Source organism: Lutra lutra, chromosome 9 (genome assembly GCF_902655055.1).
Source record: "Lutra lutra chromosome 9, mLutLut1.2, whole genome shotgun sequence".
In the NCBI taxonomy this organism is placed as follows: Eukaryota; Metazoa; Chordata; class Mammalia; order Carnivora; family Mustelidae; genus Lutra; species Lutra lutra.
Genome location: NC_062286.1, coordinates 135,676,662 through 135,747,919, shown reverse-complemented (window position 1 = coordinate 135,747,919; position 71,258 = coordinate 135,676,662). Strand labels below are relative to the sequence as shown.

The window sequence follows — 71,258 nt, the reverse complement described above, 5'->3', positions numbered from 1 at the left end:
TGAGTAGCTGGCTGAAAAGGGAAACTCGGCTGCAGGAAGAACTGCTTTTCTGATGCTTCTAATTAAGGAATGTGGAACCCTTCCTTCTGAGTCAGCTGGGAGGTATGTGGACCTCTGCTGTTTGCTACTTACATGATTATTGCATGAAACTTTGGAATTAAAACCAGAGTATCTTGCCACTTAACATTTAAGAGGGAAGAGGTGATGTGTGTGTGTGTGTGTGTGTGTGTGTGTGTTTAAATGGTTCCTAATCTTTAAAATGGCCCATGGCAGCTGGGCTTTTTATCAGCCGATCATATTTACAGCATAGTCTCAGATGGCAGGGTGCTAGCCCAGAGAGAGGATTTGGACCATTTATGAGCTCACGTTAAGGTTCACGGGCTTATCACGGCATTCTGGGGATTCACTACTATTACACAGCAATAAAAACATCTCTGTGGACTGTCAACTCTTCTTATTTTTAATGTCTTTTTTGGTAAGATAAAGGTTAATTTGTTTTATTTCAAGGATAATTCAAGCATGTTATAGAAAATGATCTGAGAAAAATAGGAGGTGGAAAAAGGTCATCCGTATGCCATTATCAAAAACAACTGTTATTTTTTTTTAATTTAAAATTTTTATTTTTTAAAGATTTTATTTATTATTTGATAGACAGAAAGAGAGGGAACACAAGCAGGGCGAGTGTGAGAGGGAGAAGCAGGCTTTCCACTGAGCAGGGAGCCTGATGTGGGGGCTTGATCCCAGGTCCCTGGGATCATGACCCAAGCCAAAGGCAGATACTTAACAACTGAGCACCCAGACACCCCTTAATTTAAAAAAATTTTTTTAAAGATTTTATTTATTTACTTGACAGATAGGAATCATAAGTAGGCAGAGAGGCAGGCAGAGAGAGGAGGAAGCAGGCTCCCTGCTGAGCTGAGAGCCCAATGTGGGGCTCAATCCCAGGACCCTGGGATCATGACCCCAGCCAAAGGCAGAGGCTTTAACCCACTGAGCCACCCAGGTGCCCCAATTTAAGAATTGTTAATAAACACTTTGCAATGTTCACAAAGATAGGATAGTAAGATGACCTCCCCCACCCCATACCCAACACCCAGTTTTGCAGTTTCGAGTGAACCACATTGCCTCAATTCTCCTGTTTTTAAAATTTGCTGAAGTCTTATACATTCTAACATGTCATTCTCCTCCTATATGTTTCAGGATCTATCTCTAAAAAATATGTACTCCCCCCCCCCCCCCCCACATACCCTGCAGTGTCTTTATCACAGTTAGGGAAATAACAGTAAGTTCCTGGTATCACATGATACCCAGTCCATACTAAAATGTCCCTTGATAAGAAAAGCAATTTAAACAGTTTTGCATATACCTGTATCTTCCCTTTCGGCTTACTAATAAAAAGATTCCTAGTTTATTAAAACTGTGATTTTGTATCTTGATTTTTCCCATCGCTATTATAACTATTTCCCAATGGCATATTTTCAAAACTTTTAAATTTCGAAATGGGACATGTTTGCAAGAGCCAGAGATCACTTGGAAGATTAACTATTTCTTTATTTGTACATTTCCCCACATACATAGAGAGAGCATGTGTGTGTTTTTCTTCCCCTTTAGAGTAAATCCCGTTGCCATGAATATCTTTGTTCACAATACCTTTTCCTTTATTAGGGCTGTTTCCTTAGGACCGATTCCAGGAACATTACTGCTTCACCCAAATGTATGAACATTTGTAAGGCCCTCGACTTGTCTCACTGAGTTGTTTACAAAAGGACTGTACCAATTTACACTTCCACTTACAAAGGATGAGAGAGCCTCTATTAAAATGCTTAAAGGCAGTGCTTTTCCCGAGCTCTTGTAAATCACTGGCTAAGGCTGGCTTGTGTTTGTCATATAGTCACAGCCGTCTCAAAATAAATAAATACACATTTTCTATAGCTGTAAAAATATGGCAAGCGCAGACTGCCAAACAACCACAGACTAACTTTGATTAAACGAGGAAACCGGTCTACTTGTTGAAAATGTGGTAATGAGATAGTTTCCACCCAGACGGGAAGCCCGGTTCTGGTGGGGGAGGGGCGCCTGCATTTCTTTTGGTCTCTGTCTGCCCACCGGGAAGGTAGAAATGACCAGGTCAGCATGCTCTCCCTTTACTTTACCTTCTTCTTCTTCGTTTTTTTTTTTTAAAGGCTGAGTATCTTATTTGTTTCTATACGGCTGGGCTGATGATGCAGAAATACTGCTGAAAACTAGCAGAAACTTCTGGTGGCAAGCGCTTCCTGTCAGGGCAGCCCCAAAGCACTGGGGAACCGGGGATTAGGGGCAGAGCCATTTTAGTTTGGTCCAAATTCTACTTTGTTTCCTTGGGGACACGTTGTTCTTATTTGTTGACTTCCAATAAAACGGCTTCAGAAAGGGCTCATTGCTGTTCATAACATTCTTAGTTTCTTAAAAGAATAGAGCATGTCAGTTGCAAATCCTTATAGAAAATTTAGTTGTACTGGTTTAGAGATATTTATGTGACAGTGTTTTTTTTGTTTGTTTGTTTTTGTGTGTGTGGTTTTTTTTTTTTTTTTTTTTTTGAGACAGGGAGAAAGAAAAACTATTTCATTACTGTCCTGTTTATGGGAGGGGAGAATAAAACAAGAAGGAAACTTGATAAGAAAACACTTAGCAAGATGGTCCTTAAAAGCCCAGAGTCTGAATCTTTAAGTCTTTCTTTCTCTCTCTCTCTCTCTCTTTTTTTTTTTAAAGTTCAGGAAAAAGGTTTTATTATCCTTGTTTGCTTCTCACTGTTTTCATCCCACTCAGTGATGCAGAAGTAGTTCCTCAAAGCAACTGGGAACAAAATATAATCTCTTAAAATATTTTTAAGAGGACATGCAGGCTTGGTATTTGTAAAAATATGTCAACAAAATGTGCTAACCACTTTTTTTTTTTTTTTTTTAAGTTGTCAAAGAAGCCAAAGAGATTAGTTAAGCTGAAGGGCTGTTTTAGAGCAAGGGACTTTCGGAGAGAATAATGACTCAGGTCATTTTGGCTGGTGTTTACTGGGCGATCGCTGTGTGCCAGGCACCGTTTTGAGGTTTGGTTGTGATTAGCTCCTGTGACCCTCCAAATCGCCCGATGCGGTGGGTGGCACTGTTACTCCGGTTGTACAGGTGAGGCAGGCGGGTCAAGTCAGGAGGCTGAGGTTTCCCACCGGCTGAGTCATGGAGCTGGGGTCTGGGTCCAGGCAGGTCGTAAAGACCATGTTCGGTTCCGGACCGGTTTTCTCAGAAAACGTGCGCGTTGGTTTTGGGCGCCGCCGAGCCGCAGCTCACCTGCTCAAAGTACGCGGGGAGGTACCGGGCTCTCCATCCTCTGTACCACTGGGCACCAGGGCAGTGTCTGACCTTCGGTGGAGACTCAGGATTTCTTGGTCACTCTACACCTCTCAGGAGAGTGACCTTACGGGTCCTCTCCAGCATTTTCCCCAAACCCTAGCATCCTGTGGGAGGCTGTGGCTGGAGAGGGTACCCCTAGAGTCAGGAAGACCGGAGCTCAGCTCCTTCACATCCTTCCCAGTGGCCACTCACCTCTGACTCTGTCCTTCAGGTGCCTCGCTTGACCTCCAGGTTTGGAGAAGATGCCCAAGGAACTCCGAAGGGCAGGTATCTCCCAGCTTCCGTGATGGCCGCTTGGATCGAGGTATCGTTTTTCCAAAATTTCCCCTCGCTTTGTCCACGTTGGGTGGTCTTGCTGAGGATGGAGAGCAGCTCTGGTTCTAGAGAGGACAGTCTTGGGTCCAGCTCCGCCGGGCTCTCTCCCTTCACATACACATTCTTGTTCTCTTCTCCAACCCAGAATACGTACCCTGGCAGGGCCCCGCAGGGGTTGAGCACAGCACACAGACCTGATTGCTTCTGCGGCCGCGGGCGGTGGTCTTTATGAGGCCGGCATGTCCTGATTCAGTGCTTACTCTGTGCCACATTCTCCCCATAGCATTTTACTAGTGAGGACTAATTTATTCCTCCGAATACACCTGTCAGTGAGTACTCGTATCTCCCTCTGTAAAAGGGGACCGGGGGCAAGAGAGCTCCAGTAGGTGGCAAAGGCAATAGCTATGTAGCCCAGGGTCTTGGTTTGAACCTGGAATCCAGTCTCAAGGGCTCAGTCCTTTTACTCAGGACCCATGTTATCACTCGGAGATGCAGTTTCTAATCTGGGTGACAGGGGTGGGGGGGTGGGGTCAGGGTGGGGAGTGGGGGTACCGACTCCGCCTGGTATCCAGAAAGGGTGCAAACAATGTACTCGGCCCATCATAAATACTTAATCAATGATTACTACTATTATTTTCTATTCTTCTGAGGCCAAAGTCAACCACTTAGTTCAAAAAAAGAATGGCATGAGTCAGCATGGGCCTTGGAATTCTTCCGGGCTAGAATTCTACTTCATTCTTATTGTAGAATCTCAAGTAAGTTAAAGAAGTTAGTAAGTCAGAGAATGAGTTAACCTCTGATGGCTACGGTGTCCTCATCTGCCAGACGAATTTAAGTATACAGGTTATCAGGACAACAAGATAACACCACGATTTGGTAAGTCAGGTGTGGAATTAAGACTATGGCACATAACAGGGGCTCAATAAATTGTTTTCTTTTTCTCTTTTTGTTCCTCTTTTTCTTCTCTTCTTACTGTAACTATTATCATTGTGGTGGTGGTGGTTGTGCTAAAAATATGGACACACTTAAATGTCAGAGTGATTTCAGCAAGGGAGACTATCGGGGTGATTATTTTAGGGGGACTCTTGGTTTTATCAATTTATCGATCTGTTATCAAGACTCTTAATGCCTCGGACAGGTTGTTTTTCCTCTGCTCGTACTTCACCAGCTTTCAGGTTCATTCAGGGTAATAGCCAGTCTTTACAAGGCCCCCAAATTGTGTGTACCTCCTCCACCCTAATTGTCTGACTTGTGTCCTCTTCTTACTCCCTGCCAGACACAACACTGCTCTGGCTTCCTCGCTGCTCCTTGAACCATGGGGCACATGGCTTCAAGGTCTTTGTGTGCCAGTCCCTTAGCTGGGAATGCTCTCTCCCCAGAATACCACATGGCTCCCACTGTCACCCCTTCAGATCTTTATCAGGATATCTCCACCTGGGGTTCTCCACACCTAGCCTGTTGAACATTACCACCGGCAACTCCCTCTAATCCCTGGCCCTTTTGCCCCACTCTCCATTTTTTCTCCATAGCACTTAACATTTTTTTTTTTTTTAAAGATTTTATTTATTCATTTGGGAGAGAGAGAAACAGAAAGAGCATAAGCAGGGGAGAGTGAAGCAGACTCCCCGCCGAGCAGGGAGCCTGATGCAGGCCTTAAAGCCCAGGACCCTGAGATCATGACCTGAGCTGAAGGCAGACTTTTAATCATCTGAGTCACCCAGGTGCCCCAACATTTAATGAAAAAAAAAAAAGAATTTATTTTTAAGTAATCTGTACACCCACTGTGGGGCTCGAACCTACAACCCTGAGACCAAGAGTCACAAGCTCTACCTACTGAGCCAGCCAGGTGTCGCGTAGCACTTAATGTTTAATACACGACAGCATTAAGTGTTAACTCCACATGGATGGGCATTTTGATGGCTTGCTTTCCTGTGGTATTTCCAGGACCTAGAACAGTGCCTGGTATACAGTAGTTGCTTAATAAATATTTGTTGTGTGAGAGAGTAAGTGAGTGAATGAATGGAGGAACCCAGGGAACACATTTACTTAATTCAACAGAACAGCTAAATAATGGGATACTTTTCCTGGGTACCAGCCACTGTGGGGTGGCATGGAGGAAACTGGCCTTACCTTTCCGTGAGGAGTCTGCTGGTCATTCAGACAAACACACACAGCCAGGCAGGGCTAGGCATAACCCAGCAAATGTCATAAAGGAGGCGTTGAACAGAGAGAGTGACTGAACAAAGAGCATGGTGGCATTTGAGTGGACCGTGGGGGATGGGTAGGATGGCTGCAGATTGATTGTTGGACATATGTGGCATGTGGGTTTGGGGAGGTTCAAAATGAAGGTGGGACAGGCAGTGGGCACAGAGCAAGGAGATGGGTAAGTAGAGAACAGTTCATTAAAAAGCAGTATATGAAAATGCTAAGCATTTTACTTCCCATTTTAAAAATTTCTCGGGGTATTTAATATAGTTTGGAATTCTATGTTAATAAGCAGCTAATTTTTAGTAATACAGGCCAAATATGCTTATGTTTTACAAGTTAAAAGATTAAAATATTTAGAGCTACCAGTAAAGGGTCCTGGATCCTTACCCATATTTGAGAATTAACCAACTTTTACTCATGCATTTGCATACGTATTTTGTATCATATTAGTATCAGCTGCACAATATAATCATCCAATATTTGTATATATTGTGAAATGAACGGCCTCTTTCTTAAGGTATGTGTGTAGCTTAAACATGTGTGTGTGTATTACATATACATATACATGCATATGTATAGATTATGTCCATATACATATATTTCTTTTAGAAAGTATGTTATCGTATATGTGTGTCTAAACAAAAATGGCGCACCTTTTGTGGCTTTATTTACGTATTTACTCCACAATGTCCTGGTGCTCTAGCCACGCAAGCATGTGACACTATTTTGACATTTTGATATCATAGCTTATGTGGCCATTTTCCTCCTGATGAACACATAGGTTGGGCTTATTTTTCACTCCTATAAACAATGCTACCATGAATATCCTTGTGTAGGCTTCTTTGAGCCCCTGAGTGATTATTTCTTTAAGGTGGTTACTATAATTATATGCTTATCTATGTTTTCTAATGTTTTAATGTCTGTTTCTCCTACGAAAACGTAAACTCCACGAGGGCAGGAATCCCAATTTGTTCTGTACCTCACTGTTTAATTACTACCTAGCCAGGGCCCGAGACAAAGGAGTGGTCAGAAAATATTATGGAATGAAGCTGGCTGAAAGGTTGGCTGGGGCCAACGTGTGGCTTTGCATCCTCAGAGGGGGGAACTATGATTTATTTCGGTAAATTGGAGATTTTTGTACAGGGCAGGAGTAGCAGGATGATTATTTGTCCGGTTTAGGAGAAAGTCTTTTGGGCTGGGACGAAGACAGGTACTGGGGCCTGGTTACGAGGTTATTACAAAGATCAGAAGGGAACGAGAGGCAGGATGGTAGGAATTGAAAGGAGAGGGTGCGTTTGAGAGCTACCAGGTGATAGGATCTGTAAGATTGACTGATTAGCTGTGAGGGGCTGTGTAAAAAACATGGACAGTGGAGACCCAGTTTAAGACCTATTCATTTCACAAATGTTTATTACCTCCCAGCTCTGTGCAAAACAAAAACAAAAACAAACTCTCTGTTAATTGCTGTTGGGACATAAATTTGCAGGACCTCTTTTCCCCACCTTGGAAGGAGGTTTGGATGGGGATGATGAGGGATGATGGAGGACGAGTAAGCAGGTACATCAAGAATGCCAGGGAGTGACTGAGGTGGGAGGGACTAGCCCCAGGGCAACCAAGTGAAATATTGTTGTTCCAGATGGGGGGGGGGGGGGGAAGGAGAATGCTGGGTGAGGGTGTTCAACCCTGCCCCAGAGACACACAGGGCTGGCTGGTAGACATTCAGGAAATAGGATGTCGAGAAATGGGCATCAGTGGAGCTTTTTGGAAGGGAGGAAATTTACATGGGTGACGGAGCTGGGCTTTGACATGGGCTTCAGGTGGCCCACTGGCCTCAGTGCAGTCTGGAAGGTAGGGAAACAGGGTGTTAGCTGTGTGACCTCAGGTGGGCTACTTAACCATCCTGAGCCTCAGTTTCCTCTTTTTAGAGAAAAGGCAGTAATAAGTAAAAGGGTGAAGACGGGTAAGGTTACGGCGAGTCCCGTGCCAGACGGGCTTATCAGTGACAACTCTCTCTGATCATGCCCTCCACACGGGAGAGTAAGTAGAGGACGGCAGTGGCCTCCGATTTGCTGTGTCTCCTTTGTTTAACTGGGATGAGATCTTGCGGGAGATAATCTCTCGAGGAAGAAATACTTACTCAAAGTTCAGTGGGTCGGTTTCGCTTGCACCTATTCGCAGTGGCATCCCAGGGTTCCCGTGGCATAAAAAAAAAAAAAATCCGAAGTCGTCAGGAGCCCCCCCCAAGCCCCAAATCCTGCCTACCACATTATCAGGGATTTTTGTTTTTATTCTAAGAGACATGGGGAGTCGTAGGCAGGGCCCTGATGTAATCAGATTTGGCTTTTGAAAAGATCGATGTGACTTTTGAGAAGATCGATGTGACAGAGATGGGACTGCCTGCGTTTCTGCTGGAATGGTAGCTCTGTAAACAGAGTCCCCTCTGCATCCAGTTGGGTCCCAGGCCTGTGGCAAACAAAGCCAGGCACACGCTATTGGTTGGATGCATAGTTGGGCTCTCCCTATTTAAAGCAAGACTAAAAATAGCCATTGTGTTGCTCGGAGGATATAATGAGATAATGGATGTAAAGTGCCTGGCACACAGTATCTATTTACTCATTTCTCATCCAGTCTTTAATGAGCATCTACTATATGACAGGCATGGTTCAAGGTCCTGGGGTGCACTGGTGAGGTGTGGGCGTGAGGGTTGGCCAGGTCTGCACAGTAAAGGAGCTGCTGCTTACTGCTTGTGGGCCTTGGGAGACCTACTTAGTTCCTCTTTGCCTAGGTTCTTCCTCTAACAAATGAGAGAATATAAATCCTACCTCCCAAGGTCATTAGGGGGATTCAGTGAGCTATAAAGTGAAAAGCACACATTGAGAACTCAGTCAATGTTAGTGCTTATCAGCTAGCCTCTTGGCATGCTGCGCCTGCTCTGGGCATGGGATCTTGGAACGATCGGTGTTCTAGTCCACATGACCCCTCCCCAGGCAGAGAAATGTGGGAGGCATTGCTGGGTGTGGGTTTGGACAAGTCCCTGCTTCTCATGGAATGAACAGTCTGATTCAGACCAGAAATAAATAAAGAAATAAAAATAAATAAATAAATGAAAGAAAATGACATTTTTAACCAACTACTACACAGACAACTCACTGGACCCTTACTCTCATCCAGTGGGGAGAGATGGAAGGAAAAGAGGGAAGGGAGGACAGAGACTCTGCGGGCTCCTCCCAGAAAAATGAGGAACCTCAGGTTTCGGACCCGTGTAAAATTTGTCAGGGGAACTGAGGCTAGAGTTACCAGGCGGGGTTCCAAGACAGTCGCACGTAGAAGTAGAGCCCTTTGGGGGAGTTGGTGCTCCGTATCTACAAGAAGAGTCATTATAAAAAAAAAACCCTTTGGTTTTGAATGACACTGGGCTCGCCTGTGCTTTGACACGGACAACCTGACCATCTAATGAGGCAGGCCAAGCCGAGGTTATAATCCCTATTTTACAGATGAGCAAACTGAGTCAAGAGCCCAGTGCCTGGTCTCAAGACCCAAACCTCGGTTCCCTTCCCTCTGGACCTCTCTGTGGCTGAGCTTTGTGTTTTACTGTTCACTGCTATATGCATCTGCTGGGAGCACAGCTACTGATCACGGCTGTGGCCGGCCACCTGAGAGGAGATGGCCTAGGCAGTTGGAAAAATGTTTTAAGAGTTCAGGGGAGAGGTCTGGGTGGAAGATAGATGTTTGGGAGTCCTAAACATCTAGATGGCATGTTGAGCCATCGGACTGGATGAAATCATCTAGGGAATGAACAGGAAAGAGAAGACAAGGCGACATCCCTGGGCCTTGGGTGCTTCAAAGTCTGGAGGACAGGGAGAGGAGAAAAACCCACAATATGGACTGAGAAGCAGTGTCCAGTGAGGATGGGGGTGGGGAGGCGGAAATCGGTAGAACATGGGGTCCAAAGCAAGGGAAACAACATTTCCGGATGAGGAAGGGATCCCTTCTATGAAGTGCAGCAGGTGCAGTGAGTGACATGGGGACATGGAACTGGCCGTGTGACATGTTGTCGCAACTGGACTCAACCCAGCCCTTGCCACTGTCTTTACGAGGTCCTGCCTTATTTCCCGACTCTCCTTTCGCTTGCTGGACCCCAGGCACACCGGCCTCCTTGGTAGTTCTTTCCCCAAGCCAGCCTTTCTCCTGCCCTGAGCCTCTCCCCTTCTGCCCCCCATATTAGTATGCTTTGCCACATAATGTCCTGGGCTTCTCTGCTCCTCAGGGAGACCTGATTTACAACCGCACACCTCTTCCCCTCTCCAGGGACCCTTATGTTGCAGATATACTCTCTGTGTGTTGTTTGTCTTCCTCTAAAGGGGCAAAGACTTCGTTTTGCTTACGGCAAGCTCTGTCTCCCATGCCTAGAACAGTGCCAGGCCTCTCCATGCCCCACCGCAAAACTCTGGGTTTACAGCTCCGCAGTGTGCCTCATTTAATTCTCCAGTCTTGGGGCGCCCGGGTGGCTCAGTGGGTTAAGCCTCTGCCTTTGGCTCGGGTCATGATCTCAGGGTCCTGGGATCGAGCCCCACATGGGACTCTCTGCTCAGCGGGGAGCCTGCTTCCCCCTCTCTCTCTGCCTGCCTCTCTGCCTACTTGTCACCTCTGTCTGTCCAATAAATAAATAAAATCTTTAAAAAATAATAATTCTCCAGTCTTACAGACAAAATATTATTTACATAGATAATAATTATAGATACTACGTTTTCTAGTTTTATTGAGATATAGTTGACGTTGGACACCGTATAAGCGTAAGGCATGCAACATAATGATTTGATATAGGTCTGTGTTGTAAAATGATTATGAGAAGTTTAGTTGACATCCATCACCCCTTATAGTTACAGTTTTTTTTCCCTGGGATGAGAAGTTTTAAGGTCTTCCTCCTCCTCTCTTCTTTATTATCACCCCATTTTGTGGATGAGAAAACTGAAACCCAGAGAGATTAAGTAATATTCTAAGGCTAAGGCAGCTTTCAGAAGGTGGAACTGGAGTATTTGAGGCAGGGCAGTTGGAGAGAAGATATGACCGCACGATTTCAGAGGGGACCCACTCTCTCTCTCCTCTCGGAGGCACAGAGTTTAAACCAATTTCAGGAGGGACAGAAGCTGACATCTTGAAAGAACGGGAAGGGGGAGCCTAGCAAAGGGAGTCACAGGTCTGAAAGCTCTAGGTCAGAGGGAAGGCCTAAAGGCTGAAGCCCAGAATCCCAGGGAAGGGCTTGCCAAAACTTGAGGCTGCAGAGGCAGGGGCCAGGTCTACAGAACTGGGGAGGCAAGCTCTGGAGTTTGTTCTTTTTTCCCCCTGGGGCCATAGGAAGCCATTAAGCTGGGCGGTGACACGATCTGATTTACTCTGTAAAAAGATCTCTTGGACTTCGGGTGGAGCTTGTATTAAGGCAAACCTAGAAAGGAAGAACCTGGAAGAGAACTTAGTCCATATATTTGGAGGAGAGAATGAGAGGTCATGGTGCTGTGTTAGAGATGGAGGTAAGTGGACAAAGTTGATACACATTAAGCTAGAAATTATAGGACTTGATGGATTAAAGATGCAGGTGGGAGGATGGGGGGATGAAATACTGTTTGACTTCTGGGTTGTGGCTTGAGTGAGTGGGTGTATGGTCGATGGCTCCATTAATTGAGATGAGAACGGGAATCAGACTTCAATAAACATGAGTTGCCTTTCCCTTCTACCACCTCCCCTTCTCCCAGAGCTCCCCATCTGGGATATCGGGTGTGTGCCAAAAGCTTTCCAGAGGTGCACCAAAAGTTCTGTGACACATGTGATTTTTAAAGAAAGTTTACAATTTGCAACGTGAGTGAAGCCAGCCTTGGAAAACCAGCCAGAATATTGGCGGAAGACAAAAGTTGCCCTCGAAGAAGGGGGAGGACACTCGGCTACAAAAGTCAGACTTGCTGATGGGACCTATACAGTTAAAAATAAACTACCCTCTTTGCACATTAGCAAGGTTGATTAATTTAATCAAGTTGTGATTGTATCGAAACCTCGATTTAAACTGAGCTTTCTGCTTGGCCCCTCCCTTTTCAGTTTGCTTGTAAAAACCAGCAATCTCGTCTCTTACAGTATTGTTCTGAGCCAGGTGGACTGGCAAACTCTGAGGGAGAGTCTCCAGGCTCCAGACCCTGCCTCCGCTTCTAAAAGGTGACTTCTGCAATTTATTTTTATCATACAGTAGGATGATGTTTTATAGAGGGCTTAAAATTTCGAGAGGACTCGAGTGGGGATCAAGAAACTTAATAGAGAAGAGAGGAGTGGAGCGTTCCCTGGAGTTGTTGGTGATCCCTACTTAATTTAGTGCATTCAGTCGTGTTAAAAGGGCTGTCCCGGTTTCCTTCTCAAATGTCCTTTGTAGTTAGCAAGAGCTGGCAGGTTTGCCTAACTTTCTCATTTTCTTTTCCTGCTGACTCCTCACTGCAGTTTTTCGGGTTTTCCTGCTCTGCTCTGAACACTGGATTCTTTTAAGTCAAGGATCTCTGTTGGCTCCATTTCCGCTCCAGGGGTTTATTTCCGTTCAGTTTCCAAATTGTTTCTCTGTAATAGTTCCACAGTAAAATAAATACTTGTGAAATAGGAAGATCATATCACATTGTTCTTCTAATTAAGGCTAAGTCTCCAACGATGATTCCAATACATGTTAAATGTAGCAAATTAGAAAGGTTTTGTTTTGTTTTGTTTTGTTATAGTGATCTGAGAAGGCTGTGACAGGCAGCATCTGGAGAGAAAACCAGAAGTTAGCAAAGGGAGAGGATTGAATCACGAGGATTGAATCAGAGATAATGGTGCGATTTTCTAAGCATACACTGGGAAATATATCTTAAGGAGGGCCAGTCTGTTTGGATAATAGTGAAAAACGAGGTGTAGCTGATGTTTGTTGCAGGGAGGAGAGGTGAAGTGGGGCTTTTTCCGCCCTTTCTCTGAGTAACATGTACAGAGCATCGGTTTCCATTTGAAGGGACATCTCTGGTTCTATTCTTTCTTTGTTGCCAGTGTCTCTGCAGCACCTGACTCCTTTAGAGACGGTCTGGGTGGTGGTGGGGGGATTGGTGATGGCAAAACAGGATTATTCATGGGTGGAGCTAAGTAGATACAGACTATAATGCTTTGTTTTCAATTTTCATTTCATAGAATAATCATGAGTTCCGAGCTTTTACTACAAAACTACATGTCCCTCGTGTTCTCCCTTACTTTTGGAGTTTCCCTGTTTGTTTTAACTGTGCATGGCTTCCCAAATAAATCTTAAGTAGGAGTCGTCACATACAAAGGGGAGAGTGTGTGTCTCATGGATGCCCTTAACAGCAAATTCAGATCACTGTATGTCCATTTAAAAACACAGTATGTGTTTTCAACCCAGCACTCAGTCACTGGCAGAATTTTTGTAACCGACTTCCCAGTTTTATTGGCACACCTCCAGGAATAAGGTTCTTTGTAATTCTTTGCTCAAACCTAAGGATCACGTATAAAACTCAGCAGCCAGATCAGTTAATACAATTATCTTTCAATTTTAAAAGCTACAACATAATAAGGTTTTTTTGGGGGGTGGAGGAGAGAGAAATGGTAGCTAACCATACGATGCTCTTAGGGAGAAAAGCACAACCGTTTTTTTTGCTCAGAAAATAATTCAGTGGCAACAAGATCTGAGAGCCAGAAGCCTCATTGTTCTTAGTGAAACGATTATTTGTCAAAGCATTTGATTGTTTCCCTATCCCTACGGAAAACTTTGGACTTTTCTTTTTGCCCAATTTTGACACTAGAATTTTTAACTATCAGTGCTATTGTGTTTACAGCATTCAAGGTTTCAGAGTTCAAAGGTTATCCATTAACATGTAGAGCGAGGCTACACTTAATGTTACAACTCAGCCTGGTCCCACTCGCTCATACTATGTTTTGTAGCAATGCCCTAAGTCATTTGTTTTGATAAGTTAAATCAAGTTTCTTGTTTATGAAGTGTCTTCGGATTGTGTTTTGGGATGTTAACTATAAGGGTTTAAAAAATATTTTAAAGAAAGATAGTCTCTTCCCTGAGAAAAGGAACCCTAATACTAGAAATAAAAATGATCAACATCAGTGTATTTGAGTGGGGGGAAAAAAAAAGTTCTGGGCAAAGAATTTACTTCTGGCACTGCTAATTAATTGTAAGTAATTGGTTCACTTCCTTTTTTAAAAAAGACTAACCAGACCATATGTGGGGTTAGTAGTTATATATAAAATGACAGCAAAACATCACACTTGGCAAATTCTTCCCCTCTGCTAAGAAGGGGTCTCTCAAATTCCATTTTCTATTAAGAACTGCGCTGCTCACCAGGAGAGCATTTTAAATAGCCCCACCCCCGCCCCCTTTCATTAAATATATACTTTAAGTGCCTTTCTTATATGTTTTAAGTTTTTCCATTTTGGATACACCCATATCCCATAAAACAAAACAAAACAAAACACTTGGCTTGTTTTGTTTGTGGTGAGTTGCTTAGCGCTGTTTACATTTGCATTCGTTTGCATTTGGGGGCAGGAAAACTTGGTGGTTGTGATTGTAGCTTCTATGGCCCTCCTGGGGCCTACCTAAAATGAGGGAACGCAGGCCTTCGGAACCAACCTCCCTTTCTTTTTGTGAACAGGCCGGAGTAGGAAAGGCGCTAAATACGTCGGTTGTGGGAAGGGGAGGGGGCGAGGCTAGTTTGATTCTCCCCGCCCCCCCCGCCCCGTTTTTAGCTCAGTTTCATCCACGTGGACTTCTATCAAAGCCAACTGGATTCTTGGAACCTAGGCCAAGTTTAGAAATCTCAAGTTATAAAGCGGCGTAAGTCGGGCTCTTTTAGAAAAACAACAATTATTACAGGATAGCTTTATGAAGATTCATTAAGCCATTTTAATCGTGTCATCTCCTCGACCCCGCTCACACTTGACGAGAATCTGAAAAACTGCGCACTGCCGCCTTCTAACCTACTCAAATGGGTGTGGAGGCTTTTTGCTGGTAATTCGGGGTGACCCGGGAGTTCGGCTGCCGGCCCCTCCCTCTCCTGGGCACACCTTGCAAGGGAGGGGGAGGTGGCAAGGCCGAGGCGTGCATCTGCGCCTGCGCGCTGCCCCCGCGGCCCCCTCCCCGCGTACCTGTCACTGGAACCGCCGGAGCGCGCGCGGGCCACGTTTAGCCGGATGGCGGGAGGCGGGGGATGTGGGGGCGGTGAAAGGCGCGCGCGTGCGCGGGAATCACGGGCGAGAACGGGAGGGCGCGCGCTCGCCCGCTCGCTCGCATGCCGGAGGCGGAGTCCGCGGCGGTGGGCGGGGCAGGGGCGCGCCTGCGCGGACCACGTGCCCCGGGGGCGGGGCATGGGGGCGGGGCCGCGCGGCCGGTGAAGGCAGGAGGCGGAGCGTCTCCGAGCGGCGGGGCCGAGGGAGGGCGCAACAGCTGCTCCCTGAGCACTTTCTGACCCAACAGTCCCCCGGCGCCGGACGCGCCGCGCCCCGGCGGCTCTAGGGACCCCCCGCGCCTGCACTGTCCCCGCGCGGACGAGTAGGGGGCGCCCGCGCCTTTGCCCCCTGTGCGCACCCCCGCCCCGCTCACCTTAGCCCCGCGCCCGAGGTGAGCCCGGCCCCCAAATCCCCCGGGCGGGGGTGGGGTGTGGGCGGGGGGGTTCGCTCCCTCTGGGGGGGGGTCTTCAAGGCGCGGGGGCCCGAGGCGCCCTGGGAGATGGATTCGCCCCCCGGCCAGTGGCCCCCCGTCTCTTTTGGGGGGCCGGTGCGGGCGCGGAACCCGGGAGGTGTCCGCACAAAAGGCCGAGAGAAACTCCCCGTCGCCTCCCCTCCCTCCTGCCTTCCCCGCCCCCTCCCCTCCTCGCCTGCTCCCTCCTCATTCAAACCTCGGCTCGCTCGTGTGGTGTCAGTTCAGTCCCGGCCGCCGCCGAGCGAGGAAATGGCCGAGGATCCGGAGCCGCAGGTAAAGGGGGCGCGCCCCCCGCCCGCGCCGGGCCCAAGGGCGCCTCGCCTCGCCCTCCGGAGTCCCCCCGAGCCGCCCTCGAGTCTCCCGTGCTCGTTAGCTCGCCCCCTCCCCGGAGGACCCCCGCCCCGCCCGGCCCCCGCTCCAGCTCTCTGTTCCGCTCCTCTAGGGCGCCCCCTCCCCACCCGGCTTCGGAGCGATTCCAGCGGCGAGGAGGTGCCGGGCGAGCCCCCGGTGTGTACAGTGTTTTACCATCACACTCACTCTTGGGGATAGTCAAGATGGCTTGGGGGCGGGGAGTCCCCCTTCTCCGGCCGGGACCGAGGGGCTGGCCGGAGGGAGCCGGGGGCTGCGTGCGTGCGTGGGTGGGTGGGGGGCTGTTCCGGAAAAGTTGGGTGGCTCCTCCGGGCGGCTCTCCGGGTTTGCCGGCTGGGCGGTGGGGGGCGGGCGGAGAGGAGGGGGCCGGTGCGGGGTCCCCCGCGATGCCCCGGGAGGGGCCGGGGCAACTTGGGAAGAGCCAAAACAATGCGTCCTAACAGGCGTCCCCCGCAAACAATGGCCGGGACCGTCCACACGGGCCGGGCGGAGGGCGCGTCTACAGGGGCCGAGGGAGGGGCTTGGCGTCGCCGCGGACCCCAGCGCGCACCCCAGCAAACCCCCAGGCGCCCCCAAAATCCGTCCCCGGGAGTCCTGTCTCCTGCCCATCCCTGAGCTGGCGGTGCACGGGCTGCGTTTCCTGGATGTGTGTGATAAGGTGTATTCCCCCCCCCCCCCCGCTTAATTTTAAAGATTTTTTTGAAACTTTTTAAATAGCCCTTAAACGCTTAAAGAGTATCTGTGTAACTCTCCCTTCTAGTTGGAGTCCCGAAGCCAACTGGAAGCAGAACTAGTAACTAAAGGGCAGGAAGGATTGAAATGTTCGCCTCTAAGTGTTTCTTTCTTTCTTTCTTTCTTTTTTTTAAAAGGGAAGTTTCTGCCAGGAGGCGCTGAGTGGCGAAACCGCGCAGTTTCAGATGTAGAGCCCTCTTCTCTCTTGCTTTGGCCCCAAAATGCGAGCGGCACGGGATGGGGAGGGGAGAGGAGGACGCTGCTGGGGGCCCTGGAGGCCAGATTTGGGGCGGCCTGGGCTGTCCTGCAACGGGTGGGGGCAAGACCTGGCCTGTGGGGTATACAGGCAGGTACCTGCGCCCATGATCCGGACAGACGTTCAGGTCTGGGTTGGAACCCACATTTTTTGGGATTCAGGGAAGGGCCACCGAGGACGGGAAGCCACATTCTTGGGCGGGTGGGATGGGGGTGGGGTAGGGTGGGGTGGGCAGGCGGGGACTTTTCCTAAAGGTTTAGTTACAGGAACAGGAAAGAGCCACCAGTGGCCACTTCTGGGACCCCCAGTGGCTTGCTTACACTTGGGAGTAGAAACTTTATTTTGTCTCTCTTTTTTTTTTTCCTTCCAAGAAAAGAATAGTCACTTAAAAGTTTAAGTCTTTGGTGTGTTCCTCTTTGAAATTCCTTGAGTCCCAATTTATCTTTCTGAATCAGCCTAAAGGGCTTGAGGCATCGGCAGGAACATTCCTAAACGTATATTAGATGCAAGTCTGCTGCGGTGGTCCTTGGGCCAGTTTGGGGTCGTGTAATACTGACCACTACATGCTACATATTAGCTGGTTTCCTAGCTTTCTAGATCGTTTGGAACCATTAAGCTGTATGTTTTAAGAAGCCTAGGTCTGATTTAGTTCAGGTTGATTCAATTATGTCTTCATCGCTTTTGAGTTGGTTGAATGAGTTGACATGAGATTAAGCTCAACAAAAGAAAAGGCAGGGTAACAACAGCTGCTTGCCAGGCCTGGCAACTAGGTAGGGGTCTTGGGAGGCCTCGCACCTTCTCTTTTGTATGTGTTAAAGAAGTACATTTAAAAATGTTCTTTTACTGTACTCCCCTCCTCCCCCAGGATGGATGCCTTGATTGATATCAAATAAGAATTAAAATGCTAAATTTTATAAGACTTTGAGAATGAATAATCTAGAGTTTCTAAAAAGCCTTCAGTGTTTGCAGTGACAAGTGCAGAGTAATAATCTAATTGCTTTTTGTCTGAAAAATACAGCAGTCAAACCACTAGTTTGTGCTTGCTTAGTTAATGTGTGCTAAGAACTTTTAAGGTGTGTCCTTAATGGTAGATGACTTTTTCTGAGAAGTCATGTTTATTTTAGATACTGTTTTTGTTCAGTGTCCCAAAGACTCTAGTAGTGTGTGTTTTTAATCCTGGTGTTTGAGTGAGGCCAAACCCCTCCCACCCCAAGTTGCTACCACCCCCCCCATCAGTTATATAAGTATTAAGTTCAAAGAGGCAGAGTGACTTATTTAAAAATCCTGTCGTCAGTAGCTATGACACAAATTTACAATTTATTTGGCTTTTTTGTTGGAATAGGGTTAATAATCTGATTGTTTGGAATTTTAATTATTTGGTGTGAGGAGGAAGGCTGCTCCTTCAGAGACCCCACCTTGGTTTGTGTGCTGGAGGAGGAAGTGGGGGAGGATTATGACTTTTCCAGGTGAAGGACACAGACTTTTCTTTAGTGTCCAACTTCATCCAGTCCTTTTTTTATCTTCACAGCACCTTCTAACACTTTGCAGTTTGACCTTTGCTGTTTTTAATAACTTGTAAGAGCGAAGTTTAGCAGTTGTCTTGGGTTCATATTATTCCCTTTCACTTCCTAATAAAAAAAAGGAACTAATACACCACTTCGATAAAATTTGTAGAAAATATTTTCCCCCCTTCACCCTGAAGAATCTATTTAGATAACAGATTGATTCCCCCTTCCTCCCCCCACCCCCCCCCCCCCCCCCCCCCCAGGTAGTGGAGGGAAGAGGAGGGAGGCGGGAAGAGAGGAGGGTTTGACTTTGCCTTTACTTTGAAGGTGGAGGTAGATCTGCATTCTCTTTGTAAGCCTCCATTTTTGGCAGAGGAACTTCTGGGAGGAATAGCAGCCCCTGGTTCCCTTCCAGTGGACCTTTAAAGAGGAAATCAGAAAATAAGACTTAATCATCAAGTCACTTACAAACTGATGAAATAATTAAGGGGTATAATGGCCTGGCAATGACGGAGTCCCTCTCTCCTCATTTCAGATAATCACTTTTCTCTCTTTTAACAACATTTATGATGAAATGGCATGTTTTTGCCACAGCAGGGCTGCCTTTCCCCAACCCTGGAGCACTCTTAATTCAGAGACTCTTGATTAGAGCCTTGGGGGTCCCAAAAGATGGGCTGTTTTCCCACTTTATAAAATTACATGCTTTTCTCACAGTTGTCACTAACATGATATTGGTGCATAAGAACTTTGGAGTAGTTCTAATGACTCTTGACTGTCTACTGTCTACTAGAAAAAAAAAGATACTTTTATCGGACTCTCTGAGGACTGTAAATGATTGGGCCTTTTTTATGTTCCAAGTGAAGCTTTGTTTCCATTTGCTCAAAGACAAGTTCGGTTGAGAATGTTCCATCTCAACGTATGCTCAGTCTGGCCTGCATGTCAGGGTTTTTGAGGTTGCTGGGGATGACTTATTTTAAATGGTTCATTGCTAATTTCCTATTTGAGTGTAACCCCGTAGCCGTATGCTTAGCAAATGAATTGGAAAGTGGAAGCCAAAGTCCTGAACAATGGCTATCCATATATTTTCAAGCTTCAGAATTGTACAGTAGCAGCGGGACATCTGAGACCGTTGTATAAGCTGAGGTGTATTCCACTAGACTAAAATCAGTGTAATGAGATTTGAATTGAAACGACTACATTTGGAACATACAGAACCGTTTTCAGGTTGCTGAGGTGTTACAAATAAAAACCTGGAAGGTGTTTACAGAACAGCCACTGAGCTGAAAGGAAAGAAATCCCAGTCACATTAAACGCTCTAAATAGGGAAGGGTTTAGTTACAGCATGTAAACTAAACTTGAGGCTGTGGGGGAGCCTCGATTTGTACATCCCATGTCTCGAGGCGGGGGGGGGGGGGGGGGGGGAGGGGTGTTAACCAGTTTAAATGCACGTGGAAGAAAGAAGGAATTACACAAAGACAGCAGGAAATTTCTGAAATTCGGGAGAGGGAAGCTTGATCACGATAACCGAAAGGCCTCCTTTTTGGGGGCAGCGTAGAAACTTCTCAAGTGTTGGCTTTTAGGAAAAAGGTGATCTGCATTGTTTTTCTCCAGCCGGCAGCGGAGTTAGGCAGATTTAGAGTGGCCTGTGGGGCACGGGATTTGGAATTGAGACCATGAGGGCAGAGAGAAATCCGGATTCTGAGGAAGTGGGACAGGGACCATCCTTTCCCAAAATCTGCCCTTCATGATGAGTGAGCTCAAATTCTTGTATAAAGCTATCTTCCAGATAAACCGTGGGACAGCCCCTGGCAGCCAGCGGCCGCCACAAACTGCCCTTTTAGGCTTAACATTGGAATGCTCATTAACGACTTTACATTTGAACATTTGTTGACTGACTGTTCTTAACATCCCCATGACTTCCTGCCCAGGGTAACTACATAACTGAGTTACTGGAAATTAGGGGCCAGTTTGGTAATTTTATGATAAAGTTGAGAAATAAAATTACTAAACCCGAAGAGACAGCTGGGTAAGTTAAATTGACAGAATTAGTTTAAATTCCTCAGCTTTTGTTCTTCAGGCTTTACCTACGTTGTTTTTACCACATTCCTTCACTCGGTGCAGAGGAGCCACAGCATCCTGGAGTGGGGTGCCAGTTCTGTAACGTCTTCGTTAGGGGTTTGTGTATTGTTTGTTCATTAGTTTCTTGCGTGTCCGGAAGCCTCATGGACTTAAAATGCAGTTCTAGTTAGACTGGAGGTTGGGAGTCTGGAGATCTCTTTTGTTCTTGTATCAACATTAGGAGAACTACGGGGTTTTCTTTCTCCTACCTGTGTCCAATCAGGATAACCTCAGAACAGGTCAGTTACACCAGAAGAAGTGTTTGGGTTTTTTTTGTTTTTTAATTTAAATCTGCAGATAAGCTCTGTTTTCAGTTGAGTATGTAAGTCTCCTTAACGGTGTTTATATGGATGAATTGAAAGGAGAGTTTTTTCCCCTTAATTTTGAAAGCAAACAGGTGGCTTAAAAGAGCCAGACATACAACTAGAGTTATTTACTCAACAGAGATAGGGAGGGGGATATTTAAATGTTGCTAAAGAAGGAGCTCCTGCCGTAAAAGGCAGTGCCCATGTTTATATTTAATCTGGTTAGTTAAATGGGGTGTAATTAAGAACACTCACCATTGGGCCCTGTGGAGAAAGAGCTGTAGGTATGTAGGGCTGGTGTAGCGGGCTGCTTAAAGGTGTTTATCTGTATGTACAGTTACCGCGCGTTGTGCGCTCCCTCCTTGTGGAGGACGAAAGAATACAGGTAAAGACAGAAGAGTTTACTGTTTCAGTTTGTGAAATCCCTCTTTTTGGTGCAGTTGTCGTGTCTGAAATCTTTTCGAAGCTTTAAAGGTAGTACTGGTTAAGGAGCAGTAGTGGAACCTCACAGAGAGCCAGGCTCCATCTTGCTTAATGAAAAGTCTTTTTTTATTCATTTCCCTTAGACTTCTCTTTTTCCGGTCAGGATGGAATTTTGAAAAGCCAGTTTACAGACCACAGTATCTGTTAGTATTGATAATACCGAAACTAAAACTAATATGTGGTGCTTTCAAGTTCACATTAAGATCATTTAACTGACCTTAATTGATTTGGAATGAATCAGGCAGCATTTTTAATTATGACACTCAAATATACAAATGTGATTACTTTTTTTTTTTAACAGTACTTTGGTCTCTAATCGTTTTTAGGACTGAGCTCTTTCTAAGTTTCAAGAAAGTGAGACTGTTTGGTAGGATCTGCCCCCAAGCTTTGCCTTTGAACGGTCATTTGCTTTTGGGTAGTTGAGATTGTGATGTTGAATGTAAACTTCTGAATATTTTTTTTTTTTTTAAAGATTTTATTTATTTATTTGACACAGAGAGATCACAAGTAGGCAGAGAGGCAGGCGGGGGGCGGGGCGGGGGAGAGAGAGAGAGAGAGAGAGAAAGAGAGAGAGAGAAAGGGAAGCAGGTTCCCTGCTGAGCAGAAAGCCCAATGCCAGGACCCCGGGATCATGACCTGAGCTGAAGGCAGAGGCTTTAACCCACTGAGCCACCCAGGCGCCCCAACTTCTGAATATTTTAATCTTTTTCTCTCACTGAACTTTTCAGCATCTTTCCACAGCTATATTAGGGAAGTTGGGTTGACCATTTAGTTCATGGGTGTGACCTTGGTGATTTCCTTGAAATAGGGTTGAAGGATTTAAAGCTAGAGGTTTGGGTTGTGCTGTGGCTTTCTGTGTGCGGTTCTCTCTGCTTGTTGGATTAGACAAAAAAAGGGTATGTGTGACCTTCAGAAGGAACATTTATAGAAAAACTAAGTTTCCTGACCAGATCTTGGAGATAATTTTGCCGCTTAAAGGGTACAAACGAATTGGCCAGAGACCAGGAGTTCGTTTGGGTTAAATATTTTAATGATCATTTATTGGGACACTTAAGTAACTCAGGGAGAATGTAGATTTGCAGGAATGCAGCAAATGACTTGATTATAAATGGAATTTTTATGTGTTTTTGTTGGTTTTTGAGGCCTTTGAATTCCTATGGCTCTATAAGAGGGTAGTAAATATGCCATATCAAAAAGATGCGAGATGACCTGTTCAGCTAAGTAGAGCCTGTGCAGTCTCTGAAGGTTAACAGCGCGAGTACATGTGGACGTAAAGAACTATTCCCAAGTCACAGCAGTCGTCAGCAAGGTGGCACTGACTTCTCATTTGTTGTGCCCCAGCACAAAGTATGTGTTTTTCATTAAGCACTGTATAATGTATAATATTTGCTAATTTCAGAATCTAGAGGTGGTGCAGAATTCACAGGAGGCTCTTACTCAAAAACGAGTATCTGCCTAAAAAAAACAAAACAAAACCCACCACCACCAGGAGACATGGCCTGGAGAGCATTAGACTTCTGTTTCAGGCACTGATAACAATATGGTTCCTACCTTTCTTTCCAAGATTATGTGGTTGTCAACTTTTCTTTAAAAAGTCTCTATTGAAGTGATCACAATATCAGGTAAGCCCTCGTATTCTTTCAGGATATGAGGTTATACTGGATATTGCCTCTGGTGCCTGGAGCTTATGGCTGAAGGTTAAGTGCTCTCATTTACCTGAGTAGAGGTTTAAGAGCATTTTTTTTTAAACATTGAAAAACATTCCTGCCAGCTGCCTTTCAGTTAGCCTAGTGTGTGTTTCCGCACGCTGACTTTTCTGCAAACTAAACGCATTTAGATTGTAGGGGTTGGATTATGATCTCGCCTTCCTCCCTCCTCCAGTTCTTCCGCGAAGACAACTTCCCTGCCAGCTGCGTCTTGCTGTGCTGTTGGCTTCTGTGTGCTCCCCCTAGAGACGCAGAGGGCTCAGGGACTGCTGTGTGGGTGCTCACTTGACTCGCCTGGCATGGTTGTTATTAACAGTAATTAGATTAGAATGTCTATTTTTTGGTAAGTTTTGTTAGTATTAAAGTCTTTGTTATTGCGATCACTCTAAAAGATTTTAGATTTTGTTAGCAGATTGGTTTTAAGTGATGTAGATAATTGGTTTATAGGTTAAGGAAGTGTTTAGTCTGCATTCAGTTTCTAAGTTAAGAGTTGAAGGCATTTGCTCTCAGAGATTTCCCCAGCTTGTCCTGCGTTTCTGTTCCGGTGGGTCAGTAAGGAGAGCAGTTTTAAATCTGAATGATACGGTGTTGCTGGTGTGGGTCAACTTCGCGGTGTGATTAAATACGATTATTTTTTATTATACCCTTGAAACTGCAGAGAATGGTGTATTAGATGGCACCAATAGAGAGAGAGCCAGGTGGTAGAAGGTCTGATGAACCCTCGAGTTAATTTTAATATCAGCTGAGTTATGGTTGGTGACTGTGGCCAGAGATGGGCAATATTGACTCTACCCCTGTGCTGACCACGTACTGTTTGTTCATTTAGTCACTAGGGGTTTCTTGAGGGCCTGACCCCGTGCCAGAGACCCCTTCTAGGTGGGAGGGGATAGCAGCGAACATGGTTGACAGGGTCTCTCCTCCTGGGCTCTTACTCCAAAGGAATGGCCCAGGGTTTTTCCTTATTGAGCGAGCAGTAAGGATGGCTATGACCCAACGCAGTCTCGTGCCCAGGACAGTTGTGTGCACAGTTAATGACCATCAGAATCTGTGCCAGAAGCTTCCCTTGAGGGAGAAGTGCTTCAGTGTTGCCTGGCGCAGGGCCTCCTTCCCCTCATCTCTGGGCCTTCACCCATCCTTCACCCACAAAATGAAGGGCAAACTGAAGCTCTTCTTTCTTTGATTTTTTTTTTTTTTTTCTCACTGTGCCTTCTTTACTAATCTTTCAGGTCTTGTGTTAGAAGCTGATGATGACTTCCTTTTTACTGAGATATTTGAGCATTTCAGAGATAAAAATTGAAACTGAACTGTTTCTCGAAGTCAGGCATTTCCAGTTACATGCCATTACCCTGGGTGGGAAATAAATAATAGGGATGTACCCATATCATGTTTCTCATTCAGAGACTGAGTTTAGGATCGGTGTCTTTTTGGGAAAGATTATCTGTAGAAAATTGGAGTTCCCCCAAATTTAAAATATCACAGAGTAGTAGAACTTCTAAAAAGAAAAAAAAAAAAGAAAGAAAAAGATTATATTGAAGACTGACATGGAGGACTGACTTTGATTTTGGCAAATTAGGGTACTAAAAAAAAACCAAAAAACAAAAACTTTACTGCTCCCTATTGCCATTGTTTCATTTTTTAAAGAGCTATTTTGCAACCAAAAAATAGAAAGCGCCTCAAATGGAGGAAGGCCTTTATTCAAATTGAAATTTATATGTGTACTTGGTGGAGAACTTGTTGAGCTGTTTCTGTTTTTCGTATAGTTGTCAGCCGGTGAAAACAACGTTGTCTGAATTTGAGAGCTAGCTTTTCTAGACTATGTAATACCTAGAATATGTTAATTTCTTCAGGTAAAGTATTACCTGGTGTGCTGGCAATCAGTAAGTATTTGTATAATGAATAAATGACTGAATTATAAATAAATGAATAAATGAATCCTATATTAGGTCTGTCCATAATGTAGACCTACCCCCCAGAACCACAGAGATTTGGAACTCTCAAGGATGATCTTGTCATTTAATCATCTCCATCAAGTAGATCAAGATGGGGTATGTGGTGGTGACAGCTTGAAGGCTATGACTTAGCCAGAACTAGAACTCAGGTCTCTGGAGTGTTCTGTTATTTCCCACCAAGCTGGTAGCCAGCCCCAGTGTTTTATCCTCCATTGTGATTACAACAAAAGACCCAGAAGTTAAGATAAAACACTTCAGTATGTTCTTTCTTTGCCCTAATCTTTGATCTGCAGTCTTATTTAGAAAAGCTTAATGTTAAAGATCGGGTTTATTCAAAACTAAAGATAGCAAGGGGCATGAGAATTTTCTTGTATTAGGAGTGTAAAGAAGGGGAAGAAATGTTTCCTTGTCTTCTCTGAGCCTAGAGGCCCTTGCTCTTTGAGGAAGTGGAGAGAAGAAAGTAAAGCTGAAGGTGGTGGGAGCAGTTTGCAAGTCTTTTTGTTTTGCTGGGGAGAATTAACAGACCTCAGTTAAAGTAGTTGAGAAACTATTTAAAAACCAATTCTGTGCTTGCCAGAAAGGTGTAGGGGGTGGGGTGGTATTGGGTTTTGGGAGGTTAATTTTTCTTCAAGAATGAAAATTAGCTTCTAAATCTGAGCCTGCCGAGCTAAATAGAGTCCTAGTCCATTTTTCAGCTGGCCAGTGCGGACTGTGAAAGGTGGGTTAAAAAAATGGGAGGACCCGTTTTCTGACTGAAGACTGAGCCATGTCGAGCTGGTGGTGTGGAGGATTTTATGTAAAGTGTATATTCACAAAGTAGCTTTGTGTATGTATTTTCTTATTTATTGTGTGGACAGGGAAGCCCAACCCTGAGGTTTGTTGAAGGCAGAAAGTTGTTACAAGCAAACTGGGAATTTGGGCCGCCGGTTGGTTGAGGGTTAGAATATCCTGTGAGCCAAAATGTGGAAGGTTTCTGTAGGTCAAGATGAGCATCATCCAGAGGTGTTCTGTAGTCGTTGAACATGGATTTTAGGGAAGGTTCCTGTGGGGTGTGTGTGTGTGTGTGTGTGTGTGTGTGTGTATGTGGTTGGCAGGCACATGGGTAAGTTTCAAAGGTGCATTTAGGCATTTGTGTTTCTTGACTGTATGTAAGACAGTTGGAAGTTCTGGCTTTTAAAGTTTTACTTCAAGTGCTGTAATTGTCATTTTCCGCAGTCGGTGTCTGTTTATAAGGATACACATGTGCCTGGTAGTGTTGGCATTTACTATGTATTCTGTTGAATTTAACAGTTTCTGCTCTGAATCTTTACATTATAGATTGGAATCTTCCAAGGACCACGTGTTAAGTTACTTAACTGGATGAAAATTAGCGATTTGCTAAGTGTACTGATTGGATAAAATGCTAATGATTTAATTAACTAGCGTGTTGGACACGCACTGTGTTGGTTAACAGAGCTGCAGATGACCTGGGCGCCTTCTCCGCTACGAGCAGACCAGCTGTGACTCGTCCACACCAGGCTGTCTTTCCCCTGGCTGCAGCTAACCATTTCTGTGTTTTTTTTTTCCCCCCTCTAGGTTTTGGAAATCCCTTGTCTCCAGGTTGCTGGGACTGACTTCTTGCTCAATTGAATCACTCACTCAGTGGAGACAAAGAGAATTAATGCTTTGTGCTGACTCATATTTGAATCAAAGCGTTGGGGAGTCTGTCTGCCTTGTGTGTGCAAAGAACCAGTGAGAGGCTCTGTCACCCAGCTTCCTATGACTTCTGAAGATAAGAAGCTACAGGAACATATACTTTCGTTTGAACTTTTATAACAAATATTTGTTCTAGGGCTAAGTGCCGGGCTGCTGGGGGTGTGAGTGACAAGTGTTACACGTGGCCTTATCCCAATTCCAGAAATTCCTCCACCGGATTCTAAGTTTATATACAGTCCTAAAGTGCCGGGAAACATGCCGACTCAGTCCCTGTTGGTGTATATGGATGGACCGGAAGTGATCGGCAGTCCCCTTGGCGCCCAGACGGAGCTGGATGAGGCCGTGTCGATAAAAGGGACCAGCACCGTTCCTTTCAGAGCGACACAGGAGAAAAACATAATCCAAATAGAAGGATATATGCCCTTGGACTGCATGTTTTGCAATCAGACCTTCACACACTCAGAAGACCTTAACAAACACGTCTTAATGCAACATCGGCCGATCCTCTGTGAGCCCGCGGTCCTGCGCGTGGAAGCGGAGTATCTCAGCCCCCTCGATAAAAGTCAAGTGAGAGCAGAGCCTCCCAAGGACAAGAATTGTAAAGAAAATGAAGAATTTAGCTGTGAAGTGTGCGGGCAGACCTTCAGAGTGGCTTTCGACGTGGAGATCCACATGAAGAAACACAAGGACTCCTTCACGTACGGGTGCAGCGTGTGCGGGAGAAGATTCAAGGAGCCCTGGTTCCTGAAGAACCACATGCGGACGCACACCGGCAAGTCGGGCGCCAAGAGCCGCCTGCAGCAGGGCGCCGAGAGCCCCGCCACCATCAACGAGGTGGTGCAGGAGCCCGCGGCCGAGAGCCTCGCCTCTCCTTACAAAATCTGCATGGTTTGTGGCTTCCTCTTTCCGAATAAGGAGAGCCTCCTCGAGCACAGGAAAATGCACACCAAAGAGCCGGCTTCCGGGGCCGCCGGGCCCCGCACGGACGCCCCGCCGGGGGGCACGGCGCCCGCGGGGGACGAGCTCCTGCAGTTCCTGAGGCTGAGGCCCGCCTCGCACCCCGAGAGCGGCCGCAGGCCCCCGAAATGGATACCTCAGCTCGACCCGTTCACCACCTACCAGGCCTGGCAGCTGGCGACCAAAGGGAAGGTGGCCGTGTGCCGCGAGGTGAAGGAGCAGCCGGGCCAGGACGGCAGCACCGACAACGACGACTCGTGCTCGGAGAAGGAGGAGCTGCTGGAGATCTGGGGCGCCGGCAAGAGCCACGCCGAGGCCTCGGGGAGGGCCCGGGCGGGCCGGAGCGGCTGCGCGGGCCTCGCGCAGGACAAGGAGAAGCCCAGAGCCGGCGGCGGCGAAGTGCCTTCCGCGGAGGCCGACCCGAAGCTGCCGGGCAGCAAGGAGAAGCCGACGCACTGCGCCGAGTGCGGCAAAGCCTTCCGGACCTACCACCAGCTGGTGCTGCACTCGCGCGTGCACAAGAAGGAGCGCAGGGCCGACGCCGAGTCGCCCACCATGGCCGCCGACGGACGGCAGCCCAGGACGTGCTCCCCCGACCTGCCCGCCGCCCTGGACGAGAGCGGAGCCGGCGAGCGGGAGGGCGGCTCTGAGGACGGCTCGGAGGACGGCCTTCCGGAGGGGCTCCATCTGGGTAAGCCCCCGCGCCCCCGTCCCGGAGATCGCGCGCCGGGCCGGGCCGGGCCGGGCCGGGGTGGGACGCCCAGGCCCCTGGGGTGCCCGCCGGTCGCGAGCCCCGGCAGCTCTCAGGGCCGTGAATCTTCCCGGGGTTTCTTCCCGCTCTGAACCTGCTGTTGCTTTATCTTTGGTCCCGGAGGCCACGCCAGCCTCACGGCGTCCTCCCTCGTGCATCGCCCCGACCTGGGGCGGCTTTGCCCCCAGTGGAATCTGGCAGCGTCTAGAGAGTTTTGGGTGTCCCGGTCGTGTTAGTGTGTGTGCGGCTGACACCTGGGGGGGCGGGCGGTACCAGGGATGCCGATCCTCCGACCGCGGCGGGGCGGCCCCCCAGCCGGCGAGTGTGTGGCCCCGGTGCCCGTGGCGTCCGGGGAGAGATGCTGGGCTGGGCTTCAGGGTTTGGCCTTAGGTGCGACCCGCAGACCCAGGTCCCTGTGCTCGGAGACCCAGCTGTCGTGCGCTTCCTCCGCACGGTGCTCTCGTGGCCACAGAAGGTACCGGGAATAATTCTCAGCCAGAGCAAGGGTATCTTTAGAGAAACTGATGCTACCTGGTACCCTGTCCTCTCTGTCTGCTGGGCTAGTGTTTGGTAACAGCTCGGGAACTAAGAGCATTTGCGTGTAAAATAAAAGGACTGAACACAGCAAAGATGGTTTAAAGGCATCTCAAGTGCTCAGTCAGATTTGTATGAATGGCTTTTACAGGACATAATGGCTGGAGGCTCAGGAACTTTCTTTTTTTTTTTTAAGGTTTTATTTATTTATTTGACAGAGACAGAGAGAGAGGGAACACAAGCAGGGGGAGCAGGAGAGGGAGAAGCAAGCCCTCCCCTGAGCAGGGAGCCTGATGTGGGGCTCCATCCCAGGACCCTGGGATCATGACTTGAGCTGAAGGCAGCCGCCTAAGGACTGAGCCACCCAGGTGCCCTGGGACCTCTCATCTCTTGAGGTGGGGGGACTTATCCAAGGCAGAGGATTCTCCCCGTGTATTAGGTCTTGCCCATCTGCACTTGAACCAGAGGTGCTTCTATCTGTTAAATAATATTTTGTTTGAATAAAGGGCTTGGCTCCTTGAAGGCAGTTAAAGGAGCCTCTGCGTCAGTTGAGGCCACCCAACTGAATGGTGGGAACATGACTCAGTCTAAGAGGGATGTTATCATTCACAAAAGTGGTCTTTGGTTGAAGCAGACGCTGCTACCTTTTTTGACTGTAGCTTGATGGTATGTTTGTGGCTGGCTTGTGCGAACTCGGGTGTGAGACTCAAGGTGAATTTGACCACATTGTACCCTGGACTCTTCATGCTCCAAACAGTGTCAGGTCCTTTTTGCCATCACATGAAGGATGATGTTCCTGATGAGGATTTAGGATGTCTTGAGTTTCAGGGAACACAGGAAACCTTAGCACTTAGGACACTACAGTCTTCAGAAATCTAGAAAACTCCATTATGGTGTCTTCATGACATCATAAAACAAAGGCCTTGAACACAGGCCTGTCGTCTTCACCGTGGTTCCTAGTAGTGTCATTCCTGTTCAGGGACATGTGGTAATGGGGAGATGGTTGGGTCTATGAGCTGCCCTGTTGCCCTGAAAGAAATGAGATGGCCAGTCTCCTTCTGCCAGTAGGTGGTGTGGGCAGAAGAATCAGGTGGCAATCTTGGTCGTCAGGCGGGTAGAATGCCCGTAGCTGGGAGCGCCACGACTTGCCCTTCGTCTGGTTCTGCCACTGCATTGTTCTGTGGCTGATTACATGTTGCTTAACCTTTCTTTGCCCTGATTTCTTCTCTCTGTTGGCAAAATTGGTTCATCGACCCTTGTATTCCACCTCCCAAGGATAATTTCAACAGCCTCTTGATAAAAAGTTTGCAGTCCTTGTAGGAACTATAAAGTCAGAGGCAATGCCCAAGGAGCAGGGACCAGGTATATGTGGACATTTCACGTCCTTTATGTTCACACAGATGCATTTCATAACTTTTTAGATATGATGCAACATACCATAAATCCTGACACATACTTGGGAGTAGGAAATTGCAGTAAGGTTCAAATTCAGCTCGTTGGGTGTGATTGTAAGACAAAGCTGGGCCTTCTGTATTTAGAGAATTGATTTTCCTAAGTTTATATTACGATATGGTGGTCTAGATTTATCTTCCTGTTACTTACTGTCAACCTGGCTTACTTGAGATTGACTTTTAGGATCAAAAGACAATTTTTTTTATGTTTGTTGAACTTCATAGTAGGTTTAATAGTGGTTGTTCATGTGATTGTTTTTTAAATCTTCGCCATCAGTGGTTGTCTCTGCCTGTTTACGGTATTTGTGGGGGGAGGGGAGGGTGGGGAGGAGTTGAGTGAGGGGATCATGCAGTCCTGTCTGTTGTATTGGAGGCTGCCCATGGTTGGCTCCTAAGCTGCTTTTTAAAAATCTGTAAACTAGATCTACATAATCTAAAATGCAAAATGGGGAAAGAGCAGGGAAAAGAGGCCTTTTTAGTTGGAATTAACAGTTTTCAAGGCAAAAGAGCCAGTTTGGTTTTGCTCAATTTTAAGAGATGACTCCACTTCCTGGTCCTTATTGCGGTGCATGTAATAGTGTTCGGTAAGAGGAGGTTTATCTAGAACTTTAACAGTCATTTTTATGGGATCGGGTATCTTCACTGTAGCAGATGTCATTGTCTTTTGGAGGCTGGTGGTGGGTGGCGGCAGGTGTGTAATCATCCTGTAATTAGTGTCCCCAGTGCGCCTTCACTCTGTTGCAGCGCAGATACACGGGCCGGGTTGTTGCAGAGATTGAAGTATATGGTTTAGGCCTTTGTCATTTGGGCACAGATTTTGATTGATCTCACATCTATTTTTGGCCACGTGAGTGCTTGTGAATGATACAATTTGCTTTCCACAACGTGCTAAATTTTGACAAACTTTCTTAGGCGTTTGACCCAGAGCCCAAACCTTTTATTTTCTTTAAAGATTAGGTTGTGCTTGCTACCCTCTAGTGGTAGCTGGCCCAGTCTTAAGACAGTCTTCTTTTCCTGGGTGGTTGGGGAAATTGGCAATTTCAATTGGCTGAGTTTTCTAAATCCGTTGTCCTGAACAGTGGGTCACCGCAGCCAGTGTGTGCAGGCCCAGCTTTTGCCGGCCGGTTCCTGCTCGCTGCAGACGTGCTGGGAGAACAGAAAGTTGCCCGCACATGTCCGTCCGCTACGCTCTTTCCTGTGATTGAGGCAAAGGGAGGACTGGACCGGGGACCCCAAATTCTGCCGTACTCAGAAAACAAAAACAAAACCTAGAAACAGGGCACACGTGTTATAAAAAGCTTCCAAAACTTCAGACAGTCTCAAAATAGCATGTGGTGTGTTCTGTCCTTTCTGGTGTACCCCAGCACTGACACAAAAATTATTTTACGCTTTCCAAAAAAAAGTTTCCATCAAGAATACTTGATGTCAGCTTGTCTTACTCGTGTACTTGAGCTGTCTTCTTACAGAAATATTTTTTGTTTCTGCTTTAAGATAAAAATGATGATGGAGGAAAAATAAAGCATCTTACATCCTCAAGAGAATGTAGTTATTGTGGGAAGTTTTTCCGTTCAAATTATTACCTCAATATTCATCTCAGAACGCATACAGGTAAGGAACTTCCTAGCTTTTCTTAATTCTTATTAGCTCAAAGAATTATGATGTAGCTTTGTGTCTTTGTGGCTTCTTTTTAGATGGTTCAAATATTCTGCTAGACTTCTGCAGTAGTTGAATAGGAAGCCTGTAGTGTGTTGATGGCAGCTCTCATTTTAAGTCTGTTAGTGTCCGTGTAACTTGAACTGTTCCTGTTTTGAAGTTAGTTTCTTACTTAGTTTCTGACTACTGTATCCTCTTATCTTACTAAAACCTCTTCAGTGTTTTTTTTTTTTTTTTTAAAGATTTTATTTATTTATTTGACAGAGAGATCACAAACAGGCAGAGAGGCAGGCAGAGAGAGGAGGAAGCAGGCTCCCTGCTGAGCAGAGAGCCCGATGCGGGGCTTGATCCCAGGACTCTGAGATCATGACCTGAGCCGAAGGCAGTGGTTAACCCACTGAGCCACCCAGGCGCTCCTCTTCAGTGTTTTTTAATGCCACAGCTGCTTCTGTATTAACTGTTATGATTTAGAAGGCAATGAGAATGTATTTAATATTTTCTTGAGGTTTTAGAAGCGGCCGTAACATAGTTATGGTTCCGGAGGCTGGGCAGACTTGAACTGTGTCTCTTCCACTCACTGGCTGTGCAGCCCTGGGCAGGTCCTTAAACCCTTCTGTGCCCGGTGTTCCTAGCTGTAAAAGGATAATGATACCCTGTGCCATAGGGCTATGATGAAGGTTAAATAAGTTTAAAATGTGCTATGTTTAAAAAAGTCAAAGACCTGTATTTGCATTTTCAAGTATTCAGTATAGTAAGGGTGATTAAGTGAGCAACTTGAGAAAAATCCTGGATATGCAGATTTGTAGAGAGAGAAGGGAAAAGTTAAGACCCTATATTATATTCTCTCCTTGCAGTTAATTTTAGTTTCCGAAGATTGATTTTGATGTTTTTCATGACCCCTTGTGTGACACAGTGGCATTTCTTGTTTTAGGTGAAAAACCATACAAATGTGAATTCTGTGACTATGCTGCAGCGCAGAAGACGTCTCTACGGTATCACCTGGAGAGACATCACAAGGACAAGCAGATCGATATTGCCGCCGAAGTCAAGACCGATGGGAAAAACCAGGAGACGGAAGATGCACTACTAGCCGCTGACGGTGCGCAAACCAAAAATTTGAAAAGATTTTTTGATGGTGCCAAAGATGTTAAAGGCAGCCCACCTTCAAAGCAACTTAAGGGGATGGCCTCTACCTTTCAGAATGTTCTGGGCAGCGCTGTCCTCTCACCAGTACACCGAGATACTCAGGATTTCAATAAAAATGCAACTGATGACAGTACTGAGAAAATGGGCAAAGCGCCTGCCCCCGCGTACTTGGACGTGTTGCAGAAGAGGGCGCCAGGTGACCCTCAGCCCCCGGAGCCGGCGTGTAGGGCGGAGGCGGGGGTCCCTGCGCGCGTGGACGGCAGTGCGGCCCACGGTGCTGACGGCAGCCCCAGGGAGAAGCCGGCGGGGACGGTGGCTGACGGCAAGCACAAGCCCGGCGGGGACTGTCAGGAGAAACCTCTGAACCTGTCCCTCGGAGCGCTTCACGGCTGTCCGGCCATTTCTCTGAGCAAGAGTTTAATCCCAGGGATCACCTGCCCGTTTTGTACCTTCAAGACCTTTTATCCCGAGGTTTTGATGATGCACCAGAGGCTAGAGCATAAATACAATCCCGACATCCACAAAAACTGCCGGAGCAAGTCCCTGCTGCGCAGCCGGCGCACGGGCTGCCCGCCCGCGCTGCTGGGGAAGGACGTGGCCCCGCTGGCGCACTTCCCCAAGCCCCGGGCCCGGCCCGCGCCCGCGCCACCCACCAAGGCCGTGCCTGCCGACCGGGACCGCGGGAAGCCGGGTCCCGCCGGGCCCGCCAGGCCCCCGCCGCCCCCGGGGCTCGACCCCAGCACTTTAGCGCCCAGCAACCTGAAGGCTCCACGGCCGCCGCACCAGCACCCGCACCCGCAGCCCGGCGGGGCGCAGGGGGCGGCCCGGCAGGCGGAGCCCGCCCACCCGGAGAGGGGCAGGAGGCCCGAGGCCAAGCCCCGGGCGCCCGCCGCTGCCCCTGCCCTGCCCGGCCCCGGCGCCGCCAACGGCTGTGCGGAGCGCCCCTGGGCGCCGCGGGGCCGCGACCCCCAGAGCGGACGCCCCGCCGAGCCCGGAGAGCCACTGCCCAAGCGGCCGCGACCCGACGCCGAGCCGCCGGCTCCCGCCTTCCGCCGGGCCTTCGAGCTGCCCAAGTACCACGTGGTGCGCGGCCTGCAGTCGCTGCTGCCCGGAGAGTGCGTGTGCCCGCCGCCCGCCGCGCTGCCGCCCAAGCCCCGCGCCACGCCCGCGCCGCTCTTCGCCTGCGGGCCCGCCGCCGAAGGTGAGCCTGGCCGGGAGGGATGGACCCACCCTGGGTCTGGGGACTGGCCTTCCCAGGTCCCCCGAGCCCCCCGCCTCACTGACCGTCCAGGGCCGGTGTCCCGGGCACGTCCGGTCTAGGGTGGTCCATTCTGGGGTCGGAGCTGGGGCGAGGTCTCTGCTCCCCACGCTGAAGTCCTTCGGAGCCGGACCTTGGCTTCTGGCCTTTCGCCGTGTATGCGGCCACCAGTGTCTGCGCTGGCAGGTGGCACGTCGCAGTGACCCTCTTCCCCGCCTCTTCCCAGGGAGCACAGGCCCCCCACCCACCAGGAACAGAAAGTGTAGGAACCCCAGTGAACAGTCTTTTGAACAGTTTGGATGTTCTAGATTCACGCTGCCTTATTTTTAGCCTTTGTTAAACATTAAGTGCATTTTAAGAGGGACACCCTATCCCCGAAATGGATAAATTGTTAAAGTAGATTTACTTTGGAGTTCTCCCTGTGGAAACGTTCTCAGAGCCCCTGCTTCCTCCGGCTGCACTCCCTCCAGGGTGTGTGGTGCAGACCTAGGCATGTAAAGAGGTAGATCAGAGTGTCCCGGGGACCTTTCCCACTTGGCAGACTTGATGAAACCAGTTCCTTTGTGGGATGTAAGTCCTGCTGGTGTGTGCAGCTCCAAAGAGAAATCTGTTTGAAACCTCTCAGTTTGTATTAATTTCAAATTGAGGGTTCTGTGGGTGACAATACTCTTATCAAGGATAGCTTGATGCCATTTGATCTGGTAGGGACAGCAAATTAAAAAACAATTGCTTTCACACACACCAGTGAATTTCATAAAAATTGTGATAGAATACTAATTTTTGCAGCCTTTTGATTAAAACTGTCTATTTTTCTTCTTACCAGCTCTTAAAATGTACAGGAGTCAAAACTTAGCCTTAATTTGAAGAGTCTGGGCTCTGTGTTGCAAGCAAAATTCTTCTTTATTTATTTATTTATTTTTTTTATTTTTTAGAGAATTTATTTTTAAGTATTCTTAATCTCAGACTCTCAGCCCCGAGGTTGAGAGTTGCACACTGCCCTGACTGAGCCAGCCAGGCGCCCTGGAAAACCCTTTTTTAAAATCAGCATTTTTTTCTCCTTTTCCCCACAGTGTTGGTTTCTGATGCACATAAGTTTAAAATATTTTATGCTACCATTTTTTCTTTTTCTGTGCCTAAACCCTAGGTCTTGACTTTTTAGTTCTTACTAATGACAGCATAGGACTTAGACCTATTTTAGCTTTAGTGACTTGAAATTTTGTATTAGCAAATATCCTCAGGGCACTTAAAAATGTTTCAGTGGTAATTTGCAACATGCACACAACTGGTGTATTCTGATCCCATTACCAGTCCAGAATTGTCAAAGTTGACTGACCTCTGACAATCCACAAACACCTTCTCAGTAATATTGAACTTTATTCTAAACACTTTTTCACATTTTTTTTTTCCAAACAGGAAAAAGGCCTGTGTCATACCAACACTTGTCTAGCAGCATGCTACAAAAGAGAAACTATGAGAATTTTATTGGGAATGCACATTATCGACCAAATGACAAAAAAACTTGATTTCCTATTTTGGGTAAGAAAGGTGAGCATATATGATGTGTTGATTTTTCTTAATTGAAAATAAGCCATCTAGTTTATCCTGTAGAATGTAAAGTAAAATTACTTTTATTTATATACTTAACAAGATTTATTTATCTTAGAAGAGGAGAGCACGGTGAGGCGGGGCGAAAGGGGGGCGGGGAATCTCAGTGGAGCCCCGCCGAGGGGCGCGATCTCGTGACTCTGAGATGTAACCTGATCTGAAACCAAGAGTCAGGTTGCTTAATGGACTGTGTCACTCAGGTGCCCCTAATTTTAATTTTAAAGTATTTTCAGACTTCGAGTGGCTCAGGGTCTGTGGGTATCTATGATGATGATAGTGGCAATAGTAACAGTAGCAACTGGGATTTACTAAGCATTTATTTTGTGCTCTGCCTTGAAGGGTTTTATAATCCTGACCTCACTCAGGCCTTCCCACAGCAGGGGACACCAGGCCAGGGATTAGCACTGGGTTCTGTCTAGGAAGCCTCCGCTGCATCTGTTCCTGTACTGTTGCTGGCGGCTTCTCTGCCGCATTAGCAGAGCTGGGTAGTTGTGACAAGGAACTCAGAGCCTGCAAAGCTGAAAATAATTACGCTCTGGCCCTTTAAGATGTTTGCTGACCGTTGGGCTAGGAGGCCCTGGGTGCGCTTCACAGATGAGGGTACCAAGGCTTGGAGGTGTAACTTGCGCGGTGCCTACTCTGTTTGGTTCTGTCCTGGGTTTGCTGGACCAGTGCCTGGGCCCCCCTCCCCCAGCTCTCCTGTTGAAGAGCTCGTTCAGAGCCTCTGTGCCGCCTTCTCCGTGGGGAGGGGAGCGGGCCAGGAGCACGTAATTGCGTTCTGACTTGCCGATTCCCGTGGCAAACGTATATAACTGTAGAGACAGCAGCAGCGTCACAGTCGTGCGCATAGTAGTCTAGTCGGTTCCGAGTTTGGCCCGAGTTACACAAGACCTACTCGAGGCCTCCTTTACCTACATCTTGATTGAAAAGATTGGGGCTTATGGGTAGATTGGAGTTCTCTCTCGCAGAAACCCTTGTCCTGTCACGTGACTGCCATCCAGCCTCCCAGGCCAGGGCAGGATTTCTCCCTCCTGTTTTCAGGGGGACACTCGTGGGGCCCATCAGCCTCACGTGGGTCTACTGACTTCTTTCCCTCAGACAGTGAAAGTAGAATGAGAGTAAGTGTTGTCACGGGAAGGGGGTAAGCCCGTTCTCCATTAAAACAAACGAATGATGTCTGGATCACAAGGGACAGATCCTTTGTGTCACCGATTTCCTGCACTTGATGGCACAGTCCATCGGCAGCAGCACACTCGAGCCGTCCTGTCGGCCGGGTTTCCCTCGCTTGCGAGTCCGGCTTCACCGCCTGCTAAGCTGGAGAGGAGGCGCCTGTGTTTATTGCCTCGCTCCTGCTGGGGACATCCCTGATAAAACTTGTTCGATGCTCGCGGAGCAGATGATGTTAGAAACTTCGGTTTCTCGTCAGTGACCGTTGGCCTCTGCCAGACTCCGTGTACCTGCTGGGAATTCCGAGTCTCGTAAAATCACCTTCATTAGGTCACCGTCCCATATGTAGCGGGCGTCTCTGAGACGGTACAGCATCGTGTAGAGTCCTGGTGTCCTGGTATTTTCACTGCCACTTACTTTCTTTTTTTAAATAAAGATTTTATTCTTAAGTCTCCTCTACACCCACCTCGGGACTTGAACTTAGAAGCCCGAGCTCCGGAGTCACGTGCTCCGCCCATGGAGCCAGGCAGGCGCCCCTTGGTTGCGACATTTGAGCTCAAGGGGGAACTCTTTGCGGGCCTCGATCCATCCCCCCCGTCCCCCGCCGTAGTTCTGTTGGTGGCACTCGTTTGTTGTGGATTTCCTAGTGTGGATTTCCAGTTTCATCCTAACCGCGTTGAACCTTTGTTTCCGTAGCTCGCGATGGCCGCGTGTCCGTGCTGTCCGTGAATCGAGTTCGCCCATCCTCTGGGGGAGCCGGCGGTGGAAGCCGTGAGATAAGCTCGACCGTGCCATGCGCGTGACATACCAGGAACACTACGGTTGTGTAAAGTTGTCCTGTTCACTTTTGTACCAAATAGCAATAAAAACTATAGTTGGAAGAGTTGGGTTGTACACAAATGGAGACTGGAAATCTCTATTTTGCCCCTGAATCATATTTTTTTTAGAACCGACCAAATAAGAAGAGGAGTGTCTGGCCTACTTGAGCGCTGCTGGAAAGAAACCGTCTGGGTTGGGGGGTGGGGCGGGGAGAAAGTCTATGATGTTCGCACCTCAGGTAACTGTACATATTGTAAGTTCTAGACCTGCTTGTTGGGATACTGTGTGTGACTCTTTTCCTCTCACGTAGCTCGTCACTTTGAGCGGTTCCTGCTACTTGTGCTCTTTTCGTTTAAAATGTATGTTTTTAAAGAAAAAAAATGTCTCCAATGATTTGTATTATGTTAAATCCTCCTCAGTCTCTCGGCTTCACAAAATTGTTAACGGAAGTATTGACCCTCTGTGACTGTGTGCTGCTTGTCCTGAGGTCGGCCATTCTGAAACCGGTGCCCTTTGATGGCGAATTTCATTCTGTCAGCCGAGGGAGAGTCCAGAGCCACGAGCCTTTCCTGAAGTGGTGTGGTTTGTGGGGGTTCGAAGTGTATGTGTTTACAGAGAAGCGTGTCCTCTGCAGAGCGGCCACATAGCCAGTAAACACACCAGATTTATATGTGGAGTTGCTTCCATTTATTTTCTATCTTATTAATCATTTCTGTTGGAAAATTCAGGTTGTTTGGCTTTCAGTTAAATTAGTATGTAAAATAACAGAAGTGCTGAATGATACATGCGAATGACACATTGGAAGCAGTTTTAAAGGATATGAACATTTTGGGGCAAATTTTAGGTTTGTATCTGGATGTCTTGGTGTGCCTGGCGTTGGGGTGACCTGTGGACGCATTCGAGTCCATTACAGACACATCGATTCTGAATAAGGAACTGCTGGCTGAACCTTCTGGTAATGGGGAAGATGTGATCTTTGCCCGACCTCAGTTGTCTTCCCATTTTTGGTTGTTTTGAGCAGCAGCGTTTTTCTCCATGATCTGCAGTTTGGGTTTTAAAGACAGGATAGCCACCCACTGGCTTGCTAGGTGTTTTAAACTCTGGTTCCCTTAATCCTCTGTCCGTGGCTGAGTTTTTTCAGCAGTACATTGGTTTAGCAACCACAAAATAGTTTATTAAGAAAACTGTTTCAAAAATAAATTTGCACTGTTAAATTTTCTTGCCCTGCCCTTCCGCGTTAGAGCGAGAGTAAAGTCCTAAAAGAATCCTGATTTATTTTGTTTTGTTTTGTTTTGTTTTGTTTTCATTATGCACCACGAAGCATACTTGACAGAGAAGTCTTAACTCCCGCGTTGAAAGGAGACCTGATTAGAGATCGGTCTGCTGGCATTGCAATGAAGTGCTTTGTATCAGGAAAGTGTACACTATTTACCTTTTTTCCTGTTCACAAGCTGAGCCATATGTACATAATCTAGATTTTTGTTTTCATAGTTTTGCACTTTTATAGTCTATTTTTGAAGATTAACACATTTTGCAAGATGATTGACTTGATCGTTGCCTAATCCGATGAGTGTTGCAGAGAGCTTGCTATGAGTATAAATGTAAATCTTAAAAGGGGATGCGAGAGAGGGCTGAAATTTAAACCTGTACTTAAAAAAAAAAAAAATCACCAAATCTATTTGAAAACAAGTCAATTCATGCCATGCTGAAATTTTGGGGGCTTTCATATTTCTCCTTTCTTAACCACATTTCTGAATTTCTGAATGCGTAAAATGTCCTTTTTTTTCACAGCCCTTATACTCTAAAATTTTTTGTTTGTTTTTGTTTTGTTCTATCAGTATTAACTATTGGGATACTACTGGTTTTGTATTTTTTTTTCCTTTGCAACAACAGTACATATAATAGAGGTACAATCCGTTGGATTTTTGTTTATGTATTTATTTCATTCCAGTTTGATTTATTTTAATTGTTGATACTTGTCAAACAGTAGACATTACTTGTTTTATTTATGATATATTTCAGCTTAAAGTTATGTTATTATATGTGGATGTAAATATAGATTTGGTGTTTTGCAGTCTTGCGTTTTGGTCTTTATTGTGTCCCTGGTTTCTATTTTTATTTAATTTTTTTATAAGTACAATCTTAAGCCTCTAGGGTAGTAGAGAAGTTAGTGTCGCAGATCCTCGATGCTCGCCGGCAATATTTTGCATCTCCTCCCTCTTTGCCCCCCGGGGTGTTTGAAAGCAAATCTCAGATGTGATTTAGTTTTATCCCCAAAACACTTCAGTATGTGTCCCTAACGGATCAGGGCTTTCATGATCACATGCAGCTAAATGGACAATGATTCCTCGTAACCAACCTCCAGGACCACATTACATTGTATTAGTAGTGGCTTCTCACAGTTAGTAAGTTGCCATCAGGACCCAAACAAGAGCCACTTAATTGGTTTAGAAGATGGTGTTTTTGTTTTTTTAAGATTTATTTCCTTTAGAGAGAGAGAGTGCAGTGGGGGCAGGGGCAGAGGGAGAGAGAATTTCAAGCAGACTCCACACTAAGCACACAACCGGATGCGGGGCTCGATCCCATGACCCTGATCAGGACCTGAGCTGAAACCAAGAGTGAGATGCTTAGCTGACTTGGCCACCAAGGCACCCCTAGAAGATTAGTTTTTTTTTTTAAGTCGATTGTACTCCACCTCCCCCTCCATGCACACAACATTTAATTTATTGAAGAGGCCAGGTCATCCGTCCTGTAGAAGTTTGCACATTCTTCTTTGGGTTTGTTGCATATTTGTGGTTTCATCTAACCTGTTCTCCAGGCTCTCTATGTCCTATGAATTGGTGAATTTAGTTCAGAGGTTTGAAGTAGATTTGAGCTGAGGTCTGGGGGAAGGGTCTCTGTGCTCCCAATTGTATCATCTCCGGACACGTACAACACTTGGTTTTCCAACCTGTACTCGTGTTTGATCAGTGGGCTGAGATGTCAGACTGTCTAGCCGTAATGAAGTTCTCCATCAGACTCTCTCCTTTGGGTTTTAGCAGCCATTGATGAGCATTAGGAATATTGCAAAAGTGATTTTTTTAAAGTGCTGTCATTTCCCTGCATTTATTATTGGACAGAAGACCTCACTCGTGATTATTTGATTGTCCCGAAGTACAGCTTGAATAAGAAAGGATAAATAAAACTTGATTCTTCCCCCTTGATTAACCAGCTTTGAAATGAAGTCTGGTGCCCAGTATCGTGGCTGGTGAGTGAACTTGAGAGTTTTTTGTGAGGAACTCTATACATTTGATGAGTTTTAAGCAACTGTAGGCATCATTTTGATGCTTACAGTCTCCTGTCTTTGGCCATCAGGGGCTCCTTCAAGTTGGCTCAGTGTGTTTTGAACAATAGTCTGAAGGCTTCTTAGCTTTTTGCCATAATAAGATGTCCTGAGCTCATCTTGACCATTTCCTGACCAAGACTTGGGAGAGTTAACTCCTCTGAGGATCCTGGGTTCCTTTTATAGGAAATGGTAATTACAAGTGGTGACTTGGGGATAAGGACGCCCATTACTCCTGGCTGGCTTCAACCTCCAGGGCTTCTTAACCTAGAGAACAAAGACATACATGTTTTTTGAGGGGGAAAAAAAAATACTTGAATTATATTGGTGTGTTTTGTTTTTTAACATTCTATTTTTTTTTTTAAAGATTTTATTTATTTATTTGTCAGAGAGAGAGAGTGAGCACAGGCAGACAGAATGGCAGGCAGAGGCAGAGGGAGAAGCAGGTTCCCTGACGAGCAAGGAGCCCGATGCGGGACTCGATCCCAGGACACTGGGATCATGACCTGAGCCGAAGGCAGCTGCTCAACCAACTGAGCCACCCAGGTGTCCCTTAACATTCTATTTTTAAGTAATCTCTGTGCCCAACTTGGGCTCGAACTCACAGCCCCAAGATCGAGACTCACGTGCTCTACTGACTGAGCCAGCCAGGTGCCCCTATGTTGCTGTTTAAGTCAAATTTAAAAATACGGTCTTTATTTTTTTGATTTTATACTTGGTTCTCTGAAAATGTGGGTTCCTGATAACATAACAACCTGCTTTGTCCTACTGCATGTAGCAATAAAGTCATGATGCCAATATTAGCAACATTCTAGGTGGAGATTTCAAACTTTTTAATAGTTCCACTTGTTTATAACTGGTTTTCAACTTGTGGTTCCAGACTAGCAAAATCGTCATCATTGGGAAATTGCTAGAAATGCAAACCATCAGGTTCACCTTACAGTTGCTGAGTCAGAAACCACACAGGGTGGGGGACGGGGTTGGGGAGGTGCACCTAGAAGTCCCTACTGGAGACTCTACTGAGTAAATTCCACTCCAGGAACACAGCATGGGTTAGGGAGCCTGAAGTTACTTATCTGTAGATTTGCCAACAACTTCATATACTGTTAGTTTCATTGTTTTCCATCTTTGGATACTGCCTTGCCTTTTTTTTTTTTTTTTTTTTTTTTTGGTCTCTTTAATCTAATTTTGTTAAATAAAAGTTTCTTAGTTAAAACTATAAAACCGGGTATGTTCAGAGAAGCGTAGCTTCTCACCTTTCACACTATTCCCTCCTGTCCCTAAAGTAACCGTTTTAAAAAAATAGGTTTTCATTGATCTTTCCTTTGTTTCTCCCTTTGCAAAGATAGGTGTATAAGCAGGTGTATCTGTATGCCCTTTTATAAAAAGGAGCACGGAATACTAATGCAGGCCGACTTGAGTGGTTTTACTCATTTTTTTCTTAAGAGAGCGCACTTTTCTCCTGAAAACCAAAGGATTCAAAGAACAAATTCAGAGAGGTGAAAGTTGGTGGCCTCGCTGCCTGTTTTTAGTCACTCAGCACATCTTTGTTGATGGAGAGTGGGATGCTGGGTGCCGGGGACCTGTGCTCCCCTGAGCCAAAGTTGAGCATGGAGCCCACCTTTTCCGCGAGGGTGCAGAAGGTGGGCTGAAAACTGGTACACAGCCCCAGTGATGACAAGGCACGCTAGTGGAAGGAGAGCAGGAGACAGAGGAGCGTGAACAGAACGAGCTGAGTGGCCAGGATACAGGATGAAGGCCGCGGCCTTTCCTAATGCGTGTGAGGATGCGAGTCACGCGGCGCGATTCACGCAGAAAAGCGGCTGGAGTCTTCAGTGGGTCAAGTGCCCGCAGGAGCGAAGGCCCGGCTCCGAGTCAGGAAGAGCTCGTTGTGGTTAAGGACTTGCGTGGAGACCAGCACCGTTACAGAGCTGAGCTCTGCACCTCGTGGGTGTCGACGTTTGGGGACCAGGTCAGTCTTTGTGGCGGGGCGATTCCGTGCAGCTTCTCTGGCCTGCGCCCACTGGATGCGGGGAGCCCCCCCGCCCCGGGGAATAACCACGGACGTCTTCGGGAGATCCCAAATGCCCCTAGGGCGCAGAATGTCCCTAGGAGAGAGCCACGGCTCCTGGAACAAATCTGGGAGTTCGGGCAAGAGTCCCACGTATTACAACTCAAGGATTCGGGGGCCCCTGTCTTAAGCGCAGGGGGAGCCTTTGAAGCTGTTCGGGCAGACGGTGGTATCAGATTTATGCTGTAGGATAACGATGGGTAAAATAGGCCCGAGAGTTTTCAACGCGTGAGTTTGTAAAAAGTATCAAAGAAGAAAAAAAAAGTCACTTTTTAAAAAATTGCCCTTTACCCTTACCCAGCGAGAGTCCATCGTCACTTTCGCGCACACATCAAAAGCCTGAACCTCAGAGCTCCCCCCACCCCGTCCCCCCGCCCCGATTCTGCCGGGTGGTTCTGGAGGAGGGCCCAGAGCCTGCGTGCCCAACGGGCACTCTTAGAAATTCTTCTTTACTCCAGTGTAAGAAATTACCTTAAACTTCCCTAGACTTTCGATTTGGAATTCTAAGTGACCTCAAATAGCTTCAAACTGGCAACTGTAATCTCATAACAATGATAATGAAAATGTCCTTGAGCTAAGTGCCCCACAGGCAACCTCTCTGTTTGTCAACCGACTAATTGCCACCCTCAGCCCCCCGGGGATTTTCCCTTTAATCCCTCAGCAACCCCCGGGTAAGGATTTGAGGAACAGACGGATCCTTTCCTTCCACACCTCTGACACGTCAGAGCCCTGGGGCTCAGAGATGGGGTGCGCCTTTGTCCCACCTCAGGATTGCCCCCAGCCCTGCCCCTGAGCCCAGCTGTGTCACACGCTGCCACCAACACCCGTGCCTAGCATAAACCCCCAAATCGTCTCCCTGGCTTGCTTTCAAGGCCTGACCCCTGGCCTCACATATCCTTGTTCCCTAATTTTTTGTGGCAGCCACAGAGGCCTTGCTTCTCCTTCTAGAAACTTCTGGGCATCTTTCTTTTTCTGCAGTGGCACCCTTGCTGTTTCAAGGCCTGGTAACACTTTATCCCAGGTTAGGGCCCCCCCTCCCTGACTTCACCGTGAGGGCTCGCAGGTCACTTGCCCCGAAGCCTTTCCAGTCTCCCCACACCTGTAGCTGGCATTACTTTTCCTCAAGCTCAGATTCCCCAGCCATTATGGTTTGCTGGTCTGTTCGTCTGCCGGACTTCTTCGTTGGCCTTGCCCACTTGAAGGTGGGCTCCCCAGGGGAAGAAATTTATTTTATCGATGTTTCCCGTGGGAATAGCCCTCTGTTGGTAGGATGGATGGATGGATGGATGGATGGATACCCATGGTTTATTCCAGCCAGCAATTATTGAATGACAGAGAGATGGTCTCTTAGAATGTTCTCAATAACCTCTTGCCTATGAGATTATCTACGGAGTCACTGTACGTAAGTGTTTCCATCTACCTGTGGCAATAAAGGTACCATACACTCAACTCTTGTTCGTTTATTATCCCTTATTTATTCTTATACCAAGGAATACAGTTGTACAGGCAGATGCGTGCGTGGGTGGGTATCTTAGAAGAAGAAAAGGTAATTAGGATCCAGAGAGTTTGGGTCTGGAGTCTTTGAATGGTTTCCTGGGCGTGTGTGAAGGTGGGTAGAGTGAGTAATCGGATTACAGGAGGCTGGAAGCCTGGAGACCAGTGTTACTCACCTTTGAGTCACTGACACTTGGAGAAACACTGCCTGTGGTCCACCCTTCGCCAGAGGAAAGGTTAACCTAAAGTGGTTGTTCTTAAAACTCGTGGCCTCAGAACTGTTTCACCCTCTTAGAAATTACTCAGGGTCCTCAAAAGTGTTTGCTTGTGTGGGTCATGCTTATCAGTATTTATCAGAGTAGAGTTTAAAACAATGAAAACACTTACTAATTCAAGAGTAAGAATGACAAGTCCACTGCATGTTAATATGAAGAACATTTATTTTTTCCTTGTAAATAACAAGATTCCCGAAGCAAAAGAAATGTTATGAGAAGACTGGCTATGTTTCACCTTTTTGTCAACTGTCTTTCGTGTCTTCATAGAAAAGAGTGGGACGGTCATCTGTGTCGTTCGTTCAGTCTTGTGTGACATTACACATCCTGTGGCCCATGGGAAGCAGGAGACTTCATTCGGTATTCGCTCTTTTTGACCCTGTGCACCCCCTAAGGGGGCTTGGGACCCTCAGAGGTCCCTGGCCCTTCCGTCAGAGCTTCTGGTATGGTACGGTGAGCGAGGGCTTTACACGGGGCAGAGGGGTGCTCTAGCACCTCTATTTTCCTCCACTAAAAACCCAAATTTTGCACGAAAGGACAGATAGTATATGATTCCATCTATGTGAGGTTCCCAGAACAGTCCAATCCACAGAGACCAAAAGCAGAATGGCTGTTGCCTTAGATGGGGCAGGGAGAGGTGGAGGGTTTCATGGGGACAGAATTTCAGTTTGGGAAGATAAAAAAGTGCTGGAGGTGGATGGTGGCGACGGCGGCGTAACAGTGTGAAGGTACTTATCACCACTGAATTGTACACTCAAAAATGGTGAAAATGGTAAATTTTATGTTATGCCTATTTTACCACAATACAAAAAAACCCCTCTTAATTTAAAAATTTTAAGCACAATTTGTCTTTTATACCTCAGGTAAATCTATAGCAAAGAGAGTGCAACTCCCTCCTCCAAAGAGAAATACCTTTAATAATTCAGAATCTGTGTCTTCTGATATTTCTCTCTGCCCGTGCTGGTACTTACTATGGTTACCAAATATGGGATTATCTATAGCCTTTTGAAAATTGCTCCTTCCCTCCTCCCTGGATTCAACAGAGGAGAATGGAGCACTTACTATGTGCCAGAGGCAGTATTAAGAGATTTTACGTGCATTATCTAAGGTGATGATTTATCCCCACCATTTGACAGATAAGGAAACTGAGGCCCAAGAAAGGTTGCCTGTGGCTGATAAAGAAGAAGTTGAGCTATGTCTGTGCTTTTAACACGTAGATAAGCAGCTGGCTAGTTTATACACGAGTTTTGTAAAAGGTGGGTGTTTCTGGGCCTAGCCAAGGCAGTAACTTGGATTTGATTAAATTTGGAACCCAACTGGTTTCCGATTAGGATGAAGGTGGTGAGCAGAATATCCTTCTGCCAAATTGCGTGGGAGAAGTGCATCCTTAAAGACAGTCAACAGTGGGACCCTTTGAATGATTCAAGACTATTTTTCCCATAGAACCAACCCATCCGCTTAAGGACCCCAGACATTTTAACTCACAAGCGAACCTGTTCAATTAACCGCTCCACCAGGTGGCGCTGTTGCAAACAAATGTCATTCAACTATTTGGGACCATTTTTCAAAGACAGATTATTTGGGTTATTTTACATCCTGCAGGAAATATGAGCCCCTATTAATGTGGTTTTATGGAAATATCTAAAATGTTTATAGCTCAGCATTCCACGAGCTAGCCTTTATGTTCATTACCCAGTTTAGTCCTTGTACTTAGCGATTATAACACTGAAGCAAAACACTCTTATTTTGGTGTTCATTTCCAGGAATGCTCCCAACTCAGTTTACATTTTTTTAAAAAAGATTTTATTTATTTATTTGACACAGAGAGAAATCACAAGTAGGCAGAGAAGCAGGCAGAGAGAGAGAGGGGAAAGCAGGCTCCCCGCTGAGCAGAGAGCCCGACGCGGGGCTCCATCCCAGGACCCTGGGATCATGACCTGAGCTGAAGGCAGCCACTTTTTTTTTTTTTAAAGATTTTATTTATTTATTTGACAGAGAGAGATCACAAGTAGGCAGAGAGGCAGGCAGAGAGAGAGAGTGGAGGAACGTGCCTAGCAGAAAGCCCAATGTGGGGCTCAATCCCAGGACCCTGAGATCATGACCTGAACCGAAGGCACAGGCTTTAACCCACTGAGCCACCCAGGTGCCCCCCCCCCTTTTTAAAGAAAGGAACTCTGGTTTTCACTGTCCTCTGCACTGTGTCCTCAGGGGCTTCTCAGGGGGATCCGGGGCAGGAGGGAGGTGTCTCGGGCTTCCGCTTTGCTGTGAGGTTATAAGGCAGATAGATGCAGGTTAAACCAATTATCCTGACAAGGGGTGAAGTCCTAAAAGAGAAGGAAATCTAGTCCTGGGGAAAACAGGGCAGCTCGATCCGTGGTCTTCCTGCCTCTTCCTCTTTCTCTGCGGCCCCCCTCACCCTCCTCACCCATCTCCCCTTCTTGTCCCTCCACCCCCCATTCTAAGGTGACACCCTTAGGAACTTCCGGAAGTGGATCAGACTTCGTGTGGGTTGCAGACCTCAGGAAAACGAAGGTGGATAAATGCTCAAACTCACCAGGCTCCCCCAAACGGAATTAAAGCCACAGACGACAGTGATCCTAAGAGTTTTTGAATTTCTGTTCAGAGACAAGTTGAATGCGACAAATATCCTCTTGGCTGTGCCTTGTGCTGCAAATAATTCCAATTTCAGATTTTTTAAAGTACAGAGATAATGGTATTGCTCGATCAATAATACCGAGGACTTGGTGCCGACAGTAAGAATACACCACGATGCGCTCATGCGCTCTGTTCTTGGTAGGCGTCTATCTGCACCTGTGCTATCTCAACCTACCAAGTCACCGTGCAGATAGATACCTACCAAGAACAGAGCGCATGAGCGCATCGTGCTGTAATCTTACCGTCGAATACTATACAGGAGCGAAAACCAATGATCTACGATGACACAGAGTAACAGGGATAAACCTCATAAACTTAATTTTGGGGGAAAAATGCCAGGCACAACAGAGAACATTCTGTACGATTCCATTCACGTCAAGGACAAAACGCGGCAACACTAATCTATGTTGTTAGAAGTCAGGATGCTGGGTGGTGTGGTGCTGGTGGGGGCTCATGGGGGCTTCTGGGATGCTGGAAATACTTCTTCGTTTTTGTGCTGGTTTGTTTTGTGAACATCCGTTGAGGTCTGTATGTGTGATTTGGGCACTTTTACATGTATGTTATCCTTCAATTAGAAAAATGAAAAAATAGTACAGTAAAGCATTTGGGAAGGCCAGAATACAAAGCCCAGGAACATAGGAAGGCTTCGGCTCACAATGTACCTTTTATGGTCGGCACCGTCTAATGTCATTCTCTGAACAAGAAAGCCGAGGCTCGGACGGTTAGGCACTGGGTCTCTGGGTGCAGGTAGGGATTCAGACCCAGAGGTGGCTGCCTGCAGAGCCTTGGGTGCCTCCGGGTCAGCCAGCTCCTCCTCCCCGTTGTTCGCTAATTGCTACAGTGTCGCAAGCTGAGCTAGCCATCTGGAACGTGGGCCACAGGCTGACTCTCATGCAAGACTGTGAGGTCCATGAAGGCAGGTCAGATTCCTTCATGCACTCATCATTTATTTTTTGAGGGCCTACCGTCTGAAGAGACAAAACTGCTTGGTCTCATGGAGTAATAAATAAGTATGTTATATAGTATGTCAGCGCTCATAAGAACGAGTAGAAAATAACTGGTAAGGAGGGATCAGGACTCGGGTTGGGGGTGAGAGTGCAACTTCACATTTGATAGTGGAAAAGTCCTCACCCAGGAGATGAGATTTGGACAAGAGGGTGTGAGCCATGCGGTTATTGGGAGAGAAACATTGCAGGCAAAGAAGACAGCATGTGCAAAGGTCCTGCATGACTCAAGGACAGTGAGAAGGTGAAGGAGGCCAAGGAGAGGAAAGGGGATACAGTCTTTTTGGCCTGTTGGAAGGATTTTGGTTCTTGCTCCGAGTATGATGGGAGCCACTCCATGGGAGCAGGTTTGAGCAGACGATTAACATGATTGGACTTAGTCACAGCTGTATTCCCAGCAACCAGCCTAGCGTCTGACCATGATGGGACAAGGTCATTGAATCACTGATGGTATCTCCAAATAGGGTTGAATGTTCACGCAGCGGAGATGCTTGACAGGCTGAGCAACACACCATGTTGAACTTGACTTCCATTTCTGGAAGACCCCATCTGTTGCTGCCTCTGACCCCCGTGGGGAGGGTCTGGAGGACTTCCTGGTGGAAGCGTCATCTAATCTGAGACCTGTGTAGGGAGCTGGGAAGGTTTGCACTTGCTGCTCCCTTTGAACTTCCCCTCTGGGAGGCAGAAGGCAGCAAGACCCACTTCGGGGATCATGGGCAGGTGGGAACCACCGGAAAAGAGTTTTCTGCCAAGCAGAAGAGCTGCTGGTTAGTTGGCAGGGGAGGTTCATGTCATCTCGTGGCCAACGGAAAGACAACGCGGGGCGCGACACTGCAGAACCAGACCCACGGTTTTATCGACTGGAGGCGGGAAGGCTGCGTCAAAAATCAACGGCAAGACTTGAACTTTTGGTTGAACTTATATTAAGTCTCCCTCATTATTATCGATTAGATTTTGAAGGTGAGCAGACAAGTGCAGCCATTGGAAAACGGAATCCTCTAATGACTCCCTTTATGGCTTTTTGTTGATCCTGAATTTAAAGCAAATAATCATAGATCACAGCCAGCTCGGTGGCCTCCTTTCATCTGCATATATAAATGACACGTACAGTTAAGACGCTCAAGGAATTTTCAGAAGTAGCATCAGCCTGATGAAGGGACACTGGCTGGAGCCGCGAGGTCCTATTTTCTGCAGGTTTGAATCATGCAAATCTGAAATTGTGAATCAGACGCCCGGCAGATGGAGCTCCACGGTTGACACCAACCGTGCAGGAATGTGAACCCCAAGAAATTAGAAATTCTCCGGGAGCCTTATGTCAGCCCGCGTGAGCCGGAGATGGCGGACACGTCTTTGCCACAAGGTGGCGCCCCCTCATCAGGTCAAGGGACGTTTGGGGCATCCTTGGTTGGGATTAAGCTGGAATTAGCGTCAGAGGATGTCAGGGTTTGGGGTTTTCTCTCCCTGAAGAACATGCAGCTGCTCTCTAGTGCCTTGAAACTGAAGCCCATTTGGCAAAAGAAAACATTTCAAAAAAATTCAAATAAAAGAAGTAGCTGATCCCCTAACTGAATAGTGATCGTGTCCTTTTATGTCAGGGTCCTCTCCATACTGTTGAAATTGCCCTTTAAATAAAAAGGAACGAAATCATGTATGCAAGGAGTTAAAACAGTCAGATAGTATATACAATGGAGAACAAGAGCCTTGCCCACGCCTCTGTCTGCCCCGGTCCTGCTCCAGAGGCAATACCTCCATCTGGGAGAGCTTCCAGCTGGTTCCGCCAGGATACGGCTGCGCTTGCCTCTGGAATCCGCTCCAATCCCTTGTGGCAATATTTTTAGTTCGCCCATGGCGGTGCTTCCCAGAGGAGGCACTGTCGGCATTGGGGAACCCAACAACCCTTTGTGGCTGGGATTGTCCAGCCATGGCCAGATGGAACCTAGCAGTCCTGCCTCCACCCCAACCCCTAAGTTGGAGGGTCTGCCGCTTCTGCGAAGATGTTCCCTCAAAGCCCTTTGGTCGGGGGGAGCTCCCTGCATTTGGCAGCGACTGCCCAGCTGACCTCGTGACTCTATGTCGTGGTGACTCACTATTTCCTGCCTCCCCCCCTTGTCCAAGGAGGGTAATGGTCCGCGTCTTGCCACATCTCTACTTTCACTTCTCAGTTTCTGTCCTTGCTGCTTCTGTTTCAAGACTTGTGACATTCATTTTGGGTTCTGGAACCATCACGATGTTGTCCACACTTTACCTAGGCTGATTCTAAGTGCTGGAAAGTCTACTGAGTTGTAACGATGGACGCGCTGTTTATGGAACCAGCCAATGGCCGACCACGATCGTTGCTGCTTGCTTGTTGGTACAACTTCCAGATTTTGGCATTTGGGTATGCCTTTGGGTATGCCTTTGCGTATCCCGGTATCTGCGGGTCTCCATGCCTGGCCTGACATTCGGAAGATATGGGAAGGAAGGTAGAGGTAGGCTTGGTTGGAGGTGAGGAGGCTCAGGGCATGTGGTGATTTTTGTGGGACCCTTCCTCTGTGAGGGAGGCGTACACAAGTGTAGGAAAAGAAGAGAGGAAAGGAGGTAGGAAGGAAGGAGAAATATTTCACCCCTGCATGGGTGTAGAGATGAATAGAATCCAGGCCGGATTCATGGTTGTATATTTATTATTATGTTTGTCTTTCTTTTCTGATTTTAATAGAAATTAAAATGGTTTGTCTCCCTCTCTGACTCAACTCTAGAAAACACACAGGGTTGCTGGAGGGGAGGTGGGTGGGGGATGGGCATTAAAGAGGACACTTGATGGAATGAGCAATGGATGAGTCACTGAACTCTCCCTCTGAAGCTAATAATACACTAGACGTTAATTAATTTAATTTAAATAAAAATAATTTAACAATTTAATATTTAATAATTTAAATAAAAATTTAAAATAAAATTAAAATAAAATTTAATAAAATTAAAAGTACAAATTAAAAATTAAAAAAAATGAAAATGAAAACATTCTATGGGCCCCAAAAGCTCACAGACCTGACATGGTACCTTCTGTGCCTAAGGGAAGGATGGAAACAGACCAAGCAGGATGAAACAGGAAGTCTTCCCCGGGAAGAAACCTTGCCTCACCAGGCCCAACACTTCCCACCCATCATGTCCCTCCTCCAGGGTGAAATGCAGTCCCTGAGAATGTGGGGAGGGAGGGCTGAGGGGCCAGCCCTGCTCACCAATCCAGTCTCGCCTCTTCCCGGGACCTCTCTGACCTCTGAGGCTCTGCTGTGTCCCCTTCTGTCTCTGAGATGTTCCCCAAGACGCCTACCTTCTTCTGCAACACTTCCTTCCTTCCTTCCTTTCTTTTTTTTTTTTAAAGATTTTATTTATTTATTTGACAGAGAGAGACCACAAGTAGGCAGAGAGGGAAGCAGAGAGAGAGAGAGAGGAAGGGAAGCAGGCTCCCCGCTGAGCAGAGAGTTGGATGCGGGGCTTGATCCCAGGACCCTGGGATCATGACCTGAGCCAAAGGCAGAGGCTCTAACCCACTGAGCCACCCAGGGGCCCCTGTTTCTTGTTTTTTCCTTTTGGTGCCAATGATTCCAAATAACAAAACTAATAACAAAAACAATAAAAACAAACAATTTTTTTTTTTTTTTTTTTTTTTTGGCTAAGACTTACTAAGACCTGGCTGTGAGCCTGGTACTGTGTGGTGATATCAGCATTACCTTGTTTAATCTCTAGGACTGACTCATGACGAAGAAACCAAATATTCCTGTATTTGTCAGATGAAGAAACTGAGGCTTGGGGAGGGTCTCAGTCTGTCAGATCGCTGAGCTGGTGCGGGAACCAACCCTTCCGTCACACACGTGGAAAACTGTTTTGAAAAATATCTGTCTGTCTATCATCTATTTATTATATGGAGGTAAAATTCACAAAATGTAAAATTAGGCATTTTAAACTGTAAGTTCAGGAGCTTTTAGTATATTAGGAGTGTTGCACAACTACAACTTCTTTTTTTTTTTAAGTTAAGTTTTCTTTTTTTTTTTTTTGAAGATTTTACCCGTTTATTTGACAGAGAGAGGTCACAAGTAGGCAGAGAGGCAGGCAGAGAGAAGAGGAGGAAGCAGGCTCCCCGCTGAGCGGAGTGCCTGATGCGGGGCTCGATGCGGGGTTCCATCCCAGGACCCTGGGATCATGACCTGAGCCGAAAGCAGGGGCTTAAGCGACTGAGCCACCCAGACATCCCTCTCCCAGATTTTTAATCTAAATGATACTAATTGTACTTTCTTAGGATTGCGTTGCTAATGTTTGAAATGGTGACTGAAAAACAGGAGGCCCTAAATAAGTGTAAGGTCAACCCTTAATGACAACGACCACCAAAACTTTTTTCGTGTCAGTCAATGAATTTGTACCTTATTAATGACGACATTTGAAAAACTGTCATATATGTAACATATGTTCTAGGCATATAATTAATTGAGTCTTAATGAGAGCCGCCTTATAATGAATGCCGAGGGAGCTCTTATTCATGCCAAGGAATACAGGTCGTATTTTGTTTTAAATCTATCTCAATCTCACAAATTAGATGTGGGGCCCACTGTTCCATTTTATTGATTAGTAGACTGAGGCCTGAGGGAGTAGGCCTCAGAAGCAAAGCCTGGATTCGCACCCATTTCCTAGAGTCGTCTCTATTTAATTGGATTACACTCTCTGTCTGGAAGACTCTGGAACACTCAGAACCCACTCGCAGGTAGAGACCCCACGTTAGTGTTATTAAAAAAAAACCCCAAAAACCCATTAGAGGAACCTCCTTAAACTGGCGGTGGGGGCGGGGGGTGCGCCAGAGAAGTTTCCCCCAAGCCATGGTAATGCAGCTTCTGGCCACACGGGAGCAGTCTTAGCTAAGAATAACAATTGTTGTGCCTCAGAAACAAAGGCCGGACTCCCCAACAGGGGATCTGGCTGCGGCATTTCTAGGCCAACTTTAGGAAATTCATCAGCAATTGTAGAACTCTGGGTAAACAAATATAAAACAGATCAGGCATTAGCTCAGAAAATCACAGCAAGGGCTCACACCTGTTTGAGAGGAAGGACACTTCTCCCGCCCCCCAGCCCACATGGGAGCGGGGGTTTACTCCTCAGTATTCTGCTGCTGCACACTGATGACCACCCCAAGGAGAGGGCACCACCTAGCCGCGGAAGAATGTTCTCAGCCTTCTTCCCCGAGAGGGCAGGCAATTGCATGACGCACTTATTTTGAAAGCAGATATAAGCAAGGGTCCAGGGTGACCTTCCGTTTTGGTGGGGGGCAGAAGTCCTGAGATTTTTGGAATTCATTAGCCAATAACACTGAAAAAAACTGGTGTCGTCATAGGGATGGATATCAGGTTTTGATCTTGCCAGTGAAGGGTATTAAAAAAATACAGTTGGCATGTACTACTGCCTTCACTTTATAGGCCAAGCCGTTGGAAAAATATAACTGAAGACCTAAAGGAGGACTGTCCTTTAAATTGACAAGAAAAAAAAAAGCCTCATGAAAAACAAATCAGTAAAAACTTCATTAAGACTCGAACAAAGATACACCTTGGGAGGCATTATTCTAAACGTGTTAATCCTTTTGGTTGGAGAGAAATTTCTTAAGGAAATCAAGATAGTAAAGGACAAGGAACTTGTTTGAATTTCCCTGAAGGCATTGTGCACTTCCACCAGACAGGGAAGAGTTCACCTTTCCTGAGCAAATGCAATGGGCCTGTTCCCCCCGAGCCCCCACTGTCTCATTTAATTCTTGGAGCTCCCCTTTGAGATAAAACTTTGTATCCTTCCCATTTGGAAACCAGCCCTCACGGAGCTTCTGTGGCCTGCAGACAGCTGGGGGGACTTTGGTGCTGAGATCTGAAGGCAGGCCGTGGCAACAGCAGAGCCCCCCAACTAACCATTGGGCCTCATGGCTTTTGCTCGCGGGTTGATCCAGGTTCCTTTAGAAAGAAAAGCTGTGGGTTTCCTGATAATTTAGAAACAGCCACCACCCCAGCTGGCCATCAAGGAAGGAAATCACTCATCATCCTTCAGTTTCAAGGCAGCTAAGGTGTAAGCATGGTTCTCTTTGTTACCAAAAAAATGGGGGGAGGATTTGAAGGTTGAACTCTATAACCAAATTTGCATCCCCCTAGGCTCACATGATAAAGCATTTTCCCCAGTTACTAATATTCTCCGGAGCCTCACTTTGTGAGGTCCAAACATATTTGGACCCTACTATTTTGTAGTTAGCTGTCTTAGTCCGAAACACAGAGCCACAGGCTGGGTGATTTCTAAACAAAAGAAATTTATGTCTCACAGTTCTGGGGACTGGAAGTCTGAGACCAGGCACGGTCAACATGGTAGTATGGTCGTCCCTCTTTCGGGTGACAGATTTCTTATGATGTCCTCACATGGTGGAAAGTGCAGAAGTCAATGGAGTCTTTCTTAGGAGGCATGGTCTTACTCAGAAAGTCTTCACCCTCCGGACCTAGTGGCCCCCCCAAAATCCCCCCTCCTACTTCCATCACACTGGGCACAGGAATTTGGGGAGCACACAAAGACAGAGACCGCAGCACTTCAAGTTTCCAGTTCACTGTTTCTAGAAAATACTGCATTGGACATCTTTGTGCATTTGGTTTTTTTTCACATTTCCAATTTCTTTACAGTTAGAGTTTTCAGAAGTGGGCTTAACGGGGCAAACGCAAGAATATTTAAAAACTTCTCAGAACATGTGCCCAAGGAACGCACATTTTGATGAAGCAGAGGCCGGGTAGAAATAGCCATACTTGCTGCATTGCTTACACTGTGGGCAAAACACCAATTGTTTTTAGATAGTGTCCCATGACTGGCTTTGCTGAAGTCCAGTTAAAAGATGGCTTTTACACTTTCCACTAAAAAAAAAAAAAAAAGTTGCTCACATTCTTCTAGAGTGTAGAACAGTAGTTCTCCAATGTGGGCAGGTACTGTCGGGAGATTCTGGTTGGTCATCGCTGGGGGGAAGAACCTTGCAAGTGGGTGGCTGCCTGGGAGACCGCTAAACATCCTACAGGACAGAGGACAGCCTACAACAAAGAAGTTTCTGGACCTAAGCATCAAGGGTCCCATGGTCAGTGAACCCCACACTAAAACCCAGAGTTGTAGCTCCATAGGATGTTATGTGGTACTTCCTGTGGCTGCTTTCGTGTTACAAGAGCAGAGTGAGATGGTGTCGATGTGGGTCGTATAACCCACAGAGCCCAAAATATTTATCATCTGGCCCTTCAGAGAAAAGGTTGGCTGATCCCTGATCTAGGATCTCTTAAGAATGTTGATATGTTCTCCTGAAAATACAATTCTCAAAGAAACTCTTTGAATGGCGTAGTAACAAAGCAGAGTCTCTGTTAGTCATTTCCAGAAAATATGTCCAAATTTCTGTTTTAAGTCTTTTGTGAAATGAAGCAGAACATAAACTTTAAAATGTCATAATAAAAGGCCCTATGACTTAATCTAATATACACAGAGACATCATTTGTTAATGTTCTTATGAGACAAGAAAAGTATTTCTTTCTATTTGGTCATTTCTGGAGCCCGTCTAATCATAATGTCTTTAAAAATTATATTTTATTTTGGGGGTAAATAATCTGTATGTAGAGAGAAGGGGGATTTTTTTTTCTTGAGGTCCCACCATTCCAAGACAGGGATTGTCTTAGTCAGCTCTGGTTACTGTAACAAATATACCCCAGTCTGGAGACTCAACTCACGGATGGATTTCTCACAGCGCTGGAGGCTGGTAGTCCAAGGTCAAGGCGCTGGCAGATCCAGCGTTTGCTGAGAACCGGCTTCCTGGTTTGCAGACGGCCATTTTCTTGCCGTGTCCTTGCCTGGCAGAGAACAGAGACAGGACAGAAGCTCCAGTGTCTCTTACAAGGGAACTAGTCACATCATGTAGGCTTTACTCTCCTGATTTAATTACCACCCTCCAAAAATCCTGTTGGGGAGGAGGGTTTCCACATAAGAGCTCGAGGGGGGCCATGCACACAGTCCATAAAGGATTCTTGCCCTTGTCTTCTAGACGGTTATTATTATTTTTTAAATGAGCATGCTTTTTACATAATCCAGATCATTCTGAATAGACAATGCCAAGTCTTCTCTTTGTTTCCTCCCCTGTTCACATCAGATACATTTTCGGGATGAGTTCTCCCTGGGGGGCTGGGCAGGGCTGGGAGTGTGGGGACCTAGCAGCAGAGGTAAGAGGAGGGTGAGATAGCAGATGAAGGTAGGGGTGGGTGAAAGGGTTCAGGAGAGAGGAGGAGGGGGAGCAGCGAGCTTGCCTAACTCCTCAGAGCCAAGCAGATGATCTCCCCCCTTCCCATTTAACTTCCTTTACTAATTTTCCAGCTTGAGCTATAATTGACATATGACATTGTATAAGTTCAACGTGTACAAGCGCAGTGTTTGATACACTTCCATACTGCAGACTGATGACTGCACCAGCTGTGCCTTTCCATCATGTCACATAATTGCCATTTCTTTTTTGGTGAGAACATTGAAGATCCACTCTCTTGGCAACTTTCAAGCACTTAACACAGTATGATTAACTGTGACTACCAGGTGGACACGAGGTCTCCAGAACTTACTTGTCTTTAAGCCTCTGGCCTTGACCTAGATCCTTTCTCTGTCCCTCCACTGAGACACACCTCACGGTTGGCAATTCACATGACGGTGGGTTTGCTCCTTACCCTGCCTCCGCCTTGAGCCTGGGCGCTAGGTGAGGGCAGCGATCAGTGGCCTGTGTCCTGGGTGCCTGGACATGCTGGACAGCCCGTCTCCATTGAAGGAACAAAGAAACACCTCTAGGCTTTACTTTCTTGCTGACGCTCAAATCCTGGGTGGTTTCTTAGGGTGACTTCTTACCCATAACTGGGGTGACCTCCCTGCCTCCCACAACCTCCTGGGGAGTTCCCTGGGTGGTTCTCCGTGGGGCTCAGGGGCAAAGCTGGCATGTCCTCCTCATCTCAGCATCTGACCCCTGCCTGTGGCAGCAGGTGCCCATGAAGATGCTGCTGTCTGTGGGCAGATTCTGCTTCACCAGATTCTTATGGTTGCCTGTGCTGAGGGGCCAGAGCGATGCAGCTTCCCCATAGAAGCTTCAGGAAGGTTTCTCTCCCCGGATCATTTATACATGCTGTCTCCAGGCTTCTCATCCTGTCTTTATTCAAAATGTTGGTATTTGCTCTTCATGGTTTTTTGGGGGGAGGGGGCATTAGTTTTGATTTTTAAAAAATGCATTAAAACATCATTCACCTTGATGACTGAGGTTTTTGGGGACCTTTTGCATTTTGTTCTCGACGTGGATGCTTCACCTATTTCTTTCTAGCCTCAGCTCTGTCCCAGCAACCCTGCTAATGCTCGGAGTCTCTTAGAAGCTTCTCATGAGTCAAAGCCTTTTGTTCATGTCACCTCCCTCAAAGCGGTCCGGAGGGTGAGAGCTGCGCCATCCTAGACTGCCCCCCTCCCTTCCAGCTCATGCCCCGGGGCGTCCTTCCTCCCAAGCAAATGCATTAAACTCACACCCACGTGCACGCGCACAAACAGATGCCCCTCCCCCAAATGCGGCCCCCTCCTTCATCTGAATCAAAGGTTTTCAGACCCATCAACATGGGCAGGGAGACTTCTGGAGGTCACTGGACTACTAGTTAGCTCTGCAAACAGCTGAGTTCTGGGTCTGGCTGGGCTGGCCAAACTTTTCCCACTGGAGAGGGTGGAGTTTTCTTCCTTAAAGAGAAGGCGGTTCAACTTGGAAATATCCCCACATTCCAAAGACAAAACGGGCATTTCTGGAAGACAGCTAACACCCTTACCCCAAACACTCATCTACACAGAGGTTTTAACATCAGATAACAATTTAAGGCATCCCAGAGATGTGCTAGCAGAAGCTGAAATAGTAAGCCGAGTCAAAGGGGAGGAAGCCAGAGGGGCCCCTGAAAGGCTGCTGGGCTCCAGAGGGCCCCGTTGTATTCCAGGGTGAGCCTTTCAGAGATCCTGGGCTGCCCGCAGAGGTGGTTCAGGTCACCGTCTTCTCCTGGAGCTGCACCTGCTCCCCAGGAAGCCGTTCTCCAGGAGAACGGCTGCCCTGCTGGGAGGATTTCATGGGTTAATGAATTACAGTTGAAAGAGCGCTGGCACACAGTAAGCACTCAATAAAGGCATACTCTTATTATGTAAATTATTTTGTTATTTGTTAAGGTGGAAAAGCATTAGAGATTGACTCTTGCTTTTCCAGATGGTCCTTCTAGGTTTTTTTTTTTTTTTTTTTTTAAGATTTTATTTATTTATTTGAGAGAGAGAGAGAGAGAGGACACAAGCCCCGGGAGGGACAGTGGGAGAGGGAGAAGCAGGATCACTGCTGAGCAGAGAACCCCATGTGGGGCTCAATCCCAGGACCCCTGAGATCATGACCTGAGCCAAAGGCAAATGCTTATTGCCTGAGCTCCCCAGGCGTCCCTGTCCTTCTAGGTTTTGATCATGTATTTTTCCTCTCTGAGTTAACGCTTGTTGGTCCTTGAACAGCACGACTGAGCTGCGCAGGTCCTACACATAGATATTTCTCAGTAAATACAATACAGCACTGTCAAAGCATTTTCTCTCCCTCACAAATTTCTTGATAACATTTTCTTTTCTCTAGCTTCCTCTATTGCAAGGATCTGGTATAGATTCACATAACGTACAAAATATGTTTTCATCGACTCTATGCTATCAATGAGGCTTCCAGCCGCCAGTAGGCTGTTCTTAGCTAAGGTCTGGGGGATTGAAAAGTTATATGTGGATTTCAACCATGTGTGGGGGTGGGCACCCCAATCTCCGTCCGGTGCAAGGTCCGCTGTATATCACCTCTGGGAGTTTTGGGGAAGGGCATTGCTTTTCTCTGCTTGCATTTCCTCTTCTCTCTTCCTGCCATTTGCTGTCAGCTTCTGCCCCTCGACGAGCGGACGGAGCATTACGGATTTGCAGACCCGTTTTGAAGGCAGGGTAGCTCCGTCCTGCGTACCGCTCCCCGGACCTCAGCCCTTCATCACACGAACCACCCTCTCCTCGAACTCCTGCGGGACGGCTCGGTCCGGGCTTTGCAGGGACAGGATTTAGCAGGTCTGAGAACTCGCCTAGGAAAAAGTTACAAACATTTACTTTCACCAAGTTTACTTCTAGTAGAGCAACACAACTCTGCCACAAACGGGCACAAACTCTGCCACAAACAAGGGCCACAGATACCTTCCATTTCCGTCGTAGTGGCTGTGGCTCTCCGGGAATACCATTTGCTCATCTTGACTTTGGAGTTAAGGGAGTTCTTAAGCTCCACGCTGGATCTGGCTACTCATTTGTTCATCAAGAAACACCTGTGTTACAATATCTCAGATTGGCTTTTGTAAAATGTCAGAGACTTTATTTCAAAATCCGTGATTTTGCTTGTGATCCTCTGGATTTTATGTGCTTTTCGATGTTCTTCTGAGCATGGTTTTGTGGACTCCCCCAGACTGCCCCAGGGGTCTTGGGCACAAAAATGTTCCCGAACCCCTCCTTCTGGCCAGCGGCCATCGTTTGGAAACACCCAGGCTGCACGTGAGGCAGGAAGAGAAAGCAACAACTTTCTCTTCTATTTCGATCATCTGAAAGCCGTGAGCGTGGTTGTCCTGGCAGTTGGCGGCCTGGAGGCCTGGGGTCCAGTTCCAGTCCCACGGCAGCAACTCCCTGGATGGCCTCGAGTTTGCCACAGAAGCTCTGTGGGCATCAGGTTACCCCTGGGGACCTGTGGGGATGGGGCTGGAGCAGGGTGGCAATCTCCAAAGCCGTCAGGGTCCGTGGGCCACAGGGGGACTCAGGAGTGTGAATGGTCATGTGCACCTATGTGCTGGGGAGGGGGCATGGGGACCTCCACCCATTTCAAAGGAGCACAAGTCCCATGGTGGGAGTGCAGGTCCATTGTTCCCATCTCTTCAGATTTTATTTTTTTCTTAGAATGGCCAGAAATCTGGATTTTTATGTGAACTCGCCTTCATAAAAACATTGGTTTAAGGGGCATCTGGTTGGCTCAGCCAGTTAAGTGTCTGCTTTTGGCTCAGGTCATGATCTCGGGGTCCTGGGATCAAGTCCCACATCGGGCTCCTTGTTCATGGTGAGCCTGCTTCTCCCTCTGCCTGCAGCTCCCCCTGCTTGTGCTCTTTCTCTGACAAATAAATAATAAAATTTTTAAAAAATATTGGTTCGAAATTTAAAAGAGGTATGCGGGATAGATGAAACACCTTTGCAAGCTTCCGACTGATGTGCTCTGGTCTACACAGCTCAGCTAATGATGAAGATGAAGGTGACAGACGCACACACGGGCACCTGCTCTGGGCCTGGCATACAGCCGTGCACTCAGCGCTTATGAAACTTCTATGAAGTTGCTACTACTATTATTCCTATTTTCAGTTGAGGAAGCTGTGTGCAGAGAGGTTAAGGAAGCACACAAAGTGGTACAGTGAGAAAGTGCCTAAGTGGGGACTTGAACCCAAGCTACCTGTCCTCAGAGGCAGCCCCTGAGCAGGGGGCAGGTGCCCCTGACGGCTCATGACGTGGTGGTCCGGGAAGCACAGCGCCCTCTGGCATGGTGACTCTGGGGGCCCTGGAGAGACGAGGGCCCTTTTCTGGGTTGACCGAGGACTGAGGACCAGCTGCTCCGCCGTCACCCCACACTTGAGTCTCGGACCCCAGACTGTGTGAACCCTGAGAGGAGCTGGAGAACCCGGGGGGCTCACGTGAAAAATTCCAGGGGACCAGTGGCCTACAGGGTCAAGGTCTGAGGTTAGAGGAGGTACGGGTTGAATTGTGTCCCCTGAAAAGATGTGTCCATCTGGAACCCCAGCAGACTCTTTTCTGGAATAAGAGTCTTTGCTGATGGGAGTCAGGTAAGGACCCCAAGATGAGGTCATCTGGGACCAGGATGGACCCCGGAGGCCAGGGAGAAGGAAAGAGGACACACCAGACACAGGGTGAAAGCCGTGTGCACACGAAGGCCAAGACTGGAGGGTCAAGGCCATGAGCCAAGGGGTACTGAGCGGCCAGGAGCTGGGAGAGGCAGCCAGAGTCCTCCCTGGAAGCCCCAGGAGGGAGCTCAGCCTGGAGGAGGCCTGCCTTTTGGGACGGCAGCCTCCAGCGCTGGGAGAGGACGGGTTTGCTGTTTTGAGCCACTTAGTTTGTGGTAATTTGTTGCCGCAGCCCTAGGATGCTTGGACAGAGAGAGTCTCAAACAAATAAATAAGTAAAAATAAAAAGAAGGAGATACAAAGCTGCCATTTCTTCCCTTAGTCTTCGGAGCGAGACCGGGGCTGCTGGGTCTGTTTGTGAGAGGAACACGCAGGGCCTCTGAGTTCTAAGCCTCTTTAATGCAGATTTGCTTGCACACATGTGTGCACAAATGCACACGCACACACACACAAACGCATACAAACACACATGCAAATACACACACATACGTCTGCACTATGCTGACTTGTCCCCTGGTTGTGACCGTGGCCTCGCCCTCACCCTTCCCTGCACGTGGTGGCAGAGCAGGCCCGAACCCTGGCCTCCGTGCTGACAAGGGCGCCGTGAGTGGCCTCCATCTGCCCAAGTGCAGGGTGAGGGCCGTGCTTTTCCATCGAAGAAGGAGTTTCAGGCTTTGATAAATGACTGTTTAATGCTGGCAGCCGAGCCAGCTAATCACTGGGCAACACCAATCATCGTAATTAGTGCTGGGCTAGCGGGGTGAGGTTCCAGCCCCCGTCCTTCTGGGCCAGCAGGACCTGGCGCAGGGTGCCAACCTTTCCTGGGCTCCAGAGGGAGCAAAGGGAATTGTCAGGGAGAGGAATGTTCTCTGCGAAGCCGGACAAGGCCTTCTGGGGAGCTGAACACCTGAGTGGGGGCGTGGGGCCTGGAGGACGTGCCAGATCTTCCAACTTTTTCTTTTTCCTTTTTTTGAAAATATTTGTTTTGAGAAAGAGAGAGAGCGAGAGAGAGAGAGCGAGCGAGCAGGGGGAGAGGCAAAGGGAGAGGGAGAGAAAATCTTGAGCAGACTCTGAGCTCAGCATAGAGCCCCACAGAGCGCTTGATCTCATGACCTTGAGATCATGATCCTGAGATCATGATCTGAGCTGAAATCAAGAGTCGGACAGCTTAACCGATTGAGCCACCCAGGCGCCCCTCTAGCTTCTCAAGAGAATCCCAAACTCCAGCTTACTTTGTTTTTATTGTGATTAAATATACATAATGTAAAATTGACCCTTTTAGCCATTTAAGTTCTGGGCCATGAAGTCCGTTCACACTGTTCACCCTTCACCGCCCTCCCTCTCTAGAATGTCTATTTTCCCAAATTGAAACTCCGCGGTCATTAGACCAACTCCCCCCATCCCCTCCCCACAGCCCCTGGACACCACTGTTTTACCTTCTGTCTCCATAAATTTGAGCAGAATATTTGTAAAAAGTGAAATCTCATCCTTTGAACAAGTGGGGTCCTTCCCTACAGGCCACCAGAATGTAGCCACATTCCAAATGAACACGACCCACTCCAAACCCTTGATTTTCCCAACAGGTCTCACTCCATATTTGACATCTATCTTCTCTTACCCCAAATGCAACCATCAGCCAGCCCTGCCCAGTTGACTTTCCTCATCCATCTCAAACCCGGTCACTTCGTCCCATCTCTACCATTTCAGTCTTCGGGCAACACACCTTGATCTGGACCTGAGTGGTCCCCACAATTTGGTCTTTCCCCTGACATCTCTGGTGGCTTTGGAACCAGACAGCTTGGGTTCAACTTTGGACTCTCTTCCTTCTTATTCCCATGATTTCGGGTGCTTCTCACAACGTCCGCGGGCTTTAGTTTCTTTCTTTGACGCATGGAAATAACAGTGAGACCCATCTTAGGGAATGAAAAGAGTTCATCCAAATAGAGTCAATTAATGCAAAGGATTTTATTATTATTGTCATAAAACAATCATGTTTGCTATATATAGGATTTCACAATCTAATTTTTTATTTACGTGTCTATCCATTGCATACTGGGAATTCCTGGAGATAATAATATAATAACAGGCTTCATAGCTAACTGATCTGTGTTTCCCCAGAGTCTGGACCATGATTTGTACTTATTCAGTAGATGCTCAATTAATGTTTGGGAAAGGAAGGGTAAAAGGAAGGGAGGGAGGGGGGAAGGAAGAAAAGAAGGAAGGAGGGAAGGGGGGAAGAGGGAGAAGGGAAGGAGGGAGGGAGAGAAGGAGGGAGGGAGGGATGAAGGAAGGTAGTTTTTCCAATGAAAGATTAGGACATACCTAACATATCAGGTCTGAAGAGAAAAGCTCTTCCGGTATCTGTGGATGGGGGGAGGGTCCCCAATTTCACCCCAGATCACAGGAGTGTGTCACCTTCTTGTTCTAATTATTGTTAAGTAACAAACTACCCCAAAACTTAGTGGCCTAAAATCACAACCAGTAAATTATATCTCTTGGTTTTGTGGGTGAGGAGTTTAGGCAGAGCACCCCTGGGCAGTTTTTCTGCTTTTCAAGGTGTTGACTGAGATCCGTTGAAGGCGGGTGGATGGGCTGGTCGGGAGGAACAATGTGGCTTCACTCAAGGTCTGGTTCCTTGGCAAGGATGGCTGCTCGGCTGGACTCAGCGGGGACTGTCTAGTACATGTGGTCTCTGCAGTAGGGTGACATCAGGGATTCAGGGTCCTTACGTGGAGGCTGGATTTCCCCAGAGGAGGGTCCCAAGGGGCTGGGGTAGAGCAGCAGGCCGGGCCTCTTATGCCTAGCCCAGGAAGTCCCAGAATAGCCCTTTGGTTGCATTTTCCTGGGCCAAGGAAATCACTACAGCCACCCATATTCAGGGGGAATAGAATCAGATCTTCCAGCTCCTCGGGAGAACCGGCAAAGAATTCGTGGCACTGTTTATCTACTACTCAAAACACCTTGCAAGTGTTTTATTTATTTATTTTTAATATTTATTTATTTATTTTGAGATCAGGAGAGCGAGTGATATGTGGAACAGAGGGAGAGAATCTCAGGCAGACCCTCTGCAGAGAGATGAGCTGGACCCGGGGCTCGATCCAGCAGCTCATGAGATCATGACCTGAGCCAAAACTGAGAGTCAGACACTCAACAGGCTGAGCCATCCAGGCGCCTCTCTCTTGCAAGTGTTTTAAACCAGGGGTCATGAGGTCTCACGGACAGCTTCCGTGAATCTGGGAACGCCCTGAATGTGTTTGGTGGGGATGTGCAAAATGTGCATTTTTTTCCAGGGAGATGGGCTGTCAGGAACATTAATAATCACCCCTGCACGGGGGTCTTCCTTTATACTGAGCCGCCTCTCATCTCATGGCTTATGAAATTTTCCCAAGAAAACATGAACAGGGTCATGGAAGCTGTTCAAATAACGCAGGAAGGTGGGCGGCCCTTTTATCCCCCTGCCCTCCTCCATCCATTCCCCTCCTTAGAGAGAACCCCTTTGACCAGTTTGGTGTGAATCTTTTGTGATGCTTTCCCATGCATTACGAAGATATGGGAAGTTTTTCAAAATGTAAATAGCCTCATTCTCTATATATGTTTTTAAAATTTTGTGTATTTTTACTTTTTTTGGGAAGATTTTATTTGTTCACTTGAGAGAGGGTGTGTGAAAGCGCACAGAGGGAGAGCGAGAAGCAGACTCCCTGCTGAGCCGGGAGCCCCATGTGGGACTCGATCCCAGGACCCTGAGATCATGACCTGAGCTGAAGGCAGATGCTCAACTGACTGAGCCACCCAGGCCACCAGGCCACAGCACCTCGCTTTAAATGGGCCTGTAATGGCACCCCTTAAAGCTATAATTGTTCTTCCATCAGGTTGCATGGAAGGTACTGTTAGCAATGTTTGGAATGTACTAAGTTTCCAATTATTGTCAACAGTTTGTATTATTATGTCCAAAGTGTTACAGTGTAGCCGCTGTAGAGGGACAGATGCTGAATATGTCAGTCTTGTCAATCAAAGCTGCTCCTCCCTCCTTCAGACCCTTCCTGGAGAGGCTCAGATATTTAAGGTTTAATCTTATCCTTTAGTAGAATAATCTTAAACAGATCACAGCCATAATGACCAACCTCACTGAATCTGCCAAGTGACCGATACCCTCATTTTACCCTCCCAGCCCTATGAGAAAGGCCCAGAGATTTCATCCATTTGGCAGATGGGGAAACTGAGGCAGTGAGCGGTCGAGTAACTGTCCTGTGATCCCTCCTCTGGTAATTAGGCAGAGCTGGGCACTGAATCTCTCAGGCCCATGACTCATGTTCCTCCCCACAGTTGATACATCTAGTATGGGTGATTGGACAGTGATGTGCGAGAGACACAGGGTTTTCTAAAGAGACAGCTGTGGAAGGCTCTACCCTTCAGTGAGACCGGGCCCCTGCTGGTGTTCATTCTGCAAGAAAATGACCCATGAAAACAGAGGCTACCCCCGTGTCTGACTTGGCCCCTTCCTTTCATGGCTTCTCCTCCACGTGGAGCCCAGGAAAGCAGGGTGGAGGGATGGGCGGTGGGGGAGGGGAGAGAAGGAGATGGCATCCCGCTCAGCAGTGGTCACAGGCTTGGTGGCCCTGTCTCTCCGGGGGTGTTCTTCCTACAGACATGACTTCAAGGGGGTCACTTCACTTCTCCTGCCTCAGTTTTCTGTGATGTGAAGATAAAATTGTTCGCATTGCATGACAGGGGGATACCTTGTGATAACGTATGTGGTAAAGCATGGGGCCCAGCACACAACAGGTTCTTAGGAAAATCTAGCCCCTCTGCAGAGTCTTTCTGTTCCTTGCCTAGAAGGAAGCATTCTGCACTAGAACATGTGTTTTGACTGTCAGGCTATCATGTTTCTTTTTGGGAATAATCTCTCAATTATTTCCTTCTGAATGCTTCCCTCAGTCTATCTCCATGGGCTTTGGGTAGAATCCACTCTACCTCTGAATCTGAGAATGGGCCTGGAACTCTGGGCTTGGAGGTTGGAACCTTCTATCCCTCTGGCCTTCTGGTTTGGAGATAAGCATGTGACACAATGGGAACAATGGCCAGGGAAATCGCACACACTGAACAGCTGGGATTGGTTCCCAGGTCTTTCCTGGGTCAGCTAGGTCATGAAGGAGAGAAATGAACACTGAAACAAAGTAGTTCCTGGGGAAGAAAGGAGCATGCGTTCTGGGTAGATAACCCACAGTGCCTAACACAACAACTCTCTCCATTTTAGAGCCCAGGGAGCAGAGAGATGCAAAAACTTGCCCCAAAATAGCCATGTGATTCCAGACCCCAGGATCTTAATCAGAACCCGATAATTTGCATTTTGACTTGAACCAGTTTATTTTGTTTTTTTGGGGTATGACCTTCAACAGATAGGATGTCCTTAAGGGCATGAGCCATCTATGGCCCCTTCTCCAATTCATCCACGCAACCCAGCCTGGTGTTTGGCAGAGTCGGGGGTCAACTAACTACTGGTGAATGAATAAGAGTGAACAGGAATTGCCATGGGGGGTGGGGGGGGGTCATGCATCTTTAGGTTTCCGAGGATTACCAGACCCACTTTTTAGACTCGGTTGTGCATACAAATCGCCTGGGACCTCCTTAAAATGCAGATTGGGATTCAACAGCTCCAAGAGAGCCTGAGATTCTGGATTTCTGGTAAGTTTCTAGGCAATGCTGATGCTGTTGTTTCAAAACCACAATTTGAGAAATAAAGTCAGGGTGGCTATGTGTCCCTGTGGCAATCACTTGCCACATAAGGCCGTCAAGCATTTGAAACTTGGCTAATCCAAACTGAGATGTCCTGTAAGCACAAAATGCACACTGGACTTGGAAGCTTTATTAAAAAAGACCTTGTAGACTGCATTTTATAATGTTTATAATATAGTTTGAAATTATATTTTGGATATATTGAATAAAACAATAAATATATTATTAAAACCTTGTTCTTCTTGCTTCTTTCAATGTGGCTACTAGAAATTTGAATGTATGTATTTGGCTCACATTATATTTCTTTTGAATAATGCCGGTTAGAGTGTTGGCGGCCCAAGAGTAAGAAAAAGTGTCTTCAATTGCTGAGTTTTTATCTCTACTGGACCCCAGTCAACAGGGTCAAACATTGCAGAGAAATCAAAAGAGAGGAAGACTGAGGAGAAATATGGATGCCAGAATTTTCTAGAAAGAGCAGCGTGTCAATGGTGCCCAGAAAGGGATAGCATTACTGACTGGAGCAGAGGATGGGGAGACCATGGGGATTAGGCTCCTCTGCTCGAAAATTTGAGGAGATTTTTTTTCCATGGATGAAACAAAACTCAGGCAAAAATTTCAATTTTTTTTTTAGCAAGACTTGGTAAGGCTGGGGGTAAAGGTGAGTCTCAGGGGCACAACCCATTACCGCAATTTCCCACCCAGGCAGATACCTAGAAAAACTCATACACATGGACATGAGTCAACTGCAAGATTGTCTGTGTTGCCAAACAGTATAACTAACAAAAGGTCCCACACCGGGAGGACTGAGTCACTCAGTCTTGTGCCTGTAGAACATGCTGTCCCAGCAAGCTGGGGCTGGGCTTTGCAGCATGGACATAGCTTGAAAATTAATGTTGAGTGGAAGGCAAGTTGCACAGAGATAAATGCAGAGTGATACTGTTGGTAGCAAGGATAAAAAAAAATACAAAACAACACTATATATCATATAGGGATAAAAATATAAAAAAAATAAATATATGCATGGGAATGAATGACATCAAATTCAGGATAGTGGTTCTCCCAGGAAAGAAGGAGCAAAATATGATCAGAGAGGGGAGGGCTCACAGGGCTCTACTGTAAGAATATTTTGGATGCATTTATTTACTCATTAAAGAAAAAAGGTCCTCAAAGCCGTAGTCTGTTATGAGCACATGAAATATTGCCACCATAATTTTATTGTTAAATATCCCTCTATTGCTCTGTCTGCAGTTAGTTTTAGTTTTTAATCCCTTGTTTTCATTTTTTCTGTGTTTATCACAACGATGCACACCCATGGTTAAAAGAATGAAATCGCTCTTCACGGTTTGTTAACTAAAGTTTTTCCTTTTTTTTTTTTTTTTTAATGGGGTAGTAGGAACACAGGTATTGGCTTTGTTACTCACCAATACCTTTTTATAAATCTGAAATATTTCATTAACAGTGTTCAGATATGGGGAGCCTGCAAGGCTCAGACTCTCTCTCTCTTTTTTTAAAAAGTATTTTATTTATTTATTTGACAGAGATCACAAGCAGGCAGAAAGACAGGCGGGGGGCGAGGATGGGGGGGAAGCAGCCTCCCTGCTAAACATAGCAGGTCTGAGAACTCTCCTAGGAAAAAGTTACAAACATTTACTTTCACCAAGTTTACTTCTAGTAGAGCAATACAACTCTGCCACAAACAGGGGCCACAGATACCTTCCTCTTCCGTCGTAGTGGCTGTGGCTCTCCGGGAATACCATTTGCTCATCGTGACCCTGGAGTTAAGGGAGTTCTTAACTCCACTCTCAGTCTTGCCACTCATTCGTTCATCAAGAAGCACCTGTGTTACAATATCTCAAATTGGCTTTTGTAAAAGTGTCAGAGACTTTATTTCAAAATCCGTGATTTTGCTTGTGATCCTCTGGATTTTATGTGCTTTTTGATGTTCTTCTGAGCATGGTTTTGTGGACTTCCCCAGACTGCCCCACGGTCTCTGTCTCTCTTCCAGACTCTCCATTGAGCTCCAAATTTGTATATTCAACTGATATGTAATAACTTCACTTGAATGTCTTATAGGAATGTGCAAGGGTTTAAAAAAAGGTTCACAGATTCTTTGACACAACATCCTCCAAAGACGGAAGATTAACTTCCCTCTCCTTGAGTGTGAATTCAATTAATGACTTGCTTCTAATAGAATATTATGGGGATGACACTGTGTGATTTCCAAGACTAAGTCATAAAAGGCATTGCGATTTCTGCCTTACTCTTTTGGATCTCTCACTGGGGGAAAGTCAAATGTCATGATGGGAGGACACTCAATGAGTCCTCTGGGGAGAGCCACATGGGGAGGAAATGAGGCCTCTGGCCATCAGTAGTGTGAGGGCGCCATCTTGGAAAGTGGGCCTTCTAGCCCCAAGCAAGCCTTCACATAAGACTGCAGCCCCAGCTCATATCTTGATGGCCACCTTACCTGAGCCAGAACCATCCACTTATGCTGCTTCCAAGTTCCTGACTCACAGAATCAACAAGGTAATAAATATTTGCTGTTTTAAGATATAAAGTTTTGGGGAAATTGATTATATGGAAACAGATTAATACAGCATCTCGAATGTGCCATGTCAAGAGCTGAACTCTTAACCTTCCTTCTGCAAATCTAATTTTCCCTCTGTCTTCTATTTCAGAAAACAACAGTGCCATGATTCTTGTCCTTTCATGTCCTTGGGTTGTGAAATTAAGACAGGCTTTAAGGATGTAGACAGGCTTTAAGGATGAAGACATCCTTAAAGCCTGTCTTAATTTCACAACCCAAGTCAAATGGAAGAGCAACCTCATTGTTGAAACTTGAAAATGTATTAAAAAATCCAATCATGTCTTCCCATGTCCTCAGTTACTGCGCTGGTCCACCCCAATGACCTCTCACTAGGTTGGCTGCAATTACCATCTACCTAATATCCCCTTTTCCGTGGAACTCCTACCATCAATTCCGAATACAGTACCGAGAAGGATTCTTTAAAAATATGAGATGGGTGGTCAGTTCCTCTGCTCCGAACGCCTCATGGTTATTCTTCCTCCAGATCTATGAGCTACTCCCTTCTTTTACTTCCTTCCGATCTTTGCCCAACTATCACCTTCTTAGTGAGGACATTCCTGACTACCAAACATTCCCCATAGTGTATATTTTACTTTTTTATTTTCTCTTTCCCTTCTAGAATGATGTCTCCTCAAAGACAGGGACTTTGTTGTCTGTTGTGTCCCCAGAACCCAGAATGACTCCTGCACATAGTAGGTACTCTATCCATAGTTACTAAACAAACACATTGTTTCCTAAGAGCTGTTGTCCTTGGAGAACTTCCTGGGAAGCCAGTTACAAATAAGGATGCCCAAACACAATCTTAGGTACCCAGTGAGAGTCTGATGAAAACTGGAGAATTGTAAGATGCATCCCTAGGAATCTTTACTGCATTTGTCTCCTAATCTTTCAGCAAAATTTGTTATTTCTGCTTTAACAGAGGCAAGGAAAATAGTAAAATACATTGAAATTGGTTTGTATTAAAAGAACTCTTTTGTAGTTAGGGCAGTAAATTATAGACATAGGATTCAATATAGGCCATAAATTGAATATTTTAGTGTGAGTA

The 71,258-nt window shown here is 46.8% G+C and overlaps 1 protein-coding gene across 1 annotated transcript; it reads left to right on the top strand.

Annotated features, from left to right (window-relative positions):
• The first annotated feature begins 26,701 nt into the window (after positions 1-26,701).
• ZNF217 (zinc finger protein 217) lies at positions 26,702-40,151 on the top strand. The gene is made up of 6 exons (XM_047746992.1): positions 26,702-26,708; positions 26,903-28,384; positions 31,921-32,037; positions 33,014-34,429; positions 35,900-36,031; positions 37,955-40,151. Exons 1-5 carry the CDS (start codon positions 26,702-26,704, stop codon positions 36,007-36,009), a joined length of 3,132 nt encoding a protein of 1,043 aa, XP_047602948.1. The 3' UTR covers positions 36,010-36,031; positions 37,955-40,151.
• The last annotated feature ends 31,107 nt before the right edge of the window (positions 40,152-71,258 follow it).

What these genes read in the sequence shown, in the direction of transcription:
- ZNF217 (XM_047746992.1), top strand. An exon ending in TCCGGAGGGGCTCCATCTGG is followed by an intron (nt 28,385 to 31,920) that starts GTAAGCCCCCGC and finishes TTCTGCTTTAAG; the next exon opens with ATAAAAATGATGATGGAGGA. An exon ending in TCATCTCAGAACGCATACAG is followed by an intron (nt 32,038 to 33,013) that starts GTAAGGAACTTC and finishes TTCTTGTTTTAG; the next exon opens with GTGAAAAACCATACAAATGT.